This window comes from Eumetopias jubatus, unplaced genomic scaffold, assembly GCF_037043125.1.
Source record: "Eumetopias jubatus isolate StellerSeaLion01/CBP00866 unplaced genomic scaffold, mEumJub1_p1.0 scaffold_17, whole genome shotgun sequence".
Lineage (NCBI taxonomy): Eukaryota > Metazoa > Chordata > Mammalia > Carnivora > Otariidae > Eumetopias > Eumetopias jubatus.
This window is the reverse complement of record NW_028274823.1, coordinates 39,745,597-39,817,685: the sequence shown is the minus strand read 5'-3', so window position 1 is coordinate 39,817,685 and position 72,089 is coordinate 39,745,597. Positions and strand designations below refer to the sequence as shown.

At 42.9% G+C, this 72,089-nt stretch overlaps 1 non-coding gene and 2 pseudogenes across 1 annotated transcript; all 3 read right to left on the bottom strand.

Annotated features, from left to right (window-relative positions):
* Positions 1 to 27,770: 27,770 nt before the first annotated feature.
* On the bottom strand, positions 27,771 to 30,549 carry LOC114205422 (bromodomain testis-specific protein-like; annotated as a pseudogene).
* A 16,783-nt stretch (positions 30,550 to 47,332) lies between these two features.
* On the bottom strand, positions 47,333 to 47,707 carry LOC114205292 (large ribosomal subunit protein eL31 pseudogene; annotated as a pseudogene).
* A 19,995-nt stretch (positions 47,708 to 67,702) lies between these two features.
* Positions 67,703 to 67,809, bottom strand: LOC114205509 (U6 spliceosomal RNA). Its single transcript, XR_003608404.1, has one exon. It is a non-coding gene; the product is annotated as a U6 spliceosomal RNA (small nuclear RNA).
* Between the last annotated feature and the right edge of the window lie 4,280 nt (positions 67,810 to 72,089).

The window sequence follows — 72,089 nt, the reverse complement described above, 5'->3', positions numbered from 1 at the left end:
AGTGCATGCAAAAACCTACACATGAGTGTTCATAGCAGCTTTTTTCATAATAGTCAAAAGTTCAAAACAGCCCAGATGACCCCCTTCAATGGGTGAATGGTCAAACAAATCGCAGTACACCCATACTGTGTGTATTAGGCAGGGGTCTCCAGAGAAATAATAGTATATAGACAATAACATACAATAATACAATACAATATGATAATATATATAACATATAGTATATACATATATATTTTTATAATATATATAATGTATGATATATAATAATACATGCTATATAATATATACATGAAAAGACAGAGAGAGAGAAATTATTCTAAGGAATTGTCCCATGTGATTATAGAGGTTGACAAGTCCCAAGATCTGTAGGTACCTTCGGCAAGCTGGAAACCCAGGAGAGCTGATGGTTGAACTCCAAGTCTGAAGGCCTCAAACTCAGGGGATCTGATGTTGCAGTCCCAGTTCAAAAATCAGCAGTCTCTAAACCCAGCAAGAGCTGATGTTTCTCTGTTTAAGTCCAAAAGCAGGAAAAAAGCCATTGTCCCAGTTTGAAGACCATCAGGCAGAAGGATTTCCCTCTTACTTGGGGAAGTGTCAGGCTTTTCATTCTATTCAGATCTTCAACTGATTGGATGGGGCACACCCACACTATGGAGGGCAGTCTGCTTTACTGAGTCTACCAATTTTAATGTTAATCTCATCTAAAAACACCCTCACAGACACACCCTGAATAATGTTTGACCAAATATTTGGGTGCCCCAGGGCACAGTCAAGTTGACACAGAAAGGTAACCATCACACCATGGAAAACTCCTCAGCAAGGAAAAGAACTATTCATACATAACAGCTTGGGTGAAGCTCAAGGGAATTATGCCGAGTGAAACAAAACACAGTCACAAAACATTACATACTATATGATTCCATTCATTCAACATTCTTGAAGTGACAAAATTCTACAGATGTAGAACAGATGAGTGGTTGCCAGGGGTTAAGATCAGTTGGTGCTGGGGACAAGAGAGAACGGGTGTAGTTATAAATGAGTAATTCAAAAGATGTCTGTCTCCGATCAGACTGTTTTGGATCTTGACTGTCATGATGGATACAGGAACCTACATCTGTGATAAAATTGCATTGAACTAAATACTCCCTCCCCAGACACACATGGGTACAAGTAAAATAGCAATCTGAGTAGGACTGGTGTATTGTGTCAATGCTAAAATCATAATTTTGATATCACACTATGATTTTGCAAGATGTGAATCATTGGAGGAAACTGGGTGAAGAGTATACAGCATCTTTCTGTATTATTTCTTACAACTGCATGTGGATCTATAATTATCTCAAAATAAAATGTTAATTAAAAATTAGTCAGTAGCAAAAAGAATGAATCTGTAATAATTGGCTGAGTATTCAGGATTTGGCCCTGAGCTAAGATTCAATCTCCTCCCATGAGAACATGGTCACGCAAAACAAGGGCTCCAAAATCAAGGAAGAAGAGAGGGTGGATATGGGGTGCGCAACCAAAGGTATCTGCTTAACTTAGTTCTATTCCTTCTTCCCAGGCTTATCCCCTCTTTCCTCAGACTAGGTGAATCCAGTAGTCAACTGGATATTCCCATCTGAAAAGACAAACATTTCAAGTTTATGATGTTAGTAACGGAACTCCTCTTCTTCCACAAATTTTCCTTTACAACTGTTTTTCTCTAAATTAACTGGGGGTGTCACCTTGCCTTTGTCACTACTCTAGGAAAAGTTTCCTTCCATATGCGTCCTCCTATGCTCTAATCAATCATCTCCCCGTGCCTCACATTTGTCCTTACACCTCTAAACCCATCTCTCACTCCCTAATCACATATTTCATCTCTGTAACTCCTACTTCCCTCTCGGATCTCCACCTAGCTGTCTTTTCTGCCTGCCACATTTGAGTCCCTTTTGTCACCATGTGCTACCAGCTACACTATACATCCTGGCAAAGGTGCTATCCCATTTCATTTCACACATCTCTTTGTTCTCTAGAATGTAAATCCTAAAGCCAAGAGTCTCAGCCTTGGCTACACATAGGAATCACCTGGAGAGCTTTAAAAAATAGTAATGTCTTGTCCTGCCACCAGATTTTTTTCTGGTTTAAGTGGTCCCATGAGTAGCCTGGGCATTGGAATATTTAAAAGCTCCCCCAGGTGATTCCTTTGTGTAGCCAATTTTGAGAAGCACTGTTCTAAAGTTTCCAAGTCTATCTGTCCACCATTGTATCCCCATTTCCAAAACAGAATCTCACACGTAGTAAGTCCGCAGATCATAGTAACCTCACTCATCAACTGAATGGGGCAAGTGAAATAGATCACTGTCTTCCTGGAAATCCTTAGGTCACAGGGTCTGTGAACCTCCTGAGATAGAGAATGACTCACGTCTGAAGGGGAGTGGAGCTCGCTACCCCTGTGGCAGCAGCAAGGCCCCTCTGGGAGCTGGGCCACACTCCCCTGCTCCCCACATCTTGGCGCGAGTAACCTGCATCCCCAGGCAGAGGCCCTAGAATGCTGGGCTGGCTGGCACCCCTTTCTTTTATGCCTTGAAGTGCTGCAGACCAAGCCACCAGAGCTTGGGCTTGGCAAAGTTAAAATTTTTTTTTCGGGGCATGAGCCAGGATGTCCGATTCGGTGATTTGTGAATGGAATCTACATTCTACAGATGCTAGTGCATGTGCTTACACTGTGTTTCTACCAGCTGTGCGTACCAGGCAGCAGAACAAAAGCCTTGCTGCTGAAGACAATCAAGTCACAATTAACTGGAAACGCATGCACGGCTTCTTTTTGCCCAAGTCTTGCTTACTCCAGGCAGATGTTCTTATTGTCTCAAGTCATTCAGAAAAATCGTTCAAAGATGCAGACAAGAAGGTCAGGTTATTTCCTCCCACAGAAATTAGCTGAAATGTACTTTGTGGATGGACAGAGTTGAGATCATTTGACAGGGAGCCCAGAAGAGCAGATTTTTAGGACTCCAAAACATGACTTAGCTCAGTGACTTCATTCTACATCTAAGGATCCTTAGGCATGAACGGAGAGGAGTTAAATGTTCAAGGTTGAGGGTTAAATGCCTATTTCCTGGCAGAAGCAGGAATAGAAGCCATCATGCTTGGAATAGCACTAAAGAAACTGTTGCAAGCTCTTAGCACTTTCAACAAGTAAATAACCACCACTCATGTATCTGTGCATTCAACAGCTTTCACTGAACACCTACTATAAACTAAATATAACACAAGGCACCAGGAATTCAGAGATGCAAAGTGGAATCCTGCCTTTAAGGAGGAGGAAAAGAAAAAAATAAACTGGAAATAAAACAGAGTAGTAATGGAGTGATAGTGGCAAGTGGGGCACAGTGGAGAGACCCCCTGAGGCAGGCATGGGGGCTGGGCAGGGGAAGCCAGGAAACCTGACCGACTTGATATGAGGAGTACACGGGAATTGAGGAAAGGGAAAGAGTGTGAATGGTTAGTGTTTGGGAGAGGTAAAGCCATGACACAAGTACTAAAAAAAGCATAGGTAAATCACTTTGTCACTTTTAAGTGGAGAGAACATTTCTAAATACGTATGGTTCAAAATCCTGAAGCAATAACAAGAAAGATGGATAAGTCTAATGCTAATCTTTACCAAGATGAGGGACAACATCATAAGCAAAGGTAAAAAGACAAGATACCCAGGGGTGAGTATGACTGGGGCTGCACAAGTAATATGCCCTGGGCCTGGTGAAAAGTTTGAATTTATTCTCAAAACAGTGAGAAGCCAATGAAGGTCCATAGGCACTGAAGCAACCACAACCAAAGCTAGGTTTCCTGACTCTTCTGCATTTTACAGGTGTCTCCCTGAGCAGCACCAGCTACACATTAGAGTCACTTAACAGCATTTATAGGTAAACGATTCTTATGCCTGGGCCCTACTCCCAGAAACTCTGGCCTCATTGGTCTGGACTGGGCCCCAGGATGCATGTTTTTGGCTGTTGTTTCGGTTGTTGTTGGCTAGGTGATTTTAACATGTTCCCAAGATGAAAACCTCTCACCAACTGAGCTTCCAGCAGCCTGACAAGTGCTCTTTGTCTTTGGGGATTTTTCAGATCACTTGATTGTCTTTGTTTTTTTTTTTAACCTTCTTTATTGCATTCTGGCAAAGAGGGGATCAAGATCAAAGAGGGGATCCGCACTCCCAGCTACCTGCCCACCAGGGGAGCAATTGTAATGCGAAGTCCCTGCTTTCTTTTTTTTTTTTTACTTTTTTATTGTTATGTTAATCACCATACATTACATCATTAGTTTTTGATGTAGTGTCCCATGATTCATTGTTTGTGCATAACACCCAGTGCTCCAGGCAGAACGTGCCCTCTTTAATACCCATCACCAGGCTAACCCATCCCCCCACCCCCCTCCCCTCTAGAACCCTCAGTTTGTTTCTCAGAGTCCATAGTCACTCATGGTTCGTCTCCCCCTCCGACTTACTCCCCTTCATTCTTCCCCTCCTGCTATCTTCTTCTTTTTCTTTTTTCTTAACATATGTTGCATTATTTGTTTCAGAAGTACAGATTTGTGATTCAACAGTCTTGCACAATTCACAGAGCTCACCATAACACATACCCTCCCCAATGCCTATCACCCAGCCACCCCATCCCTCCCACCCCCACCACTCCAACAACCCTCAGTATGTTTCCTGAGATTAAGAATTCCTCCTATCAGTGAGGTCATATGATACATGTCTTTCTCTGATTGACTTATTTCACTCAGCATAACACCCTCCAGTTCCATCCACATTGTTGCAGATGGCAAGATCTCATTCCTTTTGATGGCTGCATAAAATTCCATTGTGTATATATACCACCTCTTCTTTATCCATTCATCTGTCGATGGACATCTTGGCTCTTTCCACAGTTTGGTTATTGTGGACATTGCTGCTATAAACATTGGGGTACACGTACCCCTTCGGGTCTCTACATTTGTATCTTTGGGGTAAATACCCAGGAGTGCAATTGCTGGATCGTAGGGTATCTCTATTTTCAACTGTTTGAGGAACCTCCATACAGTTTTCCAGAGTGGTTGCACCAGCTTGCATTCCCACCAACAGTGTAGGAGGGTTCCCCTTTCTCCACATCCCCGCCAACATCTGTCGTTTCCTGACTTGATAATTTTAGCCATTCTGACTGGTATGAGGTGGTATCTCATTGAGGTTTTGATTTGGATTTCCCTGATGCCGAGCGATGTTGAGCACTTTTTCATGTGTATGTTGGCCATTTAGATGTCTTCTTTGGAAAAATGTCTGTTCATGTCTTCTGCCCATTTCTTGATTGGATTATTTGTTCTTTGGGTGTTGAGTTTGATAAGTTCTTTATAGATTTTGGATACTAGCTCTTTATCTGATATGTCATTTGCCAATATCTTCTCCCATTCTGTCGGTTGTCTTTTGGTTTTGTGGACTGTTTCTTTTGCTGTGCAAAGGCTTTTTATCTTGATGAAATCCCAGTAGTTCATTTTTGCCCTGGCTTCCCGTGCCTTTGGCCATGTTTCTAGGAAGAAGTTGCTGCGGTTGAGGTCGAAGAGGTTGCTGCCTGTGCTCTCCTTTAGGATTTTGATGGACTCCTGTCTCACGCTTAGGTCTTGCAACCATTTGGAGTCTATTTTTGTGTGTGGTGTAAGGAAATGGTCCAGTTTCATTCTTCTGCATGTGGCTGTCCAATTTTCCCAACACCATTTGTTGAAGAGACTGTCTTTTTTCCATTGGATATTCTTTCCTGCTTTGTCAAAGATGAGTTGACCATAGAGTTGAGGTTCCATTTCTGGGCTCTCGATTCTGTTCCATTGATCTATGTGTCTGTTTTTGTGCCAGTACCATACGGTCTTGATGATGACAGCTTTGTAATAGAGCTGGAAGTCCGGAATTGTAATGCCGCCAGCTTTGCTTTTCTTTTTCAATATTCCTCTGGCTATTCGGGGTCTCTTCTGGTTCCATACAAATTTTAGGATTACTTATTCCATTTCTTTGAAAAAAGTGGTTGGTATTTGGTTGGGGATTGCATTGAATGTGTAGATTGTTCTAGGTAGCATTGACATCTTCACAGTGTTTGTTCTTCCAATCCATGAGCATGGAACATTTTTCCATTTCTTTGTGTCTTCTTCAATTTCTTTCATGAGTATTTTATAGTTTTCTGAGTACAGATCCTTTGCCTCTTTGGTTAAATTTATTCCTAGGTATCTTAGGGTTTTGGGTGCAATTGTAAATGGGATCAAGTCCTTGATTTGTCTCTCTTCTGTCTTGTTGTTGGTGTATAGGAATGCCACTGATTTCTGTGCATTGATTTTATATCCTGCTACTTTACTGAATTCCTGTATGAGTTCTAGCAGTTTTGGGGTGGAGTCTTTTGGGTTTTCCACATACAGTATCATATCATCTGCAAAGAGTGCAAGTTTGACTTCCTCTTTGCTGATTTGGATGCCTTTGATTTCTTTTTGTTGTCTGATTGCTGTGGCTAGGACGTCTAATACTATGTTGAATAACACTGGTGATAGTGGACATCCCTGCAGCGTTCCTGACCTTAGGGGAAAAGCTCTCAGCTTTTCCCCATTGAGAATGATATTCGCTGTAGGTTTTTCATAGATGGCTTTTATGATATTGAGGTATGTACCTTCTATCCCTATACTCTGAAGAGTTTTGATCAAGAAAGGATGCTGTACTTTGTCAAATGCTTTTTCTGCATCTATTGAGAGGATCATATGATTCTTGTTCTTTCTTTTGTTAATGTATTGTATCACATTGATTGATTTGCAGATGTTGAACCAACCTTGTAGCACAGGGATAAATCCCACTTGGTCATGGTGAATAATTCTTTTAATGTACTGTTGGATCATGTTGGCTAGTATTTTGGTGACAATTTTTGCATCCATGTTCACAAGGATATTGGTCTGTAATTCTCCTTTTTGATGGGGTCTTTGTCTGGTTTTGGGATCAGGGTACTGGTGGCCTCATAAAATGAGTTTGGAAGTTTCCTTCCATTTTTATTTTTTGGATCAGTTTCAGGAGAATAGGTATTAATTCTTCTTGAAATGTCTGATAGAATTCCCCTGGGAAGCTATCTGGCCCTGGGCTTTTGTTTGTTGGGAGATTTTTGATGACTGCTTCAATTTCCTTAGTGGTTATAGGTCTGTTCAGGTTTTCTATTTCTTCCTGGTTCAATTTTGGTAGTTGATACATCTCTAGGAATGCATCCATTACTTCCAGGTTATCTAATTTGCTGGCATAGAGTTGCTCATAATATGTTCTTATAATTGTATTTCTTTGGTGTTGGTTGTGATCTCTCCTCTTTCATTCATGATTTTGTTGATTTGGGTCATTTCTCTTTTCTTTTTGATAAGTCTCGCCAGGGGTTTATCAATCTTGTTAATTCATTCAAAGAACCAGCTCTTAGTTTCGTTGATCTGTTCTATTGTTCTTTTGGTTTCTATTTCATTGATTTCTGCTCTGAACTTTATTATTTCTCTTCTCCTGCTGGGTTTAGGCTTTATTTGCTGTTCTTTCTCCAGCTCCTTTAGGTGTAGGGATAGGTTGTGTATTTGAGATCTTTCTTGTTTCTTGAGAAAGGCTTGTATTGTATTGCTATATACTTTCCTCTTAGGACTGCCTTTGCTCTATCCCAAAGATTTTGAACAGTTGGGTTTTCATTTTCATTGGTTTCCATGAATTTTTTTAATTCTTCTTTAATTTCTTGGTTGACCCATTCATTCTTTAGTAGGATGCTCTTTAGCCTCCATGTATTTGAGTTCTTTCCAACTTTCCTCTTGTGATTGAGTTCTAGTTTCAAAGCACTGTGGTCTGAAAGTATGCAGGGAATAATCCCAATATTTTGCAACCGGTTGAGACCTGATTTGTGACCTAGGATGTGATCAATTCTGGAGAATGTTCCATGGGCACTAGAGAAGAATGTGTATTCCGTTGCTTTGGGATGGAATGTTCTGAATATGTCTGTGAAGTCCATTTTGTCCAGTGTGTCATTTAAAGTCTTTATTTCCTTGTTGATCTTTTGCTTAGATGATCTGTCCATTTCAGTGAGGGGGGTGTTAAAGTCCCCCACTATTACTGTATTGTTGTCAATGTGTTTCTTTGCTTTTGTTATTAATTGCCTTATATAATTGGCTGCTCCCATGTTAGGGGCATAGATATTTACAATTGTTAGATCTTCTTGTTGGATAGACCCTTTAAGTAGGATATAGTGTCCTTCTTCATCTCTTATACAGTCTTTGTTTTAAAATCTAATTTGTCTGATATAAGAATTGCCACCTCAGGTTTCTTTTGGTGTCCATTAGAATGGCAAATGGTTTTCCACCCCCTCACTTTCAATCTGGGGGTGCCTTTAGGTTTAAAATGAGTCTCTTACAGACAGCATATTGATGGATCTTGTTTTTTAATCCAATCTGATAGCCTGTGTCTTTTGATTGGGGCATTTAGCCCATTTACATTCAGGGTAACTATTGAAAGATATGAATTTAGTGCCATTGTATTGCCTGTCAGGTGACTGTGACTGTATATTGTCTGTGTTCCTTTCTGGTCTATGCTGCCTTTAGGCTCTCTCTTTGCTTAGAGGACTCCTTTCAATATTTCTTTAGGGCTGGTTTCGTGTTTGCAAATTCCTTTAGTTTTTGTTTGTCCTGGAAGCTTTTAATCTCTCCTTCTATTTTCAATGACAGCCTAGCTGGATATAGTATTATTGGCTGCATATTTTTCTCGTTTAGTGCTCTGAATATCTCATGCCAGTCCTTTCTGGCCTGCCAGGTCTCTGTGGATAGGTCGCTTGCCAATCTAATATTTCTACCATTGTAGGTTATATATCTCTTCTCCTGAGCTGCTTTCAGGATTTTCTCTTTGTCTCTGAGACTAGTAAGTTTTCCTGTTAGATGTCGGGGTGTTGACCTATTTTATTGATTTTGAGAGGGGTTCTCTGTGCCTCCTGGATTTTGATGCCTGTTTCCTTCCTCACATTAGGGAAGTTCTCTGCTATTAGTTGCTCCAATATACCTTCTGCCCCTCTCTCTCTTTCTTCTTCTTCTGGGATTCCAATTATTCTAATGTTGTTTTGTCTTATCGTATCGCTTATCTCTCAAATTCTGCCCTCGTGATCCTGTAGTTGTTTCTCTCTTTTTCTTAGCCTCTTTATTTTCCATCATTTGGTCTTCTATATTGCTGATTCTCTCTTCTGCCTCATTTATCCTAGCAGTTAGTGCCCCCATTTTTTATTGCACCTCATTAATAGCCTTTTTGATTTCGACTTGGTTAGATTTATTTCTTTTATTTCTCCAGAAAGGGTTTCTCTAATAACTTCCACCCTTTTCTCAAGCCCAGCTAGCATCTTTAAAGTCATGATTCTGAACTCTAGGTCCGACATCGAACTAATGGCCGTATTGAGTAGGTCCCTGGCTGACGGTACTACCTCTTGTTCTTTTTGCTGAGGTGATTTTTTCATCTTGTCATTTTGTCCAGAGGAGAATAGATGAATGAGAGAACAAAATGTTAACAGGTTAACAACGTCCCCAGCAAATATACTCTATACAAATCAGAAAAGACCTGAAACCAGGAGAAAAGAAAGGGAAAGAAAGAAAAAAGAAAGAGAAAAAAAAAAAAGAAAAAGATAAAAATAAAAACAGAACAATACAAAAAAAAACAGAATATGATCAAATATGATCAGGCTAGTGCATAGATCAGTGCCACACACAAGATTTTGGGCATATTTTGGTCTGTTAGAAGAAAGTGCCTCCTAAAATTTTAAAGGAAGAAAGACTTATATATGTACAAAATAAGGGTTGATACAATGAAGGGATGGAAGATGACTGTAAAGATCAAAATTATAAAAGATTTTATAAGAGGAATTGATAAGATAAGAAGTTGTTTGGAAAAAGAAAGAAGATTTAAAAAAAAAGAGAGAGAGAAAAAAAGGGAGAGAATGTGATCAGGCAGGAGACTAGAACAAAGCCATACACTAGTGATTTAGGGTATATTTTGATTTGTTAAAGAAACTGTATCTCAAAATTTTAAAGAGAGAACAACTTATGTATATATGCCAAAAATAAGGGTAACTACTATGAAGGGATAAAATATGACTCTAAAAATGAAAAATAAAAAATGTTTTTTTAAAAAGGGATTGATAAGATGTTGGTTGAAAAGGGAAAAAGAAAAATTAAAAAAAAACAGTTAAAAAATTAACTTTGAAAAACTAATGAATCATGGTAAAAAAAAGCCATGAATTCTATGTGCCGTATTCCCCTAGCGCTGGAGTTCTCCCGTTCTCCTTGATCGGTAAACTTGGTCTTGGCTTGCTGGCTGTTCGTGCTGATCTTCTGGGGGAGGGGCCTGTTGCCCTGATTTCCAAATGTCTTTGCCAGAGACGGAATTGCCCCGCCCTTGTCGGTCTGGGCTAAGAAAGCTGCTCGGGTTTGCTCTCAGGAGTTTTTGTTCCCTGCAAGCTCTCAGTACAGCTTTGGAGGACGTCAGTGAAAATGGTAGCCTCCCAATCTCCACCCCAGAGGAGCCGAGAACTCAGGGCCCTGATCCTCAGTGCGCCCCCAGAGAAAAGCAGTCAGTCACTCCTGTGTCCCGGTCTCCGGCCGCACTCCGTGCTCACCCAGCCTGTGACCAAGCATTTCTATCTCTGGCACCTGACCCCGTATGGAGTCTCCAAACCCAGCAGATCCCTGCGGTGTGCTCCTGCGCCGCTCCTCCCCGGGGAGGAAGGGGAGTCTCCCCGGCTCTGCTGCTTGTTGGGTCCCTGCTGGGAGCTCTGCTGCACTCAGGCACCCCCGGTTTTTCTGTAACACCAAGGGTCCTGAGACCACACTGTCCCGGGAGGATTCCCCCCCCCCCCCCCCGCTTAGCCACCGGAGCGACGTCCCTCAGCGGAGCCGACTTCTAAAAGTTCTGATTTTGTGCTCCGCGGCTCTAGCCCTTACCAGGAGCGGCCAACGGAGGCCCCCTCCCCAACTGTCTATCCTCCCGAATATCGCCTCAGATTCACTTCTCCGCACGTCCTACCTTCCAGTAAGTGGTCGCTTCTCTGTTCAGAGAGTTGTTGCTACTCTCTTCTTCGATCTCCTGTTGAGTTCGTAGGTGTTCAGAATGGTTTGATCCCTATTCAGCTGAATTCCTGAGACCAGAGGAAATCCAGTTCTCCTACTTCTCCATCTTGCTCCGGGCCTCAAAGTCCCTGCTTTCTTAGGCATCCAGTATTCTCTAGTAGGTCCACTTGGCCTAGAGGCTCAGATGGGTGGTGTTGGCTGATAACAGAGAGGGGTTAACATGTCAACAGCAGAAATAATAAGGTCGGGGCGACTTCCCACATGCACTGGAGGAAGAAGAGGTACCTTCTTTTTGTCTTAAGAATCCCATATTTCATCTTGAGGGATAGGATTTTCTTGAATGATGCTTTTAAAACTTTCTCTATGAAGGTAAAGTATCTTCAGGTTTTACTCTGAAGGAAGGGAGAAATCAGAATGTTCTCTAATGTATCTTCCAATCTCTGTGTCCCGAAGAGTTCGAGGACCAGGAAGTGATGGGAGAAGGAGCTCCCAGGCCCTGGACCTCTCTTCCTCTCCTGAGCCACTCCTGTGGGTACCCTCCTGGCTCTGCACCCTGCCCCCCAAATCTGTGGCATGCCCCATCTTCTCTGAGTTCCAGTGTGTGAATGTGAGGTGCCTTGAGGATGCACGAGAACTCCTGTGCTCAGCAATCCTGCCTTCCCTTGCAGATCTGGTCCTTCCCTTTCAGGGATGGTCCCGAGGGATGGCCTCACCACAGAGAGCTTGAAGTTATCCTGAGACAGTTGAACACATCCAGGTGGTTCTTGGCAAGTGGTCCACATTCAACAAGAGTTACGTTTCCTTTCTTCCCCCTCTACCACTGCCCACTCTCAGTCATGACCAAATCCTGTACAATCTAGCCCCCAAGTGGCTCCCCAAACCATCCCACTCCCTCTGCACCCCTACCCTCAAGCCCAGTGGTGGAAGTGGTCGGCCTGGTGCAGGCTATAAGACAGCCTGATGAATTTAAAAACAAGAATAAAACAAGCTTAGGGGCGCCTGGGTGGCTCAGTCGTTAAGCGTCTGCCTTTGACTCAGGTCATGATCCCAGGGTCCTGGGATAGAGCCCGGCATAGGACCCCCTGCTCCATGAGAAGCCTGCTTCTCCCTCTCCCACTCCCCCTGCTTGTGGCCCCTCTCTTGTTGTGTCTCTCTGTGTCAAATAAATAAATAAAATCTTTTTTTAAAAAAAGAATAAAACAAGCTTATAGTCACCAGCAATTCTAGAGGTCAGTGATAAAACACTCCTCTCCCCACAAAATCTTTCATTAGTTTATGTTCTAAAAACTTGGGGCCGTCACTTTTGATTTTAACAATATATTTGCAGGTTTCAAAATAGCAATTTTATTACATATGTTTTTATAGCTATCATATTTTCTATGGAACTTAGTTTGGAAACTTCCAGTTATACAGTTGGTCTTTGACCAGCTAGACTCAGTTGGCCACATGGGTCCATTTCAAGAGAAGGCTTGTAACAATTTAAAACCATCTGAACTGACTTCCTGTCTGTTTCTCAAATGTCGTTTCAATACATACTCCTGAACCTGAATGATAGGTTCAAAGCACATGATGATAGCCCAGTGATGTTAGGCCAGAGGAAACAGAACTTGAGCTATTTCATTTCTGTCATTTGTGTCCTTGATGTGGTCACTGGGAATGTTTACTTGTTCATAAAATTTAAAACAATGAAGCAGGAGTATGAAGTGCGAGGCTTAACATTTTTGTTTGATAAGTGCAAATTTTAGTTCATCAAGTATTTTATTGCATTTGGGAAAACGTATTTAAAATGGACAGATATTATTTTTAAATTGTTAATTGTTTGAAAACTAAAGACTAGAGTAAGAAAAGAATGAGTATCACTAATTATCACATGATTATTGCTAAAAACAGGTTTTTTCCTGCAGAGGAAGGGGGGTGCTCAAACTCGCCCCACGCTGGGCCTCAAAGGCCGGAGTCCACCCCAGAACCGACCTTCCCTGTGTTTCCTCTCCCAGAAAAAGCAACTGCCTCCTCGCTGACCCTCACGCCCCTTGAATGCGTCCTTCATGTCACCCCTAGGATAATAGTCCTGAAAATCTAATTTTACTTCCTACATGCAAATTCTATCCTCTTTAGTTTGAGGGCCCTCACAATGTGACCTGACATCCTATAAAAAAGAGAAGAAACAATCAATCTGCCACAGGGTTGAGGGAGGCAGTTGGGGAACAGATGTGGAGAGGGGCATGGAGCAGGGAGGACTCGGTCATGGCTGGCGTGAGCAGTGACAGGCAGGGAGGCCCTGGGGGGGCCCCGTGCCTGGCCAGCTGTGCATTTAAGGGGAAAGAAGGTGGGGGCTCAGGTGCGAGACAGCCTGAGGTGGCATCTCAGCTCCAGATTAACCAACCAGCAGGACTCGAGCACTTGCACTCCTTCTCCTTATTTCGTACCTGCTCTTAGGGGTGTTGCCATGATTAAATACTGAACACATGTGGTGCTGGAGCACATGCTCCTTACCAGTGGTTGTGAGCAGTCACTGCTGGCCTGGGCAAGGATGGGATGTAAAGTTCCTAAGACCACCATCCTTACTTGAGGAACTTGAGTGTGGACGGGTCAGGTCTTGGTAGCGCGGGTAACTGAAAGGGCGGGAAAGCCCAGTGGGCGTGGCGGAGCTGGGCTGGAGTTCTGGTTGTGCTGCCTACTGATCTAATGGCAGGCAAGGGCCTTGTCCTTTCTGGGCATCGGATTTCTCCCCTCTGTGGGAAAACAATCCAGACCGAATGTCACATCCACTTCTGAGAGACCAGGTATAACGTCCAGAACCCCTAGCCACACACTCTATGTTCCAGCACGGCAGTGTTCATGGTTCTCTGTCACACCAGACAGTCAGTCCTCCTGACTTTGCCATAAGAAAGTCCTTCCCTCCTTGTGCTCTATTATTTTTGTAATCATTTGGGTACATGTCAACGTCCCCTTGGGATGAGTGAGCCCCTCAGGAAGGGATGTTCCTTATTTACTGGTATACCAGCTGGTGTAGCCTAGAACCCTGTTGGTGGTGTGCACTTTGGTAAATGGTGGAATCAATGGTCCATTGTAATATAATATTCCACAGTATTATGAGAGTAGCTTCGCATGAAATTCCCTTCAGTCAATATTTAAGTTTATTGAGTTTGTGATAAGGTGCTCCTAAAGTAACTGTCTTTGATATTTCAAAGGACTCTAATCACTTCATTGTGCCACTCCAAGAGTCAACTCCCAAGATAAGATAAACATTGACTCCACTTCTTGTGTTTTAGTGGTTCTTTTGGGAGGGCACTAAGTCCGTTTCTGTAAAGGGATTGAGCAGAAGCTGGACAAGGAGTGAGGAACGGCAACCCCTGAATATGTGAATGCAGAGGAGGAAGGGTAGTAAAGGTTTTCAAGGTCACTTCCTTCCAACCCTGAGATCCATTAACTTGACACTACCTTGTCCTCATAGTGTCTTCATGAAGATTGAACCCAGATTCACGGGCGGGTGACTTCAAAAGCAGGAGCTCCCATTTGCTACAAAATCCAGAGCAGGGAGTCTCAGGCCATGATATTCCTGTGAATTCACCTGTTCTCACCTCAGTTCCAGCACTGGCCTGATACTATCCATCTGTGTCAGGCCATCCAAGTGACTATAACATGGGCAAAGACCTTCAGAGTTGGCTCTCCTTCCCACCTTCCTCCTTCCAGTAGAAGGCTCTACCACCTGGCAGTGCTCCTCAACCTTTGTTCACTGGGTTTCTCAATGCAGAGAGCACTCAGGAACCTCGTCTAGAGCTCATTGCCATCTTCATAGCAGAAATTGAGGTAGGCTTGTTAAAGACAAACCCAAACAAGTCCTAGATTCCTCACATCCCCTCATGGAGGATGAGTTGCAAAAGCACAGTGAACTCCGTCCAGCTGTGGGAGCTGAAAGACCTCACTCACTCCGACCTGCACCCTCCACTGCACCAAGGCTCCGTGTATTGAGGCTGGCCCAGGTCAGGGCCTCCCCTGTAATGTTCTTGCCTCCTGACCGCAGACAGGATCCACCTGTCCTGTACTTATCAGTCTGGCCGCCTAGATGACACTCATCATCCCCTTCCTCTCCATTCAGCCCACCGCCATCAGCTTTGAGCCACCAGTCCCTAGAAGTTCTGCCCACCAAAATCACCAGTGACTAGTGATGTCCTCATGACCAAATTCACAGCCTACTCTCGCTTTCTACTCAGACCTCATACCCAGTTGCTCTTCTCCCTGAGTCCACAACTATACTGTATTTCTGTGGTCATGAGATGGTTCTGGCTGATGAAATGCAAGCATCATTTCCAGATTGGCACATGAAGACCCCCTCATGTGCCCTCCTAAAGCTCTTCCTTCTGCTGGCTTGCTACAGACTAAGGTGATGTCCTTGGAAACCAGGTGTTGAATGGGGGTAGGGGGCAAGAGGATTGCACATGATCAAAGGAGACTGAGTCCCCAAATGGTCCCCTGAGGTGTGAGCCAAATGCCCACATTTTGGACTTTATATGAACAAGAAATGAAGTTTGTGTTCAGGTACTGAAATTTGGGGGTTTATCCACTAGATCACTTGCTGTTAAAGTTGCATTCCCCATGGGCTTCTGTGCCATCTGATATTTTCAATTCAAATCACTGTGCTTGGCTCCCTGAGCCTGAATTTTACCTTCTCGGCCAGGATCAGTTACCCCTGGCCACTGTCCTTCCCTAGCACTAGGCAGAATTGGTCCCCAGATAGGGGCTGGGGGCCCCCTAGGTGAGCGGCGTAACATCGTGGCTAACCTGGCTTAGTGTGAGTCCCACCTAAGGTCCACTGGCCATACCTCTGGCCATAAGCTCAGCTGCCTTGGATATTTGAAATAAATGGAAAACCTCAAGTCCTGTGAGGGGAATCTGGAGGCATATTTACTTGGCTATTCTAGTATCATTTTCTAGGGCCAGAAAGTGACTGGGTGCTGGGCCCCTGATAATCGGTAATTGAAACTTTGGGTGTGGTTAATGTAACTATCAGTGGTTTCTCTTTGATGAGGCAATTGGGTTCTGACAGGAATAAATGTTTATAGAGGAATAAGGACCATGTCCCTTCTGCATTGTTTCATCCTTGTTCTGAGCATGTGCTTTGAAGAGGAAGGGTTCCTGGGATAGTAGAACTCTGAGTTATGGCTCAGATGTGGTACAGCTTCTCCCAGAGACCGCGGACAGGTGCCACTCGAATTGCGCCAGTGGGGAGCATGCCAGACAAGCCTGACGTAGCCTGGAGCTGGTCCGGGAATGTCATGGTCCTGGGTTGCATCCACTCTCTAAGGAGGGTTGGCCACACTCTTAGTTCCAGGCATCCTGTAGCCAGCCTTTCACAAACATGGCACACCCAACAGCACCAACAGAGACTGGCAAGGCCCCCTGGGGCCAGGCTGAATGCTCTGTGCTGAGGGAACCCAGGCCTGCATGAACCACGGGGCCAGCTGTATGGGGCTCACCCAGGCTGTAGAATTTGCCCTAGAGTACACTGGTACAATTAGTGGGGGAGGTGGTTAGGACAAAGAAAACCTCCATCAGCAACAGGCTGGTGAACAGAGCACGAGACACTCAAGAGTAAGCCTCGGAGTACACCCACAGAGCCTCGGTGAGGGGTGCCTCACCCACCCCGGAGCTCTGAGCCCACACTGCGTGCTGCACACTGGCCTGGAGGGGGGCATTTAAACAAGACCGCAGGTGCCCCTTGGGCACATCCTGGATAAGACATGCTCTGCTCAGGGGCACCTGGGTGGGTCAGTCGGTTAAGCGTCTGCCTTCGGCTGGGATCATGATCCCAGCGTCCTGGGATCGAGCTCCCCATCGGGATCCCTGCTCAGCGGGGAGCCTGTTTCTCCCTCTGCCTGTAGACATCTGGAAAAAATTGCGATCTGGGCTGGAAACCGTGCTGAGAATGACATTTTCCTGTAATATCCCCGTTTCTAAATAGGCACATCATGGCCATTCTGAGTCTGATTTCAAGGTCTAAAATTTGTTTAAATTCACACTTGGGAAGAAGGGGAAAAAAATACATTGTGGGAGGGAGCAAACCGCGCGGGGCGCGGGTCGGTCCAGCCTGTCCCCAGGTACTGTCAGCAGGCACAGCGGACGCCCGGGGCCTCCCGGGAAAGAGGACCGGACTTAGGCCGCGCTCCTGAAGGGGGCGCTCGCACCGGCCCAGCCCTGGCCAAATCACAAACCCAGGGCTGAGTCTCCTCTCCCTCCTTCGCGGAAGGGCTTGCTCGGGTTTCCTTTCCCATTCCAAGCGGAAGCACAAAGACTACAGCTCCGTAATCAGAGAAGCCTGCATCCCTAAGGGATGGATGTTACCAGAAAGAAAGCCCTACTGAGGAAAGACCATACATTCATGGGAGGCTCAGAAGACAAAGCTGAGTGAGAGTTCTCACTTTGCCCAATAAATTGCCTCTTGTTCTGGAGAGTCTCCCAGAATGGACAGCTGGGAATCACTTCTCTCTGGTCCTTCTCTTTGTTTATGTCCCAGGTCCCCTCCCTCAATAAGGAAGAAAGTTCTCTGAGCATCCCCTCTCCCTGTAGATCAGGGCCAGGCTAGTGCTCCTTCCCACCAAACGGTAGGTGAGGATGAATTCAGAGGGAATCCTCTACAGGAAGGAAAGCAAGGCTTGTGTGTTCACTATCAGCTCTCCCTTTGTACCTTGTGGACATGGTTTCAGTCTCTAATCTCCATATTGCCAAAGAGCAGCCACGGGGAGGGGAGAAGCAGACACTGCCACAGTGTCCCCCAGGGAAGCACTGTTTCCTCACCCCTAGCCTAGGGGAGAAGGGGTGGCTGCCCCAAGGCCCACCATACAGAGACTTCTCCTCTACTCCATGTCAGCTCTGATCTGGAGCAGGCTGTCTAGAGCTCTCTGATTTTCTTGTCCAGATGTTGAGATTGTAACCCCGACCCCCACCTCACACGTGCATGTCCACACATGCACACACACTGGTGGTAGGTATCACTGCTCCTTTCTCAGTTCTGCAGTTCTATGTTCATTTTGAATATATGTCTGGCTCCCAGACTTGGGCTGCTAAGATCTACTGAAGGAAATAGAACACTCTGTGCCTGTGCGGTTGTGAATACCACCTTGGGCTCCACGTCGCTCGATCCTTACTTTCCAGAGGTCTTACCTTCTTCCTGCTCATTTTGTATCTCCTGGGAGGGGAGTGCAGACACCCTTTCGGCCCCAGCTGATGCGTTTCTAGATTATCCAGGCACGGTTATGGACGTTGGCACTCGGGGGGGAGAGGGGTGCCCTCAGTCACCTTCTTTGGCAGTTCTCAGATGCCTGAGGTTAGCTCGCATGTGTTGTCCTCATGGCTCCAATTGTGGCCTCCAGCTGCACCCAACACACTGTTGAGGAGTCTGACAGGGCTGTGATAAAACATGATGCCTTTTCACACGGACTGTGTCCAACTGGTACTTCTCACTTTTGTAGTAATCCCATGTCAGGCCCCAGCGCTTGCCACTGTAGCCCAATGTCGAGGTGGTAGGCTTGAATGGGAGAAGTCATTGAAGCCACCCCACACCCTACACTATATATTTTTTTCCTTCTGATTTTCAATAGCAGTGATGTTCTCCTTTTCTACCAAATTAACTGAAATAAAATATGGAAACCAGGTGTCCTTAGGGCCCTCCAGCCAACTAACATTTGCTATGGAGATTGCCTGAAAGCATTTCCCACCAGCAAGTAGGATTCTTGTCTCTCTTTCTCACCCATTACTCCATTCTCTCCCCACTGGTTTAAGTAAAGAGGTCTTTAATCACCTCACAAAATGGGGAGTCTTTTTATTCTCATCCTCTCTCAGGCTCAAGGATAAAAACTTAGCAGGTGTTTTCTTAGTAAGTCTACCCTGCCAAAGAGTTAAAGAAAAGCCAGCAGTCAGACATATCCTCCAGGCCCCTATGCCTTCCCATCCTGCCTGCAGCTCTGCCCATGTCCCTTCAACCCTGCATGTTTCTCTAACCCATGGTTAAATACTTTCTCCCCTGGCATGTGTTCTCTCTCGGCTTTCTCTACCCTGTTCTGGTGCCCTTCATGGGCTGCCAAGCTTAGGTCTTTGTAGCTTTACATATTTCTTATGGATCATCCTTCCTTCTACGGGGTCAACCCAACCTTATCTTTTCAAAGTCTTAATTAGAACACACCATTGCTTAGGGCTCCCACACTCAGTATCACCTTCAAAGAAGTCTGTTTTGTAAATTCCTATGGTCAAGTGTAACTCCACCTTTCTGTCCAAACCAGGCACTCTCAGTATAACTCCACGCCAGGAAAGAGGTCATAGTCTTCTCCACCAAGGTCCCTCCCACTAAAAGTCATTGCTTTTGCTGGAGCTATTCGGTCATGGTAGAAAATCACTCAACTCCATTAAGCTCTAAGAAATACTGAGAAATGGCCATTCAACAGCCCAGGTAACATCACCACAAATATCTCTGCTTAATGCCTTGAAGATCATTGGCAGCAGAGAGAAAGCATCACTGTTGGACAGTCACAAATACACAGAGACCCCAGATGATAAACTATCTTCTTCCCATCAGACCACAGAGCTCTTTGTGGGCAGCCATGAGATATGTTTTCTCTGTGGTTTCCATTCCTATTTCTCCCCATCACAAACCCCAGAATATGTGTACCTGTCTGCCTCCCCCTAGGGTTGGATAGTCTACTTCTTCCAATTTTTTCCTTGGTGAAACTAGATGCAGAGAGTTTGGTCTTCTGGATCTTCTATAGAAAATGCTCTCTACAGTCACGGAAACTTTCCTTTGACAGTATGGAAAGCTTATTCAACCTACTTTGGGACATTCTTTGCTATTTTTGTGTCTTTTATCTCCCACTTTTCTCTCTATGAAGGACTGATGGAGAGAGGAAAACCTCACCCTGCTCATAAGTACAGATTTGAATCTGAGCTCCACCACTTACTAGGTCAATGACTTTGGGAAAAACCAATCAATTTCTCTGGTTGTCAGTTTACCCATCTATAAAATGGAGTTAAGACTCACCTCACAGGCGTTTCTGAGAATTAGACAAAACAGGTGACAGGAACATTCAGCTTTCACAGACCCCTCAGTGAAAATTAGGTCATTGTTGTTGATGCCACAAATTTCGAGAGCTCTGAGATACCTCCAGTTCTTATAGAACCGCAGTTCCCCTAAGGCTCTCACCTTGATGTCTTTGGAGTGGGCTCAGGGCTGTTCATCTCTGCTCAACAGACCTCGCCTCCAGCCTCCTTGAAGTTGTGTGCTCCTTACCTCCTCCAGCAGTCCCCAGAGCAGACCCTGCCCTCCCTCTAATTCTCCATTCCTAGTATTCTCTACAGCAACTTGGCAAATGTTTTTGGTGAGTTTGACAAAATTGGGCTCAAGATTCATGAGTAGAAGGAAGCTCATGTGCAAGGAGTGACTTTGTATGTGCCCTTCCTGGTACCAACCTCCCCAGGCTCACTGTCCCTAGGTCCTGTCTAGCATTCACTGTCCACCTGCCATCCAGCTTGCCTCCCTGTACCAGGGATCATATGCATTGGGACGTCTTAGATTATTCCAAGTGCTACCTGCAAAGGCACTCTTCAAATTCACATTTGCCCTCCTAGGCCATTCCTTGTTTACAGTGTTCCTTCCACATGATCTGAACTTCAGGCCACCATGCCCTTCCTGCAGTCTCTTGAACTGAGTGTCCACATCTTGTCCACATCTGGCAAAATCTGAAAAATACTTCCAGGTTTAAAGTGGCATTTTCCCCCAGATCCTATCTGTTCTATACTCATTAAAGAAAAACAAAATGAACAATAAGAACCAAAGAAAGATAAACAAAACAAAAGCCATAGGCAGCTCAGTCAAGGCATCCTGCTTCATATATATGGGAGTAAACAATGTTAGGAAAATATAATCAATCCTTAATTGACTGTGCAGGGGGCTGAGTGCCTGTTTAAAAATAATAATAGACCATGTATTTATAGAAAAACGCAAATTTCCATCCATCTGAGGAAACTTCTGGAACTACACAAAAGGCACCATCTTGAGTGTCTTCTGCTCCATCAGCATGTCATGGGAACAAGGCAGGAACAGGAGAAAGGAGGAAATGTTAAACACTTATCAATAAAACATGGTGTTTCATCTCTGTGAGTTAGAACTGCAGATTCCTGAACCCAACCCAGACTGAGTCAGTCACCCCTCCAATGGGCAAGGTCCAGGAAATCTGGAAGGGGGGACAGAAAGGCTACAGTTAGAAAAAATAAAATAATTAATTTACTTATTTTACAATCTTTTCAACAACAACAAAATTAAGTCTTTCAGCAGAAAAGGAGCCAATGAGGAGGCGGGAAGTCACAAGGCAAGGGTATGACAAGCCATCCTCTTACTCACCAGGCCATCTGCAAGCCTGTTGTAGGATGAGGAGGACAGGCCACCGAGTGCCAAACTCATGCTGTGGAGGTTTCATTTTTCACATTTTTAAAATAAAAGGCTTAGCTGAACAACAGAAAACAATAGCAGATTGTTTTAATTGAGTCTAACCTTTTGCCATTTTTTCATCGTCAACTTGTAACAATTTTTCTGCTTAAATTGTTGTGCTTTTTGTTTCCCTTACACTTGAAAATGACATCTGGAGCACAATCATTATATTCTAAATAATTAATGTAGAGCTAATAATAAAATTAGATTTTAATCATGCTTTGACAAGATTTACTTTATCTCCAATACCAATAATCTTTTCCCCTCATTGTCAGATTGAGAGTGGATACAAATAGGTACTTGATGTACCATTGCCAAAGAATGAGCAAAGACCAGAAAACCCCCAAGAGCTTGGGAGCCCCTCCCAATCCTAATTCACATCAGTTTGATAGTCAGCACTGTCGCCCTCACCCATAGTCTCTCCCTTTCCCTTGAGCACCCTTGAACTTCACCCACATTGCTCTGGCTCCCTGGAAATGTGTGTGTTGGCAGGGGAAGGGTCTCAGACACATGCAAGTCAGACTGACCTGAGAAGACCTCTAAGGAGATAGTGCTGCACAGGGAACTTCTGTCAGGACACAGGGTTTGCATAGTGAATGGGGACAATGTCCTCAGAGGAATGAAACGTGTTGAGAGGACCACCTCTAAAAAGGAAGTGAGGCATGGAGTTGCCGTGAAATAAGTGACTTTAACCACCCACACAAGAGATTGTCCTAAACGAAAGTTACTAAATACCATGATGAAAATAGACATTGGTTTCCATGAAATCTCCCCAAGGAAAGTAAAATGACTGTAAAAATGGATGTGTACTTTACAAGTCATGCTTTAAAAATGCTTTATAGCTATTATCTCATTTGATCCTTGCAACACTCTGAAACATAGGCAGTAGTTCTTTACTTTTTTACACAGAAGGCAGGAATAAAAGGAAAATCTTGAGTTTCTCCTACATCCTTCCAAGTCACTGATTATGAAATGAAAGTTTTGATAATGACTTCACTGAACTGTTGTGAAGTAAGTGAAGCAATTGAAACAATGTCCAAAACTTAATGGGACACACACACAAGAAAAACCCTGCACAGGGTTGCTATTATTACAATAGATTTGAGAAAACTGGAGTCTAGAGGGATAGTTTAGCTTGGTCGAAAATATACTGAAAATAAGTTGCTGGTACAAGCAGTGTCTTTATTAAGGCTGAAGTCCAAAACTTCCTCAGTATGTCAGTTTCAACTATTAAAAAAATATTATGAAGAGGTATCAAACTTACATATGCTTTGATAATCCATCCCAAAGATGGTAAAAATATGATAAGATGTAGGTGTAGGTACAAAGTAATTCATTATGGGACTATTTTTCATAATAGTATAAAAAAGATTAGAACAAACACCCATGGCTATCAATAAGGAGCTGGTAGAATAAACTTTAGTTCAGTCACACAAAGGATTAATCTGAGGAAATAAAAAGAAATAAGGAATAGCTCTACATATTCCCTTGAGTGCTCTTCAGGATACAGTTTGAAGTAAACAAAGCAAGATGGGCAAGAAAGTATGTATATTATGCTACCATATACTTATGAACAAAAGGAATAAACATGTATGTAGATATTTTCCATATTAAACAAGTACAAGAGACTTCCACTTTTGGAAAAATGGAGTAGATGTACTTTTTTCTTATTCTTCTTGCTAAGTACAACTAAAATACTCGACAGTACATATAGAGCAAACATTAGATGGACTATAAAGTAGAGAGAAGGAAGACCACCAAAGAACTTTGGGAACGAAGGCCCACATTTTGGTTAGTTCTGTGGGTCTTCTTTTTCCTCATATTTTCCAAACATGGAGCTGAAGAAGACAGCTACCTAGAAGTACCAATGGTTATGGATAAAACAAAACAAAAGACCACTAAACAAGAGCCTACTCTCCTAAGCCAGAGGACTATGAAATAAGCAGCCCAGCAAGACAAAATAATGACTCTACTCCAATCAAACACCCCAGATAAAAAAAGTGACCCCACCTACTTCCATGGCAGCAAAAGCTGAGTGACGATCCTAGACTTCATCACTCTGTCAGGAGGTAGCCCAACACTCTTGTTGATGCAGTATCAGAGAAGCCTGAGTGGGGAGCCAGGACTTTCATCTCTACCAAATTATAGAGCCTCTCTCTATGCACAGTGTCATGGACACCATATGCGGAGCCTGGACTTCCATTTTTACCGTGAAGTAATAAGGCACCTTCCCTTCCCCACTGGGGTGGTGACAAAGGAGGTGATAGAGGAAAGTCGGGACCCTCACCACCACTCAGTAATAATGAGGTCACACTATCTGTGACATCAGTGGATCCATGTGGAGAGAAGTTACAAGGTATATCTATCATTCCCAGAGAGAGAGGTACCAGTGGAGGCTTGGTGGGGAGATAGAAATCCTGTCCCTGCCCAGCAGTAATGAGAAGCTCCTCCCATCTTGGGTACCAATGGAAGCCAAGTGGGAAAACTGGATTCTTAAATCCATCTGGCCATAATGACACAACAAATCTCCCTTTCCTTGGTGGAGCACTATCAGAAAAAGCCAGCTAAAACAGATGGTTTAGATAAGATGCAAAATCTCAAAACATAATACGCAAAGTGACAAGAATTCAATAAAAAAATCACTCATCATACTGAAAACCAGGAGGATCTTAAACTGAATGGAAAAAGGTAATCAAAAGATGCCAAAACTGAGATGACAGAAATATTAGAGTTATCTAAAAAAGATTTTTAAATCAGTCATCACAGAAATGCTTCAATGAGCAATTATGAATGTGCTTAAAACAAATGAAAAAAGAAAACGTTTAGCAAAGAAACGGAAGACATAAAGAAAAACCAAACAGAATGGATGTTTTCTAACTAAAAAATACAATAACCAAAATTAAAAACAAGCAAACAAACTCAATGGAATGGGCTCAACAGCAGAATGGAGAATCACAGGCAAGAATCAGTGAATGGACAAATAGAAATTATCCAGTCTTTACAACGGAAATAACATAGGCTGACAAAGATTAATAGAGCCTAGCCTCAGGGCCTATAACAAAAATTCTAACATTTGTGTCATTGGAGTCCTAGAAGGAGAGGAGGAAAAGGATATGGCTACAAAAGTCCTCAAGAGAATAGTGGCTGAAACATCCCAAGCTTGCGGGGGAAAGGTATAAATCTAGAGATTCAAGAATCAGAGCAAACCCCAAACAAGATAAGCCCTCAGAATATACACTGTGACACTTCATAGTTAAACTTTTAGAAACTAAAGACAAAGAAAATATCACGAAAAAAAACAAGAGTATTACATTACTTATAGGGAAAAGCAATTCAGGTGACAGTGGATTTCTCATCAAAAACCATGGCGGTCAGAAGGAAGTGGAACATTTTTTAAATGCTGAAAGAAAAGAACTGTCAACCCAGAATCCTATACCCAGTGAACATATCTTTCAGGAATGAGGGGAAAGCAAGATATTCTCAGACAGAGGAAAACTAAGGGTTTATCACCAGCAGACCTAACCTAAAAGAATGGCTAAAGGAAGTCTCAAAAGAGAAAGGAAGAAGGAACCTCAGAACATTAGGAAGGAAAAATGAATGCATAAGAGAAACTATTGGTAAATTAAATAGTGATACTCTAGAGTACCATAGTACTGTAATATTCTGTAATACTCTTGGCTTTCCTAAATGACGACTGATGGTTGAAAAAAAATTTAACACTACCTGATAATGGTTTTAAGTGTATAAATGGGGAAGAGTAGAGGAACATAAAGAAATTACATTTCACTTGAATTGGTAAATATGACACCAGGAGACTGTGATTTATATATTATGTAGATCAACCATTAAAACAGTTATATAAAGATATGTACTCACAAACACTATAAACAAATCAAAATAAAAGTCTAAAAACATATTCAAAGAACCCACAGGAAGGTAGAAAACACACACACACACACACACACACACACACACACACAAAGACAATAAACAAAATAAAAAATAAAATTGCAGGTTTAATCCCTAACACATCAATAACTCTATTAAGTGGTCTAAATGTACCATTTAAAAGACAGAGATTAGCAAAGAAAATTGCTACAGATGGAAAGAGACATATAATGATTAAAGAGTCAATCCATCAAGAAGATATAACAATCATAACATGTATGGAACAAACAATAAATCTGCAAGTTATGTGAAGCAAATCTGATAGAACTGAAAGGAGAAATATGCAAATCCATAATTACAGTTGGAGTTTTCGACATCTCTCTCACAATTGCTAGAAAAGCTAGACAGAAAATCAGAGGAATACTGAAAACCTTGGTGACAATATTAACCAACAGGTTATACTGGACATGTATAAAACATTTCACTCAAGAGCAGCAGAATACATGTTTTTTCAAGGATTCACAGAACATAGACCAAGGGCGGCCATAACCTGGGCAATAAAACAAAACCAACAAGAACTAAAAGAACTGAAATTGCAGCAATTGTTCTCTGACTCCAGTGGAATCAAATTAAAAATCAACAAAAGAAGATTTGGAAAATTTTCAAGTAGTTGAAAACTAAACAAAGCACTTTAAAATAATGCATGGGTCAAAAATAATATTAAGGAAAATTTTTTTTATTGATTCATCAGTTTTATTAGTTGTTCAAAAGGCAGCCGTTGAAAGATTTAATGTGTATTTGACAGAAGTAAATCCTTACTATTTTCATTCTCTCTTCAAAATGGAAAATTTCCCACAGATCTTAAAAGTATTACATCATATTAAAAAGAACCAGAAAATACTGAAATGTCTTAAATGAAAAACACAAACACACTGTAATTCCATCACCTAGAGCTAACCACTATGTGTATCTGATGTATCGTCCTAAAAATATATATATGCTAAAATATATAGAGATAAATCTAATCTATGATGATCTTTTAGGAAAATAACGCAAACTACTTAGTATATACATACTAAATCCTTGCTTAAAAATAGCCATAGTTGAAGGGCGCCTGGGTGGCTCAGTCCGTTAATCATCTGCCTTCCGGTCAGGTCATGCTCCCAGGGTCCTGGGATCAAGCCCCATATCGAGCCCCACATCAGGCTCCCTGCTGAGTGGGGAGTCTACCTCTCCCTCTGGCTCTTTCCCCTGGCTTGTGTTCTCTCTCTCTCAAATAAATAAATAAAATCTAAAAAAAAAAAAAAGAGCTATAGTTGAACGGGTATGACTACCACTTTAATTCTAGCTATGTTTCATGAAGATTTCACCACCATTTTAGCCACTAGTTGATCATATTTTTAAAATGGTTGTCGTTTAGATATTTCAAAAAAAATATATTGATTATAAAAACAAATGAAGTCAAGAAAACTTTTTCTCTTTCTCTCTATAATACGCACTCACTTTGAATTTTTACTTTAGATGGTATTATAAAGGGGCCTGAATCATGTTACACTTCAAGAGTCCAAAATGTTAAAATATATGAAGTGGACACACATGATTTATACATAATTGCAGCTTGAGAATGATGAAACAAAAATAATTTACAGATTTAAAGACTACACAGTTAAGTAAAAATGTAAACATTCAATGCTATCACATATGCATATAAGAATTGTATAAGTTCCTATAGAAACTTACATCACAATATTTACTATTATTTTGCTCAAATTTAACATCAACCAAACCATAGGTAACATTCTCTTTAAACTAAATTTCAATATAAATTTTGCATACAGAATCAGCAGAAAATCTTACGTAACCTGACAGAAAAAAGCAAGTATTATTTGTTAGAGATTCTAAATATTTTAAGGCAGATAGGTATTTGTTTTAAAAGTTAAAAACTCAACAGGGGCTGTTTTTGATACACTTTTATATATATTTCGTTTTTAAACAAGAAGGGGCTATCTCTTTTGGATTTTCACTGCTTTGACAGGGCCTATAATACATAGCAGACAATTATTTATAAAATGAATAGCATCTGGGAACTTATTCAATTTTTAGGATCCAAATTTATGAAATTTCCTGTAAATTATACCATTTAGAAAATGAACATATAGCTATTAAAAATATATGTGAAAATTGTTTAATGATTTTAGAGCAGTCAAAATACAATATAAGATTGGTATCTTGGTGTTTGAAAGCAATCATTTTACCATATGCATTTTAATCTTTTATATCATTCATTTTAAGTTGATGGTTAATTTAGTAAGTTTTAATCAAAGTTGTTTTCAAACATTGTCATAATGTCACTTTGAAGAGTCATATCAATGGTACCAGCCATTGCTTCTCTCCTCCTCCGCTCTTGCTCTTTCTCCCTTGCTAAATTACGGTCTTTGAGAAGCCAGAGTTTGCATTTATCTTGAGCTTCCGAAGACTGCTGATGTTCTTTCTGTTCTTCTCCAAGGTACTGGTTTTGCGTCTTATTTGAAAAAGATTCTTGAGTGAAGCCAAGTTCCCTCTGATTTTCTTGAAATATTTTTGGTTCCTTTGTATTCTGTTCCAGATGTTTCCGTATTAGTTCCTGTGTTCGAGCTTTTACTTCTTTTTCTATTGCTGCTTTTCTAAATTGGTTGAAGAGCTCATCTGAGGATTTCAGTACACCAGATGTTTTGACTGGTTTGCCTAAGCTTTTCCAAGAGTCTGCATTCTTGATCTTATATCCTTCTGCACAGGTACTTGACGTTCAGATTCTAACACCGCTGTGTCATTATCACCAGACTGATGAGTCACAGTTAGGCCATTCAAACGTTGTTCAGAATCACCTGAGGGAGGCAGAATTTGTAAAGGTGAAATGTTTTTCACACTCTAAATGTTCTACTTCTTGATGATTAAATGGTAACTGGTGGTGATTTGGTGGTGTTTCACATGAATATGAAGTCTGACAAACAAGGGTGGTTTTTGCAGATGCTTTATCTTGCACAGAAGACTGTATCTTTACTTGTTCTTTAGGAGAATCATTCTGTTTTACTCCAGTAAATTTAGGAAACATTTCTGATTCAGAATCACTGCTGTCGGACGAGCCTGAATCGCTGCTACTGCTCTCGATCTCTGATGAGCTGCCGCTGCTGCTGCTGCTGCTCTCGCTCAGCTGGGAACCACTTCCAACAGCCGGGGGCGGGGCGCTGAGCTTTCTCAGGTTTTGTTTGACATTTTCTAGAATTTAATTGATTATTGACATCTAGTAACCACTTTTCCAACTCCTGTTTTTTCTGTGAATGAAATTCTTCTTTGGACTTCGTTATTTTCTTACCATGAGGTTTTAGCAGTCTTTTTTGTAGACGTGTGGCAACATACTTTTCTAGTTCTCTCAGTGTTGATGCTTTCAGTGTTTCAAAGTCTATCTCTAGCTCGTCATGGTTGGAATTTCTCAGAGAAGTCTCTCTTGATTGTATTATATGAACGACTCGCCCAAGTTTTTCTCCAGGGAGTTTGTTTATATCCAAGCTTAGCTGCCTTTTCTCATCATAGTTCATAGGCTTAGCACTAGCCTCAGCTTCAGGTTTCAGAGCAAACACCTGTTGTTTCCTCTTCTTTGGCTGATTGTTTTTGGACTTTCCCTTTAATTTCACTTGCTTAAACTTTTTTCTTGGATTTTCATCTCTGTTATTAGCCTTTTCTTTCTTCTTTTCCCTTCTAGACTTATTCTTTTTCTTTAGCTTACAGAGAGGGACTTGGGAGAGAACCTGTAGCTGTTGATTGAACAGCTTTCAGCTGCTCCTGAAGCTTTGCAAGACGTTGAACTCGTTCATCTTCAGAATCACCAGAAGAGTTATCTTCAGAGGAAGCTTCACTACTGCTTTCTCTACCAAGGATTTTTGTGGTATCTGTTTTGACGGAGCAGACAGGCATACTCTCAACAGGTTCATCTGGGATTTTCGCAAAATGCATTTCAAAAACATCCTGGAGCATTCTTGCCATTGTCACTATTTCATGATCTGGAGGATTGTATTTGTAGCAATTCATGAACATTAATCTAACATCTGCAGCAAATTCATATGCATCTTTATATTCTTGGTTGTCCATTTTTCCCTTAATTCCCCAAGATCCATTGGATTTTTCACAATATCATAGTAGTTATGGAGCCCCAAAGCATTAACATCAACAAGGTTATAAGAGGGCCATGCATAGGATAAGTGTTTCTTTGCAAGCATTTCTTTAAGAATCTCACTACAGTGCCTTAACTGTTCGGTCACTTTAACATTCTTTACAACTTTACATTGTTGCTGAGAATCTGGCAAAACAGTCTTCAGCACATTTATAGGTGGCATTTTCACTGATTTTTTTTCTGCAAGTGTTGGGGAAGATTCACCACTTGCTTTAACTACTAAAGTTGTAGGAGTTGTGGTATTTGCTTTCCTCTTCACACCTCTTGTAACTTGGGCCACTGTTTGTGAGGTAGAGTCGAGTGGAGTACCTTGTGCCATGTTTGAAGGAGAAATTGATGTCTCAGGAAATACAGAGGGAATCACTTGCGGCTTAAATACTTTTTCCAGTGCTTTGGGGGATTGTTTTTCTTTAACAGAAGGAACTGCTACATTATGTTGAATGCCTTTCTTTATTCTTTCCTTATCACCCACAATTTGTTCTTCTTGTGGCATGTGAGATAATCTCTGCCTAAACAACTTCTCTAGAGCTTGTGCCATAAGAACAATGTCATCTCCAGGCTTGTTTTATAAATCACATTTTGAGAACATTATGTTGAAGTCTGCTATACATTCTGAAGCCTTCACATAATACTTATGTTCTAAGCGCTTCTTAATTGTATTTAAATCCATTGGGGTCTTTATAATGGTGTAATAATCTGGCAACTTTAGTTTCACAGCATCCACAGGCTGCTGAAAAGGCCAGGAAAAACTATGCTTCCATAAAGCCTTCAGGACAACGTTTTGTAGATACTGCAGTTGATTTGTCAATCGCCCATTCTACTTAGTATTTATATATTCTGGTGGTGGAGGGTTAACAATAGCTGTTTGCCGACTTGACAGAGACATTGTCAACAGGGTCAAATCCTGATATTATAATGTTGCCTATAAGTACATGTCCTGGGCAGCAGGGCACGCACGGGGATGGCCTCCCCAACGGCCTCGCCGGTTGCACAGTGTTGATGGGGGAGGGAAGAAGAGGAAAAAACGGTTCTTTCCCGCTCAGCGTCGCACCGAAGGCCCGGACCCCAAAGCAGTAGTCCACGCAGAGGCTGTGTCACGTTGTGTGAAAAAGGCCTTATCTGATCGTTCCCGCCAGCTTGCACAAGATGAAGCGGTGCGAGGCAGCCATTCTTCACCGACCGTCGCAGCCAGCTCTCGTCCTAATGGCGGCAACCTAAGGAAAAATTTTTAAAATGTGTCAAATTGAATGAAAATTAGGATGTAACATTATTAAAATTCAGGGGGCGCCATTGACACAGTACTGTGTTGGAAATATATAGCACTATAACACATTAGAAAAGAGGAAAAACCTCAAGTCAATAAACTAAGGTTCCACTTCAAGGATCTAGAAATACAAGACAAATATAAGCCAAAAACAATTAGAAGGGGACAAATCATAAGGATCAGAATAGAAATTTTAGGAAAAGAAAACAGAAAATAAATAAAATCAGTAACTCAAAACGCTTGTTGTTCGAAAAGATCAGTGAAATTAACAAACTTCTAATAAGACCGGCAAAGTAAAAAGACACATGGTACAAAGTAGCAGTATTAAGAATTAGTCAAGGAATATGACTTGACACTGCATACAAAAGAAAAAGTAATGTGAAAATGTTAGGAGGAACCCTATATATATGAACTGAAAAACATAGATGAATTACACCAACTCCTTGGAAAGGAAGAACTACTACAACTCATCAAATGGGAAATCAATCATTTAATAGCTCTAAAATTATTAAGGAAATTAAATTCATAATTAATACTCCCCTAAAGAGAAATTGCCAGACTCAGATGGTTTCCCTGGAGGATTCTATCAAATTTCTAAAGAATTGACACCAATTCTACACAATTTGTTCCAGAAATGTTAGATGAAGGACACTTCCCAATTTATTTTATGAAGCTGCATTATCTAGATACCCAAATCAGACATATACAATATAAAAAATAAAATTACAGACCAATATCGCTCATTAATATAGATGTGAAAAGATCATTAACAAAATATTAGCAAATAAAATCCAGCAATATATGAAGAAAAATTATACACCACAGCCAAACAAGGCTTATATCAAAGATGCCTGGTTGGTTCAATATTAAAAATCAATAAATGTGATCTACCATATCATTAGGCTGAAGTAGAAAAAAAATCACATGATTATGTTAATGTAGAAAAATTATTTGCAAATATGTAGCATTTGTTAATCTAAAAGTTCTCAAAAAACTAGGAATACTGAACTTCTTCAACTTGATGAAGAGTGTCTACAAAAACCCCACTGCTAATTTCATATTAATGATGAAAGACTAAATACTGTCCTGTAAGTGTGGAGATGAGGCAAGGATGTTGCATATATAGAAGTTCTGGCTAGTGGAATAGAAAGAAAGTAAGAAAAGAAAGTAAAAGGAATGCTGATTTTAACAGAATAAACAGGATTTGCAGATAGCATGATTACCTAAATGAAATGTTTTTAAAAGAAGAAAATTCCTAGAATTAATAAATGAGTTCAGCAAGTTCACAGGGTATGAGAGAAACATACAAAAATCAATTATATTTCTATATCCTACCAGTTAACATGTGAATGCCAAAATTAAAAATACAATACCACTTACAATTGCTCAAAAAATACATAGGGATAAATTCAGTGAAATATGTAAGGAGCTTATACTCTGAAAACCACAAAACTCTGGTGAAAGAAATCAAAGTTTTAAGTAAATAGAGAGCCATATAATGTTCCTGGATTGAAGATTTTCATAGTAAAAATGTCAATCCCCCTCAAACCAATATATAGTTTTACAACCATTCTTCGGCACCTGGGTGGCTCTGTCCGTTAAACGTCTGCCTTTGGCTCAGGTCATGATTCCAGGGTCCTGGGATCAAGCCCCGCATCGGGCTCCCCGCTGAGCAGGGAGCCTGATTCTCCCTCTGCCTCTGCCCGACCCCCTGCTCATGCACTCTCTTTCTCTCTCACTGACTCTCTTGCTTGCTCTCAAATAAATAAATAAAAACTTTAAAAAATAAAAAAATAAAATAAAACCATTCTTATCAAAACCACAAGAATTTTAGATATAAGAAAGCTTATCATAGAATTTATTTGGAAAGGCAAGGAAACTAGAAGAGCTGAAATAATTTTGAAAAAAAAAAGAATAAAGTGGGAGGAATCTGCCTACCTACTTACTCTTTAAGACTTATATAGCTGACAGCGATCAAGACTCTGGTAATATCCGAGAAACAGGTACATCTGATCGATGGACCAGAAGAGGTAAGTCAGAAATATGTCCACACAAATATGCCCAATTGATTTTTGACAAAGGTGCAAAAGCAATTACATGGAGAAAAGATAGCCTTTTTAACAAACGGTGTTGGAAGAGGTGACATATAGGTAAAAAATGAACCTTAATGTAAACCTCATACCTTATAAAAAGATTAACTCAACATGGATCACAGACTTCAATTTAAAATGTACAACTATAACATTTCCCCCCAAAATTGAAAAGATTTAAAATCTACTACTAGGCAAAGATTTGACACCAAAAGCACAATTCATAAAAGGAATAATTAATAAACTGGACCTCATAAAAATTTTAAAAAAAGTTTGCTCTGTGAAAAAGTCTTTTACAATATAAAAAGACAAGCTATAGAATGGAATAACATATTTGAAAATCACATATCTGACAAAGGACTAATATCTGGACTCTAAAATTCAACATTAAAAAAATCTAATTAGAAGACGAGCAAAAAAAATGAACATTTTACTAAAGAGAATAAACAGATGGAAAATAAGCACATGAAAATATATTCAACATCATTAGCCATTAAAATATGCAAATTAAAATCTCAATGAGATATCACCACACTCTTATCAGATTAGCTGAAATAAAAAATAATGACAACACCATATGTCCGTGAGAATGCAGAGAAATTGGACTACTCATACATTGCTTCTAGAATAAAAGATTACACAGTTCTTTTGGAAAACATGTTGTTAGTTTCTTATAAAACAAAACATGCAATACCATACAATGCAGAAATCATTCTCTTGGGCATTTATCCCAGAGAAACAGAAATTTATGTGCATTCAAAACTGGTATATAGATTTTCATTGCAGTATAACAGCCAAAAAAACTGGAAATGCCCAGATACCTTTCAGTAAGTAAATGGTTGAAAAAAATAGTGGTATATCCATGCCATGGAGTACTACTCAGCAATTAAAACAAACAAACACAGAAAACTACCACTGATACATACAACAATTTGAATGAATCTCAAAGTTGTTATGCTGAACTAGAGAAGTCAATCCCAAAAGCTTATATGCAGTTGAATTCCATTTATGTAATATCTTGAAATGACAAGATTATAGGGATGGAAAGGAAATTAGGAGATTCCTACATTAGGAATATAGGCAAAATTAGATCTCTATATTAGGAATATAGGCAAAATAAAGACAAAATTATAGGGATGGAAAGGAGATAGGCAATTGTTATATTAAGAATATAGGAGGGGTGGGCCCAAGAGAGTATCTTGACTCAATCGGTGTCAGTATCTAGTTTGTGATACTGTATGTAGAATACTGCATTTTACCTGCTATATTATATTTTACATTATAGTACAACATAGTGTCTATTGGACTGTAGTGGATCCTGGTTTTGATTTATGAGATGTTCCCTCTGGAAAAACCTGAAGAAAGAGTACCCAGGATTTCTTAGAACTACATGGGAATCTGCAACTATCTTAAACAGAAAGTTTAATATTCACAACAGCAGAAGAATGAAACAATACAAATGTCCATTGGTGGATGAATGGATAAACAAAATGTGGTATACTCATACAATGAAATATTATTCAGCGTGAAAAAAGGAATGAAATCCTTATGTCTGCTCTCACATGCCTGAAACTTGAAGACATTCCACAAAGTAAAATAAGCCACACACAAAAAGACAGACACTGCATGATCCCACTTACATAAGGGCATCAAGTAGTCAAATTCATAGAGACTAAAAGGAAAACAATGATTACCAGATGTGGGGGAGGGGGCAATGAGGAATTTAGGCTTAACAGGTATACTTCCAGTGCAGGATGATGAAGTGCTGCTGGAGATGGGTCACGGTGATGGTTGCAAAACAGGGTTTATGTAATTAATGTCAATGAACTGTGCATTTAAAAATGGTTAAAGTGATCAAGTTTATGTTGTATCCGTTTTACCAATAAAAGGGAAGAACTTCTAACAGAGAAAAGCAGCAACAATGACAAAATTACATTTGGGGAGGAAGAGAACATGATGGAAGGAACAGCGATAAACCTGGACTTTGCACAGTAGGCTTTCTTTTGGCGGGTGCAACCTTGTAAATCTTTTATAGAATTATAACACAATTAAATTTAAAATATGAAATCCTTAAAAAACAAAAGCCAGTTGAAAGAAATAATACACCTAACTCTATTGACTTATGGCATAAGCACACATAAAAACTGTGAAAATAGAAATACTTTCAATGAGTATATTGTTGGAGATAGTTTTGGGATTGTTGTTGAGACTGTTTTTTATGTCTTTAATTGTAAGATAAAGCACATAAGTAATTTTTTTGGAGTTGCAAGGAACTGAGAATTTTAGCATGACAAAAGAAGATACAAATGTTAAGATTAATGAAGTTAAGGGGTGCCTGGGTAGCTCAGTCGGTTAAGTTGTCTGACCCTTGATTTCAGCTCAGGTCATGATCGCACGGTCCTCAGATCTTGCTGTGTCAGGCGCCCCCCTCAGCAAGGAGTATGCTTGAGAATCTCTCCCTTTCCCTCTGCCCCTCCCCCTGTACTTGCGCACGCTCTCTCTCTCTCTCTTTCTCAAATAAATAAATAAATCTTAAAAAAAAAAAAGAATAACGAAATTAAGTAAAAGGTGGATCAACACCACCTCCATGCAGCCCACAGCAGCAGCACTCTGGGTGGAGAATCCCCTCCCTGACCGCCCAGCAGCAGTAGGCTGCTCTCTCTGCTGGAAATGGTGTCAGGTGAAGGCCCTACTTCAGTCATAAAACCGGAGCTGCTTGGAGCAAGACCTATGTCAGATTAGATAATGGAGGCACTACAGGACAGTGGGAAAGAGTACAGGCTTTGAGATGAGCGGGGTCAGACTTGGATTCTCCCATTTCCCAGGTATGGAACTTGGGCAAGTCTTTTCACTTCTCTGTACAGAAGTTTCTTCATCTGTACAATAGTTATTGCAAGAATGAAAATGAGTCCGTATATGTAAAGTACTTAGATCAGTGCCTGGCATATAATAAACACTTGGTATATATTAGTATTATCGTAATTTTCCCTTATCATCCAGTTCAGCATCTGATATATTGTAAGGACTCAATAAATCCTGAATGAATAAATAAATAGTCGGTGGGAAGGTGGGTGCATTAGGTTCAGGATGCCCGCGAGTTCTCTGACATCCCTCCTTCGGAAAGGGAGCTCTCTGTCCCCTCCCGTTGAAGTGGGCTAGCCTGTGACCCCTTTGACCAACAGAGTATGGTGTAAGTGACACACACCAGCTCTGGGAGCCCTGAACCACCGTGTGAGAAATCCATCTACACTGTTGGAGAGGGAGAGGGTCCCAGCTGGACTTACCCTTCCCTCCGTCCCCTTCAAGGCACAAGGCATGTGAGTAAAGACATTTGGAGCCCTTCAGACAATCTAGCCATCTGCTGATGACCACCAAGTAAATCCAGTCCACACCACATGAGGTAAAATTGTCAGTTACGCTCTGACCAAATTCCAACTTGCAACATCATGAGATATTATAAAGTGGTTGTTATCTTAAGCCCAAGTTTTGGGGAAGCTTGTTATGGAACAACGGGTCTTCTTGGACTTATTGCTTCTTTCTTCAGCACCCTCAAGGAGCCTGCCCTGAGGAATCCCCATCAGGGCAAGGAGCCGAGTGAATGTGGGTGCACTCATGTCTTCCTCCAGGGGGCACCACCAATGTTTGATGATGACCTTCTCATCTTTCTGCAGCTCAGGGACTACTGATAAAAAACTAGTCCTCCAGTGAGTGTAGAGCCTGTGACCAGTCCATCCACGGGGCACTACAGAAACCCCTTGCCCCTGGGGTCCAGGCCACTTTCCCTCCAGGCAAGTCTGAGGGGCACCCCCATCAAAGCCATCATGACCTGTAGGACATGAGGCCAACAGTCCTCAGGGCTGGTCTGCAGCCTCTGACCCGCTCTCTCTACCTTCACTGGAGCTGGTCACCCCATAAATCCTGCTACCTGTGCCATAGACTCTGAAGGACCCTCTGCCCAGAGGTTATCTGTGTTCTCCCTCCATCACTATGCTGCCTGAAGGACTGGACTTGGGGAGGGGGCACAGAAGTGATAAGAACACTGGCTAACAGAGATTGCCCAGCACACTTAAATCAATCACAGTTCCCAGTGAGCTGCCTCTGAAGGCTGATTTTCTTGCTTCACTCAGACAGGCTTTTGGGTCTGAAATAATAAATCTCCACGAGCCTTTCAGAGTCCTGCTCTGTGTTTCATTCACACGTCCTGACAGTTCCTATTCAAGTGAGGAGCTCTGCACAGAGGCTGGTCACAGCCTGGCCCATCCCCCTGAGCTCCGAGGGATAAATCAGTCAGTATCCTGGCAGGACAGTGCCCCTTCCCCGAGCTTCACGATGTGCGTACGGGGTTAGGGCCTGGGAGGTTCAAAAGTCTGGGAATGTTTAATGACACCAATGCTTTCAAAAAGCATGAGAAGAGGAGCATGTTCCAGGCTCTTACATCTTGAAGATAAACATTGGTTGCAGGGAGGATGGTAAAGCCAATCTACATTTTCTTGGCTCTCGTACAAAGTCTGGTCTTAATACGAGCTGGCCCAGGACAAGACCAATCTTGAAATATCGTTAGACTGGCCCTGGGAGCTAGGAGCAAGCTGAGGCCCAGGATGCAGCTGTAGGAGGGAACTCCTACTATGCGCTGCCCTCCCTGGAGACACACCAGCTCACTGGTCTGTCCTACCGCGCCAGGTGCCTCCTGCAGAAGTCCCTGAGGCATGGCTGCTATCTGTTTTCTCCCGTGGACATGGGGTCAGAGGATGAGCACCTGCCATACCCCTGCACCTGTCTGTGTAGGATTTGCAAGGACCGGCCCAATGGAAGAGGACTAGATGCAAACAGACAGGCTTGAGGTGGGAAGCACTCCCCAGCAGGCTCTCTAGTACCCCGGAGCATTTGGAAGTTGTCCTGAGACAGACAGTGCATTATCTCCTGACTGCCCCTTCTGATGACCAGGATAAGGCCCATGGAACCCCTGGTGAGCTTTCAATAAAGCACGCTCTGACTCTCTCTTTGTGTTGAGCAATATGGCATGATGACCTTTCTTTCATGTGACTATCCAACTTTCACTTGAATACTTTCAGGGCCATGGGACCTGCACCGTAAAAGGCTAATGACGCCATCCACAGAAGGACTGTTCTTCACCGTGAGCGGCCTCTCTTGGTGATCCTAAATCTTCACAAAGATTCCCCATAGAAGATGTTCCCCCTCCCTTCTACCTTCATGTAGCTTTCCAGACCCCTCACACCTTGACCAAAACCAGATTATAAATAGACTCTTATGATCTTTTTGTTCGTGGATGTCCAGCTGGGAGGTTAGGGTGTTAGCTGGTTGGCGCACTTTGTTGATTTGTCACTCAGAACTCATTGGACACGATTTTTAGTCTCCTTTACCATTCTGGTCGCTCTCCTCGCAATGCATTCCAATTTATCTATGTGCTCCTCAAGTGTGACGTTTTGAACTATCACCTCCTCTGTCCCAAACACCATATTGTATTAACCCAATATTAAGGCCATATTTGCATTTATAACAGCAGCTGCTATATCACATACTATGGTCAAACCAAGCTCTCTACAGCTGTATGAAACCCCAGGTCACAGGGAAAGCTGCGAGGCTGGCTCTTCTCCGTTCTGCATTTCTAGTGGATGGGCACACCACAAGCCCATGGCTTTGGGTTAAGTTCCACTTTCTTCTCCAATGTATAGTATAACTGACTGACCAAATCAGAAAAACAAATACAAAGAAGAATTGCATAAATATGTTCCCATGTACAGAAAAAAATAGAGATGTAAATACACACACATATGCATATGCCTTTACATCTCTGTATTTGCTGGTACATGAAAATTTCTGGAAGGATACACAAGAAACTATTAATAATTGCTGCCCTGGGCAAGCGTGATTAGAGGATCTGGAATGAGATATTAAATACCTTTAATATTGTTTGAATATTACCATGTACGTATATTTCTTCTTTGGTAAAAAGAGTACTAACCTATATAGAAATAATCCGTTTCCTCTGAGTCATCCCATTAATCTCGCCTATAAACTGCTTCCTTCCCATAAACAAACTTGAGGAACTTGGCTTCTCAACTTTCATCCAACCTCCTTTTCCTATTTAAAATGAAGGACAAAAGAGGGGCACACTCCCTTAGGCCCTCCCTCAACAGGAATGTCCTGCAGGACTTGCATTAGAATATCCTGCTAGTTTGGTTTCCCCTGAAACCTCTTTGAGACAGACTATATTTCTGGGTCTTTCTCTTGATAAACTTCCTCTCTTCAAGTACAAGAGTTGCAGGGGTGCCTGGGTGGCTCCATCGTTGAAGCATCTCCTTTGGCCCAGGTCATGATCCCAGGGTCCTGGGACCAAGCCCCAGAGCAGGCTCCCTGCTCAGTGAGGAGTCTGCTTCTCCCTCTCCCTCTGCCTGCCGCTCCCCCCGCTCATGCTCTCTCTCTCTCTCACTCTCAAATAAATGAATAAAATCTTTAAAAAAATAGTTTAAAGAACAAAAGTTGCAGCAAGAATTCAGGATGGAAGTGAGAGTGTGAATGTATGCATGCAGATGGCTGGGGAGGTCTCAAGTGTACACTGCAGGGAAACATGCTCTCTCCATATGTTCCGCGCTGACAGCACACATAACCTCATGGAGACCAGGACCCAATGAGCAGACTACTTTATCTTCTAACTTGCATTTCACTCAGGATCTGCTCAGTCCAGGAAACCTTAAAGAACAACTCCAACCAGAGGCCCGTTGGGTGAGAAAATATCTTTTTTACTTGTCCAAACAGAGCAGACGGACGCTATGGTCACAAGGGAGGAGCATTCGAGAAGAAGTCTTCCTGATGTTTCCCACAGACCCCTCTGTGGGGGTGCTTGGGTGTAACTCTCAGGAGTATGTGATGGCTGGGCAAGGCCAGGGCAGAGTGGAGCATACAGTTCCAAGCTTTCCTCTCCAGACTTGTCCCATGCCTTTGATCTCCCACACTGCCCTGCATTCTATAATATATTCATCTTCTTATTCTCAGCGAGTGGCATTGAGCCCAATGGCCACAAGTCCACGAGCACTGAGGGCTTCAGTGTGTATTTTCTTCTGTGGATCACTCTATAGTCTCTCTGCCTTGGAGATGATCCACAATTGGCTCCCAAATCCAGCCCGATTAGGCTCATCCATTCCACAGCTTCGATGTAATAATCTCCAAGGGAACTCCCCAGAGATAGGCTTGCTCCGCATTCACTCCTAATTACCCTCAGCATCACAGGACATATTATCCAGGATAACATGAAATCCTGCACTGGAAACACTCATCACTTGGACAAAATTTATACAAAATATTGCTCTAACTGTGGTGTTATTTGAAAGTGGAGGGCGACTTGCTAGAATTTAGTGAGAGGCAAGCTATATATAACTCATTTGGATAGAGTTAACCTCTGTGTGGACTTCCTTGGGGACCTACTGCATTTATCACACACCGAAACTATTAATGCCACGGCAGATTGCTGTAATATAACACACACGTGCTGTCATCATCTCGCAATAATGCAAAACCCAAGACATTCACTTGGGCCCTTCATTTTGACAGTTCCAGCTCAGTGCCCACTGAACTTGCCGTGCAAATCCACATATTATTTCCTGACTTTGATTCACATTTGCAGCTACATGAGGCCAAATATCCACAAGAAAACCGAAAAGCTCCATTAAAAGTCTTGCTTTTTAAATATCCAGATGTACAACTTTGCCTAGCACAAACATCTAGAATTTTTCCTGCTCTGTTTCTCCGTGTTTAACCTGTGTTTGGAAATCTGTAGACCTTTTTAAGACATCTGGCCACTCAAAACTCAGGCCTGAGGCTTAAACTTGAAAACGACCGATAAACAACTCCAAGGCATGTGAAACTGCTCCTTTCTTTCCCAGGCCGCTCAGAGCAGTCGTCATGAGCCCAGCGAGGAACGGGACACAGCTGCCTGGACAGTTGGCGCTAAGCGGTCCCAGGACATGGGGGTCAGGCTCACGGTGAGAGCTCAGCAACACGTGTCCGATGCATATTGAATGTCCTGTGGCAAAGTCTTGCTCTCCTATGATTTTTAATGTTAATCCTGTGTCTTACAAAGAGAAGGACATGTCGGAAAATTACAGGAGGCTAGAGCTGGACAGCTGGCCAGTCTAACACCAACAATAAAGAAAGAGGAAGTGCTGCTTTCAAATTCTGTTTCTAGGATGTGAACTCCCTACCCAGGAGTCCCTAGGGAATCCCTTTCCTAAGAGGTGTTCCATATCACCCACCTAACATTCCAAACCCACTGTCTCTCCAAACACATGTCACCACTCAGTGCCGCCTCATCTCCTTACCACCATCCACCTGATGCTCTCATCTACTGGGTGTCTATGCCACCCTCCCTGGAATTCTATCTCCACTCTGAGCCTTAGTTTCCCCATCTGTAAAATGGGGGGACATCTTCCTAGGATTTTTTAGGGATTCAGTATGACCACCTATGTAAGGGGCTCAGCCTTGCACCTGGTAAGGTCTCCGTAAATACACCATCAGCATCTTTTATGGACCCATACAGAACAAAGGTTTGAAAGTCAGACTGGGTCTCTAGCTTGAGCAAGTTAGGAGCTCACCACGGAGGATGGATAGAGCAAAGGAGTTAGTCGTGTAAAGCACCTTGAGTAATGTTTGGCACCCAGAAAATCATTGATAAATGTTAGCCATTTGGATTAGTGTTCTCTCCAAGGAAGACCTGTTCTCTCTCCTTTGTCATGGCCCCTCAAGAGAGATGTTAATCTTACATACTGAGTATTTCGGGGATGACATCATTTGGCTGTTCCTTGTATCTTGGGTGTGTTTTGTTCACTTCGGGAAAACTCACCCTTGTCTCTCCAGTAGGTGCCCGAATATATGTGAAGGACGATGTGAATGGTGATGGACCATTACCTGGCGCCATGTATGCTTTCAGACCCCTATGCACCCTCAGGGCTGAAGTGAACTCCCGCTTTGAGTGACCAGGCCTGGTGACGAGGATTTCCTGTGGCTGCTGGGGGAGGCCAGGGGCCTCAGAACAGCTGCTGGAGGGGAAAGGGAGAGGCCGGGCTCAGGGCACGTTCCGGGTCTGATGCCACCTCTCCACTCACCAGCTGGTGTCCCACTGCAGTTGCTGTCTGTGGAGGGACCGTTCTGGGGGTCTGTTCTCACAGCCCCGAAAAGCCGATGGGTAAGCAGATGCCCTCGAAGCTGCCTGTAAACTGTGAACCCACTTGCTCTGTCCCCAGGTCTTCTTATTCCTGTCTTTCCATTTTGGGGGTAATAAGTGATTTTTTGGTTAAGATAGAGACCATTTCCTAAGTTACCAGGGAAAACAGTCTCGCTTATTTGCACTAACTGAGACATAATGACATATTCACATAGTATCAGGTCCACCCTTGCAGGTCTCGGTGACAGGTCCTGCAGGACCCAGGGAACTGAGGCTCATGGGGCGCAGACCGCCTGCCCCTCAGAGGAGGCCGTGCGTCCACAGGAACAGGAGGTACTGGCCAGTCGCTGAGGCTAAGCCCTGTTTTCTTGACCAATTCCTCTGTCTCTGTGGGAAGGGGAGCGCATGCCTCCTTCTCCCTCCATGGGGACCTCTTCCCACCTTGCCCGAGGGAGTCCTGGCTGGCTCCTGGGACATCCGCACCTTCGAGGAACCACCTCAGCCAGACTCTGAGCTTCCTGGGTGGATACCAGCCGTCCATCACTTTCTAGTCACCGGCTTTCTCCTGCTTAGCCCTGATCCCATTGTCTTTTAAATTAAAAAGAAGAAATTGAAAAGAGAAAGAAGAAACTCTAGAAGGCTCCAAGTTATTCCGGTGGAGCTCCAGCAGGGCAGAGCTGCTGTCGGGCAGCTAACAAGGCAAGGGTTTCCTGGGGGGTGGCCCTGTGGACCCCGGCTGGGTGATGCCCACCACGCTCCGTCATCCCTGATGGCAGCTGCAGCAGAGGGTCCAGCCACCGACCCCGCACTCCACCCCACCCCTTGCTCTCTTTCCCCTTCTCTCCCCTAATCCCAGCTTCACATCAGCCCCTAACCACCCCCACCCCCACGTGCCAGGGGCAGCATTTCTCTCTCACTTCTGGCTCCTACTGCCCAGACCAGACCTCATCAGCTCCTCTTCTCCATCTGTGACAACAGCCTCGGATTACAGCTCTGGGTGTTCGAGAAGGGTCTTCCCTAATTAAGGCCAAACACCCAAGGTGACAGAGCCCCAAGTTCCTGCTGGGGGGCGATGTCTCTGTCCACCCCCACATGCAGCCTCAGCACCTGCTCATCTGACTTCCTTCACTCACACTGTCTCCATTCCCACAGCACCACCCACAGACTCCCCTCCATCCCCCAGGGCTGCCCACATACCACCTCCTCCATGAAGCCTACCCAACCTCCCCACCGAGTGTGTGTCCTCCCTCTGTTAGCCTATCAAGCTCACTTTGTGGCTCACAGATCCCATCTTCACTGGCGTAGCGATGATTTGGGATATCTGTCTTCTGTTCCTCACAGCATGCTTTCTGAGGCGGTTGACTGAGGCTTTTCCAGATTGGCACCTGCAGGTAGGATGTGAAATGTCCATTCTCCTGTGGGATCTGCAGTACTGAGGAGCAATCACAATAGAGGAAAACCACAGCTGGTGGCAACACCAGGTGTTGGGCCCGAGTAGGGCGTCTCAGGGGACACACGTGTACGCAGTCGCCAAGGGACTCAAGTGGCCCAAGAAGGCAACCCAGTCCCTGGAGGAGACCCATGCCACCTGGAGGAGCCATGGAGCCAGATCAACAGACTCTTGATGGGCTTCAGCCAGCGGACTCTTCTGGTGTCTGCCCCCGATCCTGGGCCTGCCTCAACCGGGCCCCATGCTCAGCTCTAAGGAGGCTCTGAGGGCCCCGTGACCTGGGCCTGGGCCGCTTTCTGGCCACGGTCTGTTCGTCTGTTATGTGTCTTTACTGGGGAGCCACAGCCTGTTTATTATAAAGCTGTTGGAAGTTGCCTGGGGAAAAAAAAAAACAACAGAAGAAAACCAAAAAGAGCCATATTTCTATAGGATACCACTTCTCATCAAGTAGCTTATCCCAAAAGTCCTGCCCAAATCCTTGCTAACCGGAGAGCCTCTAGCTCATCGGGGTCACAGAGGCCCTGAGCTTCCTCTTGGTCCCAGACAACAGCATCCCATCCAACTATGATTTCCCCTACACCTGGGCCAAGCATGTCACAATTTTTGGCTAAGTGAGCCTAGAGCTCGTGAGGGTCACCAGACGTCTTGTAACAGGTAACTCTGATAACAGCAAATCCTTCACCCAGGTTTCTGCAGTTTTTATGCCGACCCTGTCTTTCATTCTGACAGACAATATCCTCTGTTCCTCTCTTGCTTATATCCGGATCAGACAGATAAATCTCCAGCCATGATTCTCTGGTCCCGGTCTGGTCAGCGCTGACCTCACAGGAACGTTGTGGGGAGGGTTCCGACCCTCCTGGAGGAGAGGAGGCAGAGTGCCAGAGAAGGAAGCCAGAGGGCAGGCCTGATGGATGAGCCTGAGAGGAGAGACCGGGGGAGGTTCGGGAACACTGCCCGTGCTGGGGAGGGGGACGGAGCCCTGCAGATCTCCAACCAGCTAGATCTCTAGTTTTCCAGAGGACAACTAGAAAACAGATGGCGTCCCATCCACCTCTTTCTCTTTACTCCCTTCTTGCTTTTTCTGGAAAGCGCATTCAGCTGTCAATTTCCACTGGTTCACCTCACTGCCTCCCTGACTTCTCCTTCAAGAGTCAGCCCCAGGCTCACCTCCTCCAGGCAGCCTTCTCTGAGTTTGCCTTGTCTGTACTGGGGCTTCTCCCCGCACGGAGTGTCAGTGATGCTGTTCAGTGGCTATCAGCTCCCATTTCCCTCGCTCAGGGGACTGTGAGCTCACGGAGGCCATTCATCTCTGTGTCCTCAGTGCTTGGTGCTCGGTCCGACTCAAGTGCGCCGCTGCAGGAGGCTGGCCCTCATACATTCTGTGTCTGTCTCCAGCCCCCTTGCACCCCTCCACTGGTGTTGTCCTAGCCACATTCACATCATCTCCTGTCCACGCAGCTCCCATGATCCTCCATTCCTCCAACTCTTCTCCCTGCCTCCACCCAGGCAGTATGTGCTTACCTATCACCAAAGGGCCATCTCAGAGGAAGCAGAAAGCCCTGGACTCACATCCTAGCCCCACCGCTCTCTAGCTGTGTGATCTTGATGAAATATTTTAATGTTTCTAAAATTCACATTCCCCATGTCCATAATTGATGCAAAGACATCTTTGATGACAAAAATAGGATCATGTGTCAGAAGACAACCAAGTACTGAGTCCTCCTCTCCAAAACATGGAAAGTTAAGCAAGACAATAAGCCCTCTCTCCTGTCTCAGAAGGAAGTAGAACAGAGCAATCCAGAGCTGCAAGCCCCTCGTTTCTCCTCTGCCAGATGGCAGGCGTTTCTGGGCAGAAACACTACAGCTTTTCCTTTCCCAGAGGCCAGCACAGTCCGCAGCTGATAGGGGTCACCGGGTTGGCATTTGTAAATCAACCACAGGGTGTTTCCTTTGTGTTCTGGATACAAGCTGGATCATGCCTCTGCTTTATGTGGGTTTGCCCCTTTGGTTATCACCTCACATGTCCTCCTGGCACACCCCCTCCAGGCCTGACTCCTGGCACGGAAACAATGCCTCACGGGGATTAGAGATCAGGGAGAGGTGCCCCAGCACCCAGCCCTCTGCCGGCACACAGTGGGAGCTCACCCACCACCGCGAGGGCTTGTGGAAACGCTCTCACATGCATCCTTAACTGAGCAGCTGCTGTAATGAGGGAAGTTCCCTTACGGGGACCCCGTGACCATGTGGGGGCAAAAGGGGAAGACTAGAAGGAGACGTACAGAGAAGCAGAGTACTGGGTGAGGGTGGTGAAGGAAGCACCGCGGAGGACAACTCTGGGGGAAGGTAAAAGAGGGACAAGTCAGACGATTCTGGGGGGCTAGGAATGGCCTCCCATCTGAGCCCCAGAAGCTGGAGGAGAGCAGAAAGAGATGGGAGCAAGTGGGCCATGCTGAAAATAAGCCTTAGCCCAAGAAACTACATTTACCAGCAGATTTGGGTGTCATCACAAGTGATTTAGGAAGTCATGCTTGTGGGCCTGGGCATCCTGAGCCCAGGGTCCTGTGTCCGTCCGCTGTCAGTCTGGCTGGAGGCTGCCTTTCCACAGAACTAACCTTAGGGTCCAGCTGCCTCCTTGATCCTGTCCTCCTTCAGGGAGCACAAGTGAATTATTAAGTAATTACCCACCGACCCCCACCCCCGAAGCTTACCCAGGCTCTGATACATGATAAGCATTGTCCTTCCCATCTCACAGGTCAAGTCACACTGTGAGTGAGAGTCCAGGCTCCAGCTGAGCTGGGCAGATTCCAGAACTGTGAGCTTATCTCTTCACTATGCTGTCTACCCCAAGCCTGGAAACCTCTCCCATGTCCCCTTCTAACCCCTTACCTGTTAACTTGTCTGGAACTAGTAAACAGAACTAACTCAACCCCACTACTAAAGTCATTCCCAAAAGGGACAGAAAATCAGAACATGTCTTCTAACCCCCAACCCCTGCCACTCTCATGGGCTATATGGACACCCAAGACTCAGACTTTGGACCCTAGGATCCCAAATAGTGCAGGTGGGCAATCATGCTCTCCTTCCCAAGTTCTTTGGAGAGAAAGGAGGCTCAGGAACACCATTCTGCTCCATTGAAAATCTAGGCTTGACTCCTAATATCCAGAAGAAGATCAACCTTGGTGGTAACTCACCTAAAACTGGGCATCCTAAGAAAGCAAGATGGAAGGTAATAATGGAAATCAGTTACTGAATTTGGTAAGTATAGGAAATGAATTGTCCCCAAGTTTGGCCCCATTTCTAGGTAGCAACTTTCTCTCCCAACTTTGCAGGGGGCCCTTGGGCCCTGGAAAGCTCCATAGTCAAATGATAGTTGCTAGGTGTGGGTGTGCTTCTCTGGGTAGTATGGGGCCCATGGGGGGGGGGCCCATGCAGAGGCATGTGGGACTGAGCTCAGAGTAAATGGAAGTAGGAAGCATGGCCTACAACCTTTTTTTCCTGGAATAATGTACTTGAAATATATTTTATTTTGTCCTTTTCATCAAAACCTCTTGACTTCCTCATCTTTTAATTATTATTCTCTGGATTCTTCCCCTATAATTTCCACCTTTCCTTGGTCTTTTTTGTTGTTGTTTGTTTGTTTGTTCGCTTCTTTTGGGCAGTTTTATACCTGTATTTGACGATCAGTGATTAGTTCTCATCCACATTAACTGCCTGTAGATTTTTGAAAGTGGTGACAGGTACATAGATAGCCAATGTATAGAGCTTGTTTGGTGAAACTTCATCCTCGTTATGTTTTCTGGACAACCACACATGGATACAGTTTAGAACATTCCTTATTCCTTTGGCCCAGACAGATTTGTTGAACCTGGTATCAATGCACACATCTGGAGTTCCCATCTCCTTCATGGCAAATTTCCAGATCTCTTTGAGTGCCCAACGGGCACGCTTCTTGAAGTTCCCTCCATGGATGTGCCTCTGAATGTCAATTGTGTATTCTCTGGTCATTACCTGGTTGATGGCAGAACAGCACTTCATCTTGCCACCCTTCTTTGTGGGTGCCATTCTGCTGGGCCCTGGTTGGAAAGGAAGCTGTTGTTTTTAATATAAACTTTTACTGAGTTAACTATACATTTACATGGAGTGATAAGAAATAATACAGCGAGGTCCCAAATACTATTTATACAATTTCTCCCAATGCTAGCATTCTGCAAAACGACAGTATAATGTCATAAACACAATTTTGACATTGCTACAAGCCCCAAATCTTATTCGGTTTCACTAGTTTTTTTGTTTGTTTGTTTGTTTTTTACTCATTTGCGTGTGTATTTAGTTTCATACAATTTTATCACATGTAGGTTTGTTTATTCATGACCAGAGTCAAAATACAGAACAGTTCCATCTTTATGACCACATTCACCTCCCTTCTCCATTCCCTGTCTCTGACTCCCCGTGACCACCAGTTTGTTCTCCATCCCTATAATTTTATCATTGTAAGCATGTTATATAAATGGAATCATGCAGTATGCAATTTTTGGAGATTGGCTTTTTTCATTCAGCAAATGCTCTTGAGATCCATCCAAGCTATTGCATGTGTCAATAGTTGTTTCCTTCTTATTGCTGAGTAATATATTCACGGTGTGGATAAACCACAGTTTGTTTAATCATTCATCCATTGAAGGGTATCTGGGCTCTTTCCAGTTTTTGACCATTATGAATAAAGCCACTTTGTACATTTGGATATGGATTTTTACATGCACATAAGTTTCCACTTCTGTGAATAAATGCCCAAGAATGCAATTTCTGGGTTGTACGTTAATTGTATGGTTAATTTTATGTGAAACTGCCAAAATGTTTTTCAGAGTGCCTACAACATTTTACATTTCTACAAGCAATATAAGAGTGAGGCAATTTCTCCACAACCTCACCAGCATATGGTGTTATCATCATCACTGTTTTTAATTTTCACCATTCTGATAGATACATAGTAATTATCCCATTATGGGTTTTAATTTGTATTTCCCTAATATCTAATGATGTTGAACATATTTTCATGTGATTATTTGTCATCTGTATATGGTCTTCAGTGAAATGTCTGTTCATACCCTTTGCCCATTTTCTAATTAGATTGTGGTTTTTTTACTGGTAGGTTTTGAGAGCTTTCTTCTAGATATTAGTTCTTTATAAGATATGTGGTTTGCAAACATTTTTCCTCCAGTATGTAGTTTGTCTTCTCATCCACACAGAGCAAAAGATTTTGTTTTGGATGTGGTTCAGTGTGTCGATTTCTCCTTTTATGAGTCACATCTTTGGTGTCAAATCTAAGAACTATTCCTCTATTCTTAGATCCTGAAGATTTTCTCCTATGTTTTATTTTATTTCAGAGAGTTTTCTAGTTTTACATTTTACATTTAACTCAGATTCATTTTGAGTTAATTTTTGTATAAAATGTGAGGTTTAGCTCAAGTTTCATCTTGTAATTTTGTTCATTTGGATTTCTCTTTTTTTTTTCAGTTTAATCAGTTTTCCCTTATGTATTTCAAGGCTCTATTGTTTGGTATGTACATATTTAGTTTCATTATATCTTTCTAGTAGATTGCTATGTTTATCACCATGTAACATTCATCTTATCTCTAGTACTTTCTTTGTGCTAAAGACTACTTTATCAGAAATTAATATAGTCACTCTTTTTTATTAATATTTGCATAGCATATTTTTCTATCATTTAACTTTCAATCTGCCCATGTCATTGCAATTTAAGTCCATTTCTTAGAAACAGCATTTACTTGAGTTATTATTTTATTCACTCTGCCAATCTGTCTCTTTTGATTGGTAGGTTTATACTATTTATATTGAAGGTAAGTATTGATAAATTAGCAATTAAATCCTCTATCATTTTATTATTTATTTTCTCTTTGTTTCTTATGGTTTTGGTGTTTCTGTTAGGTGTTTTAGGATGAGATTTACATTTAAATTGGTGGACTTAGAATAAAACAATTGTGCTCCATAATGTGGGTTGCCCTCATCCAGTTAGTTGAAGGCCTTAATAGAACAAAAAGCTGACCTCCCTAAAAGCAAGAGGGAATTCTGCAGCAGGCCTTCAGACTTGAACTGCAATATTGGCTCTTCCTGTGTCTCCAGCCTGCCAGCCTACCCTGCAGATTTTGAACTTAAGTAGATATACTACCTGTTTACATTCATCACTTGATGGTTGTTTAAGCTGTTCAAACTTGTTTTTTCAAATTTCTCATGTGATTCCTTTTTGACTTATTGATTATTTAGGAATATGTTGGTTAATTTAGACAAACTTGGGGATTTCTCAAATTTTTTTCTGTTGTTCATTTCTAATTTCATTCCTTTGAAGTGGCGAAAATAAATGTATGGTTGCAATCCTTTTAAATTTATGAAGACATATTTTGCGGACTGGCATATGGAGAATAATTCATATGCAATTACATAGTTTATAGTGTTTTTTTCAAGATGGATTTATTTGGTTTATAGAGTTATTCAAGTGTTCTATTTTGTTGTTGAACTTCTGCCCAGTTGTTTTATTCTTTACTGATATTAGGGTATTGAAGTCTCCAAATATTATTGTTGATTGTCTCTATTTCTCTCTTCAATTCTGTCATTTTTTGCATCGCGTATTTTGAGTCTTTGTGATTACATGCATAAATGTTTACAATCATTATATTTTCTGAATGGATTAACCCTGATATTATTACAAGGTCTTTCTTTGTATCTAGTAATGATTTTTGTCTTAAAGTTCTCTTTTGTATGCTCTTTGTGTGGTATATCTTTTTCTATTCTTTATTTATGTCTTTAAATATAAAATGTGTCTCTCTTAGCATACAGTTGGATAATTTTTAATACATTCTTCCAATCTCTGTCTTTTGATTGGGGCATTTAATCCATTTATAAATAATGTAATTGATTATAATGTGAGATTCTTGTTTGCTATTTTGCCATTTCTTTTATATATGTCCTATATCTTTTGCTATTGTTTCTCTATTGCTTGATATCTCACTCTTCGTGGTGTTAAATAGACAGTTCCTAGTGTAGCATTTTAATTCCTTTGTTATTTCTTTTACCAGACTTTTCCAAGTTATTTTCTCAGTCATTGGCCTGGGATTGCAAATAGCATTTTAAGAGTATATAAAACTTTGCTCCACTATTACTTCATTCCTTCCCTCATCCTTGGTGCTATTATTTTCATAAAAATTATATTTTATATGTTTATATAGGTTTATATTTATATGTTTTATGTTTATATATAAAATTATATTTTTATATGTATATGATACAGTTTCATATTTATTTTAATGCAGTATTTTAAGACAGAGGAGTAAAGATTTACAAACAAAAACATGTTTATATTGTCTTTCATAATACATGGTTATTTTTACTGCTGCTTTTTCCTTTGTGTAGCCTTGAATTATTGTCTAGTGTCCCTTCATTTTAGCCTAAAGAATTCTGGTTAGTTTTTTGGTTTTGTTTTGTTTTGTTTTGTGTTTTGTTTTTTGTTTTCAGGTCTGCTAGCAACAAATTCTTAGTTTTCATTTATCTGGAAATGCTTTAACTTTCCTTTCAATCTGAAGGAGAGTTTAGCTAGATAAAGAATTTTTGCTTAATAGGCTTTTTCTTCCAATACTTTGAAGATGTCATCCCATTGTTTTCTGACCTCTGGTTTCTGATGAGAAGCCAGCTGTTAATATTATTGAGTATTCCTTGTACTTAATAAACTGCTTCTCTTTTACTGTTTTTAATATTTTCTCTTTGTCTTTGAATTTCATTAATTTGACTGTGATATGTCTATGGTGGATCTTTTGGATTTTGTTCTATTTGGATGTGTAGATTAATGTTTTTCATCAAATTTGAAAGCTTTCAGATACTTTATTAAATTATTCTCTGTCTCTTTGTTTCCTCATCTCTGTCTGGGACTCCTATTTTGCATATGTTGGTATGCTTGCTTGTGTCCCATAGACCTCTGAGGTTCTATTCATTTTTCTTCATTATTTGTTCTTTCTGCTTCTCAGACTGGATAATCTTTAAGCTTACTGAATCTTTCTTTTTCCAGCTCAAATATGTTCTTGAGTTCCTCCAGTGACTTTTTCACTTCAATTTCAAAACTTCTATTTATGTATATATACAATTTCTCTCTTCATTGACATTCTGTATTTGGTGAGGCATCATTGTCATACTTTTATTTTAATACTCTGTGCATGCTTTCTTTTCATTATTTGAACATATTTATAATAACTGATTTAAATTCTCTGCATAGTAAGTACAAAATCTGTGCCCTCTCAAGGACATTTTCTGTTGCCAGCTTTTTTCTTTTCTTTTTTTCTGTGTATGTGGCATATTTTCTTGCTTCTTTACATGTCTCATAATTTTTTGTTGTAAACTAGACGGGTGACTTCTCCTTGCCTCAGCCTTTGTGCACGTATGCTGGCTTTTAGATCTCCAGGAATATGTCAGAGTTTTTCAAAATTCCCTATGGTGGTCTAGTTTGCCAGAATTTCTTTTTAAATTCCCAATCAGGGTCTAGTTTTCCTTAAATGAAATCACAGCCTTAGGTAGCTGAGATGTTGCCAGCAGTTTGGTATTGGTTCAATACTGTCCTGAGAGTAGGTTTCCTTTTTGTCTTCCCCATTTTTCACCCCCAGCTGAGCTTAGACGAGCTCTGAGTCAGATCAAATAGCCACCACATTCTATAAATAGAGATTTACCAGGGAGCTAAAAATTCTGACAAAATATTGACTGTTCTCTGGCAGACTACTCCTTCTCTGCCTCCCTTGAGGATGTTTCCTTCCCAACCCATCTGCTAGCAGTAGGTGTGCCTTTGGCCCTGTCCTAAAATAACTATCATCTCACTGGACCTAGTCTCTCTGAATGCACTCATCCATTCATGGGTCATGTATACTCTGATGACTTTGAAATATAAATCTCCCTCCCAGCACTCTGAGGATTTAAGATCTCAATTGGAAAGTTTCTCTTAAACATTACTCTGGCAACAACAACAACAACAAAAACAGTATTTTAAAAACTAAACTTATTCTCTTCCATGCCGATTCCTGAAATGGTTCATCTTCCTATTTTTATAGTCAAGATAGGAATCTCTTTATAAGGCAGTCCAAACGGGTCTCCCTGTGCTTTTTCTTCCCACATCTCTGCCACTCCACATCCACATAGTTGAGGTTCCAAGCAGTTCTGCCCCCTACACTTTGTCCCAGGCTTCCTTTCTCCTCTATTTACACTCTCATCACCCCAGCCTAGGCCACTGGCCTCAATTTTCCAGGCTGGAGTAGAGACATCCTTGGCACATACTCCTGTGGTGCTCTGTAATTAATCCATTCAGAGCTCTTACCACTCTGAATTTTAGTTGTCTTTTGCTGATCTATCTTCTGCCACAGAACATAATCTTCAGGAAAAGATCAGGTCTCATTTGTCCTCATTACCTTGGCTATGGAGCTTGGTAGGCATTCAAAAATATATGTTGAGTAAGTGAATATTTGCCACAGTGACTGAAACTAATGACACTCAGTCAGATTGTAAGTTTGGGTTATCCAGGTGGGGAAAATGGGTGATAGTTAATAAAGGCAATGAGTGACACTGAAAATGTTTCTGATATTAATCAGATGTGCACTCTTGAGGTGTTTTCACCAAATACTTATGAAAGAAAAGGCTGTGAGAACACCATGAAAAGCTTGGCAATCATCCTCCACTCCACAGAGTAACTTTGTGGTTCAGAAGTAATTTAAAGAAAGATATGACTAGACAGCTCAGGACCACCATCTTTTTGGATTTCAAATCCTTGTTACTTGGCTAGAAAACCCACAGAGATTTGACTTCAGGTTTCTTAAGAGTAAAAATGTGTTTCTTCCAGTTAATGGCAGGTCAAAGTATTTCTTTGTGAGATTTGAGCACACTCTGCCTTAACAGTACACAGAAAAACAGATAACCTTGACCACTGGGAACTTTAAATTTGAATTTGAAATGAGGTCACTGGAAAATAAAACATTCAAAATGCAAGCACCTTTAAAAGGCATCTATCTGCACAATCTAGGATTTGCGACAGACAGACTCTCCCACAGCTTGCATCTAAGGCTTGCTTTCTAGTGAGGCCTGGGAGTAATATATTTATTTATCCCACTGACTGAGTTGGATAGTGTCCTACTAAAATTCACATTTAGCTTAAGAAATAGAACATCATCCTTACTTTTGAAGATCCCAAGTGTCTCTCCTCTACAACCATAAGAAAAATTTTAAAGGAAGAAATTTCAACAGAAATGCTAGCTGTGGGCAGGGTCTCTCCTCCCTGCCACCCCCTAAGGAATCCAAAAGACCAGCTATTCCTCCCTGCTTTCTTTCTCCTAGAGTTCAGGTAGATGGCCTCGATTTGGCCAATCTGTTGCTTCCATTTAGTACACTGAATCTTGAGAGAGTGACCCAAACACTCAGGGACACTTGAGAAAATATTCAGGACAGCCAAAGGCCCACGGGTGTCAATGAAAAAAAAAAAATGGCTCCCATGGCTGATATGTTTCCTATTACTTAGCTTCCCTTGGTTCCAGTCAATTCTCCAAATCTGCTCACCAGCCTTCCCATGAATTCTGGGAGTGTCTCTATATACATCCAACAAATTCTTTTGCTGCTTATGCTAGCCAGAATCAGTGTCTGTTGCTTGTAACTAAACCTTTTCTCCTGTGCCCTCTCATAGTGGAAAATCCATTTCAACATGGCAGCTTCTGTTTGACACATCTCTGAGTTCCAGCCTCCAGTCCAGCCCTGGACCAACCCCAGAATCAGTATCAAGAAATAGCTATTGGCTAAATGAAGCCTTAGGGTTAAAAGAAAAAAAGATCTTGGGACATAGACTGAAGGGATTTGGGAGAAAACTGCCCAGCTCCAAGAGCCCTGCCTGTCACAAGAGACGCCATTGTGTCTATTGAGTTGGATTCTCTGGCTTGGAACAAGGAGCACAAGTCACTCGTCTTTCTCCTTGGTAATACCAAACAGCTGCTCTGAAGTGCACACCAGATGAAGTGCTTATAACCCCCTTCTCTAAATAAATGCAATAAAGATGACTTTCCCTTTCATAAACCATGGTTAGGAAACATGCCAAAATATCGTTGTCTTCTCTCTGCTCTAGCAACCCTCTGGTATCCTAGGCAGCAAAGCAAGGGCACATGTTCCCTGGGTAGTACCAGCCCCGCTCCAGGCAGCTGCTGTTTCTCTACCTCTAGAGCTGCAAGGTCAGGTGCTGTCAGGTTTGAAGACCTCTGCCCAAGGGTGTTTGGATGGCCCAGTGGTTAGAGAACATGAAGCCTTCTGCCCCTCTGCAGAGTCAGGCCAGTCCCATCCTACCAATTAATCCTTCCAAGGAGCATTTACTGAGGGCTGAGGTCAGGCTGGGGATCTGTAGTCTAATGAGTAGAACAGATCCAAGAACACATTTCCCCAACAGATGGCCAAGGCTTTTGTTTGATGCTTTCTTACACCAAGTGCAAGGAGTACAGGGGAGTACAGTGGAGGTGCCGGAAGGGGTCAGAGAAGATCCACTGAAAAAGTGTACCTGGAAGTGGGTCTTGACATCAGATTAGGGTTTTCCAATGGGAAATGCAGGGTGGATGTTTCAGATTGAAACACAACCTCCAAAGGCACATAGGCCTTAAGGTATAAGCAGGAGTCAGGATGGGAGGGCAGAATTGCAAATTGTCTGCAATTGCAGCAAGGTTTCTCCTGGGTGGGCCAGGAGTGGGCCCTCCTTTCTGGGAGACCTGGGGGGCGAAGACTGAGTCACACTCCATTTGGAAACATTGGGGTGAAAGGGCCTTTTGCCCAGGAGAGAATCTTTAACATGGGAGCCATGACTCCAGCTGGTACCTGAAGATTTCCCACAAGCTGGGAAACAGGCCCTTTCTTCCTTTACAGGGCTGGGCTGGAACATATGAAATGCCCAGTGAAGAGACTCATCAGGCACTGTGGCCCTCAGCCTGGCCACAGAGCTCTATCAATTCATTCATCCAACATTTATTGAGCACCTATGGTATACTGTGCCAAGGGTAGATGGTCCAAAAGTAACTGATATACATTCTTCACAGAAATGTCACTAAATAGGGGGCAAGATGGTGGAGGAGTAGGAGACCTGGATTTCCTCTGGTCTCAGGAATTCAGCTGAATAGGGATCAAACCATTCTGAACACCTACGAACTCAACAGGAGATTGAAGAAGACAGTAGCAACAACTCTCTGAACAGAGAAGCGACCACTTACTGGAAGGTAGGACGTGCGGAGAAGTGAATCCGAGGTGATATTCGGGAGGAGAGACGGCGGGGGAGGGGGCCTCCGTCGGCCGCTTCTGGCAAGTGATAGAGCCGTGGAGCACAAAATCGGACCTTTTAAAAGTTGGCTCGGCTGAGGGACGTCGCTCCAGTGGCTAAGCTGGGGGTGGAACCCTCGCGGGACAGTGTGGTCTCAGGACCCTCGGGGTCACAGAAGGACGGGGGATGCCTGAGTGCGGCAGAGCTCCCAGGTAGTGGAGCAGGGAAGCTGGCTGCAGAGATGGAGCCGAGGCGCGGGCTCTCAGCTCGGGGTTGCCATAACCTGTGATCCGCGGCACAGTCAGGCCACGGCTCCTCCAGCAGGGACCCCACAAGTGGCAGATCCAGGGAGACCCCCCTTCCTCCCCCTGGGAGGAGCAGCGCGGGAGCGGACCACAGGGATCTGCTGGGTTTGGAGACTCCACACGGGGTCAGGTGCCAGAGATAGAAATGCTCGGTCACAGGCCGGGTGAGCACAGAGTGTGGCCAGAGACTGGGGAGACGGGAGTGACTGACTGCTTTTCTCTGGGGGCACACTGAGGAGCAGGGCCCCAAGTTCTCGGCTCCTCCAGGCAGAGATTGGGAGGCCACCATTTTCACTCTCATCCTCCAAAGCTGTACCAAGAGCTTGCAGGGAACAAAAACTCCAGAGAGCAAACCCGAACAGATTGCTTAGCCGGACGACAAGGGCAAGGCAATTCCGCCTCCGGCAAAGACATTTGGGACCCACGGCAACAGGCCCCGCCCCCAGAAGATCAGCACAAACAGCCAGCCAAGACCAAGTTTACCGATCAAGGAGAACGGGAGAACTCCAGCGCTAGGGGAATACTGCACATAGAATTCATGGCTTTTTTACTATGATTCATTAGTCTTTCAAAGTTAATTTTTTTAACTGGTTTTTTTTTTAATTTTTCTTTTTCCCTTTTTCAACCAACATCTTATCAATCCCGTTTTTTTAAAATTTTTTTTTATTTTTCATTTTTAGAGTCATATTCTATCCCTTCATAGTAGTTACCCCTATTTTTGGAATATATATATATATAAGTTGTTCTCTCTTTAAAATTTTGAGAAACAGTTTCTTCTAACATATCAAAATATACCCTAAATCACTAGTGTATGGCTTTGTTCTAGTCTCCTGCCTGATCACAGTCTTTCCCTTTTCTTTTTCTTTTTTTTTAAATCTTTCTTTTTTTCAAAAAACTTCTCTTATCAATTCCTCTTATAAAATCTTTTATAATTTTCATCTTTACATTCATATTCCATCTGTTCATTGTACCAACTGTTATTTTGTACACATATAAGTCTTTCTCTCTTTAAAATTTTAGGAGGCAATTTCTTCTAAAAGACCAAAATACACCCAAAATCTAGTGTGTGGCACTGTTCTATGTGCTAGCCTGATCATATTCAATCATATTCTGTATTTTTTGTTTTGTTCTGTTTTTGTTTGTTTTTATCTTTTCCTTTTTCTTTTTTTTTCTCTTTCTTTTTTCTTTCTTTCCCTTACTTCTCCCCTGCTTTCAGGTCTTTTCTGATTTGTATAGAGTATATTTTCTGAGGACGTTGTTAACCTCTTAGCATTTTGTTCTCTCATTCATCTATCCTCCTCTGGACAAAATGACAAGATGAAAAAAATCACCTCAGCAAAAAGAACAGGAGGTAGTACCGTCTGCCAGGGACCTACTCAATACACACATTAGTAGGATGTTGAAACTAGGGTTCAGAATCATGATTTTAAAGATACTAGCTGGGTTTGAAAAAAGCATGGAAGTTATTAGAGAAACCCATTCTGGAGAAATAAAAGAACTAAAATCTAACCAAGTCGAAATCAAAAAGGCTATTAATGAGGTGCAATAAAAAATGGGGGCACTAACTGCTAGGATAAATGAGGCAGAAGAGAGAATTAGCAATATAGAAGACCAAATGATGGAAAACAAAGAAGCTGAGAAAAAGAGAGAGAAACAACTACTGAATCACGAGGGCAGAATTCGAGAGATAAGCAATACAATAAGACGAAACAACATTAGAATAATTGGGATCCCAGAAGAAGAAGAAAGAGAGAGGGGGGCAGAAAGTATATTGGAGCAAATTATAGCAGAGAACTTCCCTAATATGGGGAAGGAAACAGGCATCAAAATCCAGGAGGCACAGCGAACCCCTCTCAAAATCAATAAAAATAAGTCAACACCCCGACATCTAATAGTAAAACTTATGAGTCTCAGAGACAAAGAGAAAATCCTGAAAGCAGCTCAGGAGAAGAGATATGTAACCTATAATGGTAGAAACATGAGATTGGCACCAGACCTATCCACAGAGACCTGGCAGGCCAGAAAGGACTGGCATGATATCATCAGAGCACTAAACGAGAAAAATATGCAGCCAAGAATACTATATCCAGCTAGGCTATCATTGAAAATGGAAGGAGAGATTAAAGCTTCCAGGACAAACAAAAACTAAAGGAATTTGCAAACACGAAACCAGCCCTCCAAGAAATATTGAAAAGGGTCCTCTAAGCAAAGAGAGAACCTAAAAGCAGCATAGACCAGAAAGGAACACAGACAATATACAGTCACAGTCACCTGACAGGTAATACAATGGCACTAAATTCATATCCTTATAGTTACCCTGAATGTAAATGGGCTAAATGCCCCAATCAAAAGACACAGGCTATCAGATTGGATTAAAAAACAAGACCCATCGATATGCTGTCTGCAAGAGACTCATTTTAGACCCAAAGACACCCCCAGATTGAAAGTGAGGGGGGGAACCATTTACCATGCTAATGGACAGCAAAAGAAAGCTGGGGTGGCAATCCTTATATCAGACAAATTAGATTTTAAAACAAAGACTGTAATAAGAGATGAGGAAGGACACTATATCCTACTTAAAGGGTGTATCTAACAAGAAGATCTAACAATTGTAAATATCTATGCCCCTAACATGGGAGCAGCCAATTATATAAGGCAATTAATAACAAAAGCAAAGAAACACATTGACAACAATACAATAATAGTAAGGGACTTTAACCCCCTCCTGACTGAAAAGGACAGATGATCTAAGCAAAAGATCAACAAGGAAATAAGGACTTTAAATGACACATTGGACAAAATGGACTTCACAGACATATTCAGAACATTCCATCCCAAAGCAACGGAATACACATTCTTCTCTAGTGCCCATGGAACATTCTCCAGGATTGATCACATCCTAGGTCACAAATCAGGTCTCAACTGGTACCAAAAGATTGGGATCATTCCCTGCATATTTTCAGACCACAATGCTTTGAAACTAGAACTCAATCACAAGAGGAAAGTTGGAAAGAACTCAAATACATGGAGGCTAAAGAGCATCCTACTAAAGAATGAAAGGGTCAAGCAGCAAATTAAAGAAGAATTAAAAAAATTTATGGAAACCAATGAAAATGAAAACCCAACTGTTCAAAATCTTTGGGTTAGAGCAAAGGCAGTCCTAAGAGGAAAGTATATAGCAATACAAGCCTTTCTCAAGAAACAAGAAAGGTCTCAAATACACAACCTAACCCTACTCCTGAAGGTGTAAGCTAAAGAAAAAACAGCAAATAAAGCCTAAACCCAGCAGGAGAAGAGAAATAATAAAGATCAGAGCAGAAATCAATGAACTAGAAACCAAAAGAACAGTAGAACAGATCAACAAAACTACGAGCTGGTTCTTTGAAAGAATTAACAAGATTGATAAACCCCTGGCCAGACTTATCAGAAAGAAAGAGAAATGACCCAAATCAACAAAATCGTGAATGAAAGAGGAGAGATCACAACCAACACCAAAGAAATACAAACAATTTTAAGAACATATTATGAGCAACTATGAGCCAGCAAATTAGACAACCTGGAAGAAATGGATACATTCCTAGAGATGTATCAACTACCAAAATTGAATCAGGAAGAAAGAGAAAACCTGAACAGACCTATAACCACTAAGGAAATTGAAGCAGTCATCAAAAATCTCCCAAGAAACAAAAGCCCAGGGCCAGATGGCTTCCCAGGGGATTTCTACCAAACATTTAAAGAAGAATTAATACCTATTCTCCTGAAACTGTTCCAAAAAATAGAAATGGAAGGAGAACTTCCAAACTCTTTTTTTGAGGCCACCATTACCTTGATCCCAAAACCAGATAAAAACCCCATCAAAAAGGAGAATTACAGACCAATATCCTAATGAACATGGATGCAAAAATTCTCACCAAAATACTAGCTAACAGGATCCAACAGTACATTAAAAGGATTATTCACCATGACCAAGTGGGATTTATCCCTGGGCTGCAAGTTTGGTTCAACATCTGCAAAACAATCAACGTGATAAAATACATTAACAAAAGAAAGAACAAGAATCATATGATCCTCTCAATAGATGCAGAAAAAGCATTTGACAAAGTACAGCATCCTTTCTTGATCTAAACTCTTTAGAGTATAGGGATAGAGGGTACATACCTCAATATCATAAAGGCCATCTATGAAAAACCTACAGCGAATATCATTCTCAATGGGGAAAAGCTGAGAGCTTTCCCCCTAAGGTCTGGAACGCAGCAGAGATGTCCACTATCACCACTGTTATTTAACATAGTATTAGAAGTCCTAGCCACAGCAATCAGACAACAAAAAGAAATTAAAGGCATCCAAATTGGCAAAGAGGAAGTCAAACTTGCACTCTTTGCAGATGATATGATACTGTATGTGGAAAACCCAAAAGACTCCACCCCAAAACTGCTAGAGCTCCTACAGGAATTCAGTAAATTGGCAGGATATAAAATCAATGCACAGAAATCAGTGGCATTCCTATATACCATCAAAAAGACAGAAGAGTGAGAAATTAAGGAGTCGATCCCATTTACAATTGCACCCATAACCATAAGATACCTAGGAATAAATCTAACCAAAGAGGCAAAGTATCTGTACTCAGAAAACTATAAAATACTCATGAAAGAAATTGAGGAAGACACAAAGAAATGGAAAAACGTTCCATGCTCATGGATTGGGAGAACCAACATTGTGAAGATGTCAATGCTACCTAGAGCAATCTACACATTCAGTGCAATCCCCATCAAAATACCATCCACTTTTTTCAAAGAAATGGAATAAGTAATCCTAAAATTTGTAAGGAACCAGAAGAGACCCTGAATATCCAGAGGAATATTGAAAAAGAAAAGCAAAGCTGGTGGCATCACAATTCCGGACTCCCAGCTCTATTACAAAGCTGTCATCATCAAGACGTATGGTACTGGCACCAAAACAGACACATAGATCAATGGAACAGAATCGAGAGCCCAGAAATGGACCCTCAACTCTATGGTCAACTCATCTTTGACAAAGCAGGAAAGAATGTCCAATGGAGAAAAGACAGTCTCTTCAACAAATGGTGTTGGGAAAATTGGACAGCCACGTGCAGAAGAATGAAACTGGACCATTTCCTTACACCACACACAAAAATAGACTCCAAATGGTTGAAAGACCTAAGCGTGAGACAGGAGCCCATCAAAATCCTAAAGGAGAACACAGGCAGCAACCTCTTTGACCTCAGCCGCAGCAACTTCTTCCTAGAAACATGGCCAAAGGCAAGGGAAGCCAGAGCAAAAATGAACTACTGGGATTTCATCAAGATAAAAAGCCTTTGCACAGCAAAAAAAACAGTCCACAAAACCAAAAGACAACCAACAGAATGGGAGAAGATATTTGCAAATGACATATCAGATAAAGGGCTAGTATCCAAAATCCATAAAGAACTTATCAAACTCAACACCCAAAGCACAAATAATCCAATCAAGAAATGGCCAGAAGACATGAACAGACATTTTTCCAAAGAAGACATCCAAACGGCCAACAGACACATGAAAAAGTGCTCAACATCTCTTGGCATCAGGGAAATCCAAATCAAAACCTCAATGAGATACCACCCCACACCAGTCAGAATGGCTAAAATTAACAAGTCAGGAAACGACAGATGTTGGCGGGAATGCGGAGAAAGGGGAACCCTCCTACACTGTTGGTGGGAATGCAACCTGGTGCAGCCACTCTGGAAAACAGTATGGAGGTTCCTCAAACAGTTGAAAATAGAGCTACCCCACAATCCAGCAATTGCACTCGTGGGTATTTACCCCAAAGATACAAATGTAGGGATCCGAAGGGGTACGTGTACCCCAATGTTTATAGCAGCAATGTCCACAATAGCCAAACTGTGGAAAGAGCCAAGATGTCCATCGACAGATGAATGGATAAAGAAGTGGTATATATACACAATGGAATATTATGCAGCCATCAAAAGGAATGAGATCTTGCAATTTGCAACGACGTGGATGGAACTGGAGGGTGTTATGCTGAGTGAAATAAGTCAATCAGAGAAAGACATGTATCATATGACCTCACTGATAGGAGGAATTCTTAATCTCAGGAAACAAACTGAGGGTTGCTGGAGTGGTGGGCGGGTAGGAGGGATGGGGTGGCTGGGTAATAGACATTGGGTAGGGTATGTGCTATGGTGAGCGCTGTGAATTGTGCAAGACTGTTGAATCCCAGATCTGTACCTCTGAAACAAATAATGCAACATATGTTAAGAAAAAAAAAAGAAGAAGAAGAAGATAGCAGGAGGGGAAGAATGAAGGTTGTAAATCGGAGGGGGAGACGAACCATGATAGAGGATGGACTCTGAAAAACAAACTGAGGGTTCTAGAGGGGAGGGGGGGAGCGATGGGTTAGCCTGGTGATGGGTATTAAAGAGGGCACGTTCTGCGTGGATCACTGGGTGTTATGCACAAACAATGAATCATGGAACACTACATCAAAAACTAATGATGTGATGTATGGTGATTAACATAACAATAAAAAATTTAAAGGAAAAAAAAGAGGGCCGAAATAAAAATACTCTAGGGGAAATCAAAGCAATTTCTAGAGAAAACAAAACAAAACACAGGAACCTGCGAGCAGAATTCCCATTGCTGATTTCAGCAAAAAGATGTTTAACTTTTATGATTGCTGATGGTATATGACCTAGAATAACTTTTTGTGTGTCGAAAACAGAAATTTATTTCAGATGTTCAGAGAGGTAAATTGAAATCCCTGGGAATTTTAGCACCATAAATATCTGGTGTGGCTTTGGAATAAATGGGGTATATTGATTTCAAAAAAAAAAAGAAAAAGAAAAAGAAATGTCACTAAATACATGCAACCACTAGAAATTATACAGAAAGGCATTTAATAATTTAGAGAAGGAATATATGCTATAGGAAAAAGCAAGTTACAAATATGTTATCCATAGAATAGTGGTATTTTTTTAAGATTTTTTAAATTTCCTTATTTGAGAGAGTGTGTGCTTGAGTGGGAGAAGGGGCAGAGGGAGAGGGAGAGTCTCAAGCAAACTCCACACTGAGTGCACAGCTGGACGTGAGGCTCAATCTCACGATCATGATCTGAACCAAAATCAAGGGTCAGATGCTTAACTGACTGAGCCACCTAGGCGCCCTGAATAATGGTATTTTCTATAAAAGAAAAACTTCCTTTCTGCATCTAAAGACACAGAGATTGGAAGGATATATGGTTAATATCAATACATACACACACACACACACACACACACACACAACATGCATTTTCTCTGAGTGGTAGGATTACAGGTGATTTACAGTTTCTTCTTTGTCTCTATTTTCCAGATTTTCTACAATGCACATGTATAATTTTGAATCTGGGAAAAAAACAAAAGAAAAATTTTATGTGCAACAAAAAGCACAGCCCTTGTGTTCCCAGAGATGCTCACAGGCAGTATGGGACTCAATCATGCCCACAGGGAAGTGTGTTGATGGTGGATGTTAGGAGACTCTGGGTCCTATTTCAATCTATTATTTTAGCAGGCAGTCATCCTGTTTAGTTTTAGCACACAGCTACTGGCTTATTCTGTGGGCTGTGGTTCCAATGACAGTTTAATTGTCAGGGCTCTTGGTTCCAGTCTGCCTGTTTACCTGGTGCTTCTGGGGCTCCCACTGGGCCCTGCTGGTGCTACCTGAGAAGATAGGTGTGGCTCCAGATGGGGCACCAATGTCTCCTGGCAAGTAGGGGAATTCTCATCCAAGGGGGCAAGAGGTTTCTCTGGCCAGACGCTTATTGTGACAAGATTCCCTTATTGTGATGGTGACTCCTCCCCCCCTCAGAGTCTCTAGTGGGAGTACAGGGTCTTAGCCCTAGGGGGACAAAGAAGCCAGCCCCTTGCCTAAGCCCCCAGGTCTAGGAAGGCTCTCAGTGGAGGAGTGACGTCTCAAGCCTGGGGTAGAGAGCTCTGCCCCTGGCTGTTTATGGGGAATAGGGTTCCCAATTGATCCCCCTAGCACGTGGTGTTACAGGAACTCTCATTCCATACAGGGAGGGAAGAGCCTACTGGGTATCTCCCATGGTAGGTGGGGGTGGGAGACATTGGGTCTTGGTCTCCTTCTTCTGCTGGCGGGGATGGGGACCTAAGACACTGGCCCACGGTGTTCTTCCCCCATGCTGGGGCCTCAAGCCAGTTCTCCTTCTTACCACCTGTGAGAGTTCAGGGTGACTCCTGCTATGCCAGTTCCAGGGCCAAAAGCCGTGTGGAGCAGACAGGAGCCCAGAGAGCTGGAGCTTTGCCATCTCGCCTGCAACACAAGCCCCTTGCCAGTCTCCTTCACTTCCTCCCTCTCCTCCATCAGTCCTTCATGCTCTCTGTCGGGGTATAATTCGCATACTATGAAACCACCCATCTAACACGTAGAGTTCAGTGATTTTTTTTGTGCAGTCCCCACCCTGTGCTGCCAACACCACGGTGCAGTTCCAGAGCATATCCGTCGGCATGGAAACTCTGTATCCAGGAGCAGGCATTGCCTCCCCCTCCCCCCAGGCCCGGGCAACTACTCGTCTACCTTCTGTCTATAGGGATTTGTCCTTTCTGTACCCTTCACAGAAATGGAATCATGCGGTACGTTGTGTCTATGAACGGCTTCTCTCGCTTTGCAAGTCTTCAAAGTCCACCCATGCCGGACACTGTACTTCATTCTTTTTATTTGCAAATAATATTCCATTAAACAGATTCCATTCTGTGTACCCTTTCAACACTTGAATATGTAAGTCGTTTCCACTTTGGGGCTACGATGAAGAATGCTGCTGTCGACATTCGGGCACGGGTGTTTGTGTGGACGTATATTTTCATTGTTCTTGGTTTTATGCCTGGGAGTGGGATTACTGGCACATTTGGCTGCCATACTGGCATCTGCTACAACGTGGGTCAACCACAAAAGCCTTACACTAATTGCGAGAAGGCAGCCGCAAAGGACCACATGCTGCGCGATTCCATTCGTATAAATGTCCACAACGGGAAAATCCACTGAGACAGAAAGTTAGATTCGTGGTTGCCTAATGATGGTGTCCGGGCTGGGGGAAAGGGCTGACTTCTCATGTGTACAGGGTTTTGAGGGAAGTGAGGAGAATATTCTTAAGTTGACTGTAACAACAGTCACACATTTCTGTGAATACACTGAAAACCATGACATGGTATGCTTGCAATCGATGACTTGTATGGAATGTGCATTATATCTCAGTAAGGTTATTCTTTGAAAGGACAGAAGGGAGAGAGGGAGGATGGGAGAAAGAGAGGCTGTGTGGGGAGACCGGGCGGGGGCCCCACCCTCCGTGTCCCCCAGGGCGAGCTGTCCATGTTTCCGAGAGCCACAAATCTCCAGCCTCAGTGCCTCCTCTGAAGCGAGGCTGCTGTAAATCACTGGCCAGCCCGGAATGGCTCCATAAACACGCACCAGCAGCCTCAGCTAGGTGGGGATTACGGCTTTATTGATCCTCAGATACCTTCTGGGGACTGAGTTGCTTGGAACTTCTCTACTTCTGAGTCCCCCCATGCAAGTCAGGGCCCCTGTGTCCCAGCCCAGGATTCCTGGTGACCCCAATCTCCTGCTGTAAATGTCAGAGATGATAAAGTGGGGCCAAATCTCCTGTAGGAAATGGTGGGAACCATACCTCCAACATGGAGGGAACAGGGTTGGGCAGTGTTCTGGGGAATTCCTCAAAGTTGCTCTCCTGCAGGTGCCCAGGGGGCAGGTGACAGAGGACCGACGAAAAGAGAGTACATCTAGGAGCCTTGGCTTTTCTAAAACCCTTCTGTCCTGGTGGCTTGCGCCCACCACATGATAAATTGTATTAAATTTAAGGTTCAGGAGACATACAAAGTAAGGGACATGCACTTCTTCCTAGAGAGAATGTTGGTGGCATTGAGCTAAGGTGAGAGCTACTGCCAGGTGAGGGCCAGAGTGGGTTTCAGGGCCCCCCAGGAGTGGCAGGGAGTCACACAGCCTGCCCTTGCCACAGTAACCTCGTCAGGCATAGAATATTAGCAATGCACTCTTTTTATTCATTAGCTTAAACAAAGCAATTAAAGATAGATAGATAGATAGATAGATAGATAGATATGTATAGTGATGGTTCTCAGTTAAAAGAGAAATGGTTTGCAACTATCTGGTCCTTTGACTTCAGGTGACTGCCCCTGCTTGCCAATTTTATGAGATTGGGAAGAGATGAAAAGGAGAAGATGTTCTCGGAAACACTTTGGAAACTGCAAAGCACCAGATAAACACCAACATCTTATCTTTTCCTTCAGGGGGTTTCTTACTCAGGGACCCATCAGAAGATGCAGCAGGAGAGGCCCAAGAGCCCTCGCTGGCCCTCATCCTCCAGAGAGAAGCAGACCAACCATACAGGCTGCTCCCCACTCCTGCCTCCCTGACTTCGAGCAAGCTCCACAGTCTCACTCCGCTTTGCCAGGAATTGCCCTTGTTAGGGAGAATTTAGCAGTTTTCGAAATCCCCAAGGGCCTACTCTCTCATTTGGTGACACAACAGATGGGCAAGACTGGAAGGGCAGGGAGGAGCATCTCCCGGGACAAAGGGAGAAACTGGGGCTCAGAGGGACTGAGATCCTAAGAGCATCATCCTCGCGATCCAGTGTCAGGGGAGAGTCAAGGGTGTTGGCTGGTCAGAGAGGCCCAGCATCCCCCAGCCCAAGTGCTGATGTCATTACCCATCCACCCCTAGGTTTCTTAGCCTCTTTACTCTCCTAACTGTGCCAATCTGGCTGTACTTAAACCAGGCCCCCAGTGGGCCAGAGCTCCCCATGCCAGGCCCCTAACTGCCCACCAAGGGAATCTTGGCCTCCCATCACACAGGCACAGGAGCCGATGAAGCACGGCGCACACGCACTCAGTGCCGCGGGGTCCAGCAGTGCCGTGAATGGGGGATCGGCTGGGCAGAAGGAACCCCTGTAGCCAGAATGTGCACCAAGACATGTGAGGGTATGTCTTTCCACAAAGAAGAGACCCAAAATATTTTTTGAAGCTTGTGCCTCTCTTGATTTCCCACTTTTGATAAAAACATGGATACAGAGAAATATTTCCCTATTAAAGGGGGAAAAATCAATGCAAGTATGATGATCTACGAGCACAGACCCTCTGCTCCTTAACTGGGGACAAGAAGGGGAGCCGTGGTGCAAAAGGGACTGAAGTGGGGGCTGCTTCTCACCTCCGTGTCACCATCCCCACACTGGTCAGTGTGACCAGTTTCACAAGATGTTCTGAGTTTTAAGCAAACCTGGAAATGTGCACCTTTATATGCCACCTCCCCGTTACACAGAGCACAAATCTCGTTGTCCTCTAACAGTCCATGAAGACCAACTATGCAAAATGCATTGGGGGCCAATTTTTTTTTTTTTAATATGAAACACTTTATAAATTTGCGTGTCATCCTTACGCAGGAGCCATGCTAATCTTCTCTGTATCATTTCAATTTTAGTATATGTGCTGCCAAAACAAGCACCTTGGTATCCAAACCTGACTTGCAAGTTTGGATGTCTTGCTCAGGTTTTATATTTTACACTGACTGTCAATGTCTCTGCCTCAGAAGATCACACCTGGTTCTCAGACAAGAAGTTGACTTGCCTTCTGCAAGCATGTCCCAAAGACCCGAGAGGGAGCATGGAGAGGTTCCCCCAAGTGTCGTCTTCCCCGAGAGCACTCAGGGGACACCCCACTGTCTCCTACTCTGAGGATCAGCCACACAAGCATATACTGAGCCTGATTGGTTTTATTCTTAGGAAATAAAAATGGATTAATTGACCACACTCTTCTCTATTTTTGGTTTCATAATAAGAAGGAAAATCAACTCCTCATTCCAAAAGACTGAAGAATGATTTAGTAGATCTTGTTCAAAAGCCTTGTCCTGTTGAGTTGAGGATGTGGCTTTCTTGACACACATCAATACTAGTTAGCAAAAACTGTAGACACGACCCCTGAGAATCCCAAGTTCAAGGGCTTATATCTTACTATAAACAGGCTGTGAAGTTTTGACTAAAACAGGTAAAGTAATGACAAACAAACCATGATGAAATGAAAACTAAGCAGAGGAGAATAATTGGCTGAATTTTTTCGAGAAACTCCGCTAATCCTGGAGGATATGATCTCACCTTCCAGTCATGCAGCTGCTGTCCTCACAGGGCAGCTGTGGACACACTGACATCCCGGGTTGTGTGTGCACCTTGGCTCCCAGCCCCAGCAGCGTGGTGGGAGCACTTGGCCAGCATCTTCCTCCCTCACAGCCGCCTTCTCCTTTTCTCTCCTGACCAACGAGCCCCATGCTTCAAGTTCTCCTTGGTATGCTCATGCACACCTGTACTTTTCCTCCTTGTTCAAGGTCATCACAGAATTAAAAAAGGAAAGAAAGAAAGAAAAGAAAAGCATTTGAAGAAATTAGAACAACTGACAAAAATGAAGTTGAACAAATTCACTGCCTCCTTCCTCCTGTATGTTTCCCACACAGCAGCCAGTGATCCAGTCAAAATTCAAAGATTCTACCATACCTCTGCTCAGGGCCTGCAGCAGCTCCCTATTTCTCTGATGAAAGCTGTGGTGCTTCAAATGACTTCCAAGTGTCTTTATGATTTGTTCCCTACCTTCGCACGACTCACATCTGTGGTCTCACCTCCTTCTGCTCTCTCCCTCCCCCATGCATTCAGTCAGCTACACTCACTCCTCAAGCACACCAAGCCCACCCCACCCCCCAGGGCCTTTGCACTTGCTGCTCCTTCTGCCTGGACTCTCTTCCTCAGATAGCCACTTGCCTCAGCTACATGCCTCGCTCCCTCACTTCCTTCAGATCTTTATTCAAGAGCCACCTCATTGTGGTTTTGATTTGCATTTCCCTGATGATTAGTGATGTTGAGCCCCTTTTCAGGTACTTCTAGGCCATTTGTATGTCTTCTTCAGAAAAACATCCATTCAGGTCCTTTGCACATTTTTCATAGGATTATTTGTTTTTTTGCTGTTGAGTTTTCATAGAAACAGAGAAGAGAATGGCAGTTGCCAGGGGCTGAAGGAAGGGGGGAATAGAGAGATGCAGATCAAAGAATACAAACTTTTAGTTATAAAAGGAATAAATTCTAAAGATCTAATGTACAACATGGTGACTATAGTTTCTTTTTTTTTAATTTTATTATGTTATGTTAATCACCATACATTACGTCATTAGTTTTTGATGTAGTGTTCCATGATTCGCTGTTTGTGCATAACACCCAGTGCTCCGTGCAGAACGTGCCCTCTTTAATACCCATCACCAGGCCAACCCATCCCCCCACCCCCCTCCCCTCTAGAACCCTCAGTTTGTTTCTCAGGGTCCATTGTCTCTCATGGTTCGTCTCCCCCTCCGATTTCCCCCCCTTCATTTTTCCCTTCCTACTATCTTCTTCTTAGTTTCTAATATGGTTCGTAAACTTGAAAGCTGCTGAAAGTAGATCTTAAGAGTTCTCACCAAAAAAAAAAAAAAAAAAGAAGAAGAAGGAGAAGGAGTTGACTATGTAAGACGTTGGCTATGCTAATTATCTGGATCTCAGCAATCATTCCACAATGTATATGTATATTATATCATCACAGTGTACACTTTCAATATATACAAGTATATCTGTCAATTATTCCTCAAAAGTTGGGGAAACAAATGTCACCTCCTGGAGGCTGTCCCTGGCCATGATATCTAACACTTGGATTCAGTGTCCCCCTCTCCAGCACCCCTCCCTGCGCTCCCCTCTTGCTGTGTTCACCCATATCACCTAACACTCACTGTCTGAGGTGCAGCCTGCTCTACATATGACCTTGTCTGTTAACTGCTTCCCTCCCAGACTGTCACCTCCCCTAACAGCAAGGATTTTGTTCTCTTTACTTGAGGCATGGTTGACTCCCAAGAAATGTTGAAAATCTTATTCCTTTTATCAAAACAAAACAAAACAAAACCACACAGAGTAAAAATAGTATCTAGTCCCTGGCACAAGGACACTAATAGAACTGAGCTACGGAGAAAGCCCTGCTCGCTTGCTCTGTGCTGTGTGGGGACCCAGGCAGGTCCTTTGTCATCTCTGAGCCATGGTCACCTCTGTAAAAGGGGGCACAATTACACCTGTCTGTCTTAACTCACAGGATGTTTGTGAGATACCAGTGAGAGAACAGTGCCAGAAGTCCTCCCAACACTGCCCAGTGTCCCTGGGGCACGGGCAAAATTACCCCCCCAAGGACCACTGCTCTGTAAGGATCTATTAGTTGTAAAAACAATAATATTCACCACTTAAATTCTTTAACTGGTGTGCTTTTCCACCAAAATTAAAAACTTGCTTTGCCTTGGTTGGTTAAATTTTGTTCTTGTGAGAATGAACTAGAATCTTGCCCTGCCCTGGACAGCCCTCGGACCGCTCCTGCCCTGCCTGTCATGGGAGATGTCCTTTCCTCCAGCTGGAGGGCAGTAAAATGTTTTCAGAGTTTCCGTCTCAATTCAGAGCCTTGAACGAGATCCCCAACGTACTGGGGAGTCCTTGCAAAGCTCCGAGGAAGGATCTGGTAGTAAGTTGTTGGGCGGGGAAACACTTCCCTTCTTTACCAGCCACCATAACCATGCCCTCTGGGAAAAGCTCCAGGTGGGTGGGGGACTCACTAACAAACAGGCTAGCGGCTGCTAGAATGTATTTAATGAAATCCAAGTGGCCCCTTTGGGAAGCCTGTCTTCGGGGGGGCCTTTCTGGGGGGACGGTTCTTCTAAAGGGTAGCGACCGTCCCAAATTTAACATTATGCCCTCCAATGTGCAAAGAAAAATGTTGCTTTTTTGTTTGAATTATCCTATAGCTGTTTTCATCTTCAACCTGAATCCCCATGCAAAGTGAATGGAGATAGGAAGGAAGCAAAGACAGCTTTCGAGTACACAGCATCTCAGTGCGCTGCTGGTTTATTTATTTTTTTTTTTTTTAAGATTTTATTTATTTATTTGACAGAAAGAGACACAGAGAGAGAGGAAACACAAACAGGGGGAGTGGGAGAGGGAGAAGCAGGCTTCCCATGGAGCAGGGAGCCTGATGCGGAGCTCGACCCCAGGACCCTGGGATCATGACCTGAGCTGAAGGCAGACGCTTGACGACTGAGCCACCCAGGCGCCCCATTGTGCGCTGCTGGTTTAAATGGTCGCTTCTAATAGTCAGGTCCAAGTGCAGCTGTCCACTCAGGTAGTCACTCCCTCCCTCTTTCTCCAAATGGTGATCTGGGTGTGAGCGAGAGATCTGGGACTAGGGAAGCCGCAGCCCATGGAGGGAGGGTCAATGAGCTGCCTGCCCCGCTGGTGGCCACCCCGGGGATTCCGGTGTGGGTTCTGCAGTGAGTAGGCTAAGGCCCCTGGCTGCTCTCACGGCAGGGAGGGCACCATCTCCTGCTACAGCCTGGGCCTCTGGCCTTTGTCATCCTCAGTGCCTCTCTCCTCCCAATACTAGGCTGCTGCTAGTCCCCATAACTTCACACACTCTTATGTGGCAAGCAGGAGCACCCGGATTCCATGCGTGCCTGGCCTAGATTGCAGGTAGTCAGGAAGACGGCTGGGGCCTGACCTTCTAGATAGCTGCCACTCATCCCAAGCCTGAATTGTGTCCACTATCAAGCCAAGGTGGGGCTTCTCTCAAGAGCCTCGAACCTCGTCCATTCATTTATTCATTCAACAAACATCTCTCCAGGGATCACTTCTATGCCATGCACTGCTGTGGGTGCCAGCGATGGAGCAGCAAACAAAACAAAGTCCC